The sequence below is a fragment of the Amborella trichopoda genome, chromosome 10, assembly GCF_054954075.1.
Source record: "Amborella trichopoda isolate Santa Cruz 75 chromosome 10, AtrichopodaSantaCruz75HAP2 v2.0, whole genome shotgun sequence".
Lineage (NCBI taxonomy): Eukaryota > Viridiplantae > Streptophyta > Magnoliopsida > Amborellales > Amborellaceae > Amborella > Amborella trichopoda.
The window spans coordinates 35,185,292-35,257,380 of record NC_142345.1 but is presented as its reverse complement, the minus strand read 5'-3'; the positions used below and the strand labels follow the sequence as shown (position 1 = coordinate 35,257,380).

General features: G+C 32.8%; 3 protein-coding genes across 9 annotated transcripts in view; 2 read left to right on the top strand and 1 right to left on the bottom strand.

Annotated features, from left to right (window-relative positions):
- LOC18446605 (WAT1-related protein At1g44800) overlaps nt 1-6,109 on the top strand; it is a 6,565-nt gene extending 456 nt beyond the window's left edge. The window contains exons 2-7 of one of the 3 annotated variants that reach the window (XM_020675083.2): nt 38-100; nt 235-351; nt 941-1,193; nt 1,346-1,501; nt 3,120-3,271; nt 5,859-6,109. In XM_020675083.2, the coding sequence (XP_020530742.1) occupies nt 38-100; nt 235-351; nt 941-1,193; nt 1,346-1,501; nt 3,120-3,271; nt 5,859-6,000 (883 nt within the window). In that variant the 3' untranslated portion in view covers nt 6,001-6,109. Of the gene's footprint in view, nt 1-37; nt 101-234; nt 352-940; nt 1,194-1,345; nt 1,502-3,119; nt 3,593-5,858 lie in introns of those variants that run through there. The other 2 variants (XM_020675084.2, XM_020675082.2) reach the window with 2 other exon arrangements.
- Nucleotides 6,110-20,890: 14,781 nt separating this feature from the next.
- Nucleotides 20,891-27,824, top strand: LOC18446606 (WAT1-related protein At1g21890). 4 transcript variants are annotated; one of them, XM_006856721.4, is made up of 7 exons: nt 20,891-21,123; nt 21,192-21,254; nt 21,401-21,517; nt 22,726-22,978; nt 23,140-23,295; nt 25,448-25,599; nt 27,396-27,824. In XM_006856721.4, the coding sequence occupies exons 1-7, from the start codon at nt 20,951-20,953 to the stop codon at nt 27,550-27,552; spliced, it is 1,071 nt and encodes a 356-aa protein (XP_006856783.1). In that variant the 5' UTR covers nt 20,891-20,950; the 3' UTR covers nt 27,553-27,824. The 4 variants fall into 4 exon arrangements, with proteins under 4 accessions (XP_006856783.1, XP_020530693.1, XP_088705796.1 ...); XM_020675034.2 differs by having other exon boundaries at nt 21,162-21,254; XM_088849670.1 differs by lacking the exon at nt 22,726-22,978.
- Nucleotides 27,825-38,560: 10,736 nt separating this feature from the next.
- Nucleotides 38,561-44,121, bottom strand: LOC18446607 (WAT1-related protein At4g08300). Of its 2 annotated transcripts, XM_020675055.2 has the most exons (7): nt 43,594-44,121; nt 43,429-43,491; nt 42,491-42,607; nt 42,011-42,266; nt 41,372-41,527; nt 40,297-40,448; nt 38,561-38,913 (listed from the first exon to the last, which is right to left on the bottom strand). In XM_020675055.2, the coding sequence occupies exons 1-7, from the start codon at nt 43,860-43,862 to the stop codon at nt 38,745-38,747; spliced, it is 1,182 nt and encodes a 393-aa protein (XP_020530714.2). In that variant the 5' UTR covers nt 43,863-44,121; the 3' UTR covers nt 38,561-38,744. The 2 variants fall into 2 exon arrangements, with proteins under 2 accessions (XP_020530714.2, XP_088705597.1); XM_088849471.1 differs by lacking the exon at nt 40,297-40,448 and having other exon boundaries at nt 38,653-38,913; nt 43,594-44,111.
- Between the last annotated feature and the right edge of the window lie 27,968 nt (nt 44,122-72,089).

Sequence of the window (72,089 nt, the reverse complement as noted above, 5' to 3'; positions counted from 1 at the left end):
TGATAATAATGATGAGATCTTGGTTTTATATTTGCAGGGAGACCCGGCCTCCACTAACTATTAAAATTGCATCTCAGATTTTTATACTTGGCTTCCTTGGGTAACCTGCAGTTTTATTTTTCCCATTTTCCTTCTTTCCTTTTGTGTGATTTAATGAAATTTAAACAAAACAGGGTCACTAAGTAAAAGAAGCGCGTTGAACTTGAGAAAGATTTTAACCCTATGAATTTGCAGGATCGGGATAACCCAGAATTGCTATTTCAGTTCACTTTATCTCACATCTTCCACTTTTGTTTCTACACTCTCGAATCTCATACCAGCCACTACTTTCCTCATGGCTCTCCTCCTAAGGTTAGTTTGCTGTTTGGTTAATTCAATTATTAATTTTCAAGTTACTTAATTTGCTTTTCTAGACCAGGGTGCTGAGGCCCGTCCTTTGGGCGTCGCCGAGTTTCCCTGAGTTTAGTGTAAAATTTGGGGACATATAAAAATTCAAAGAAATTCCAAAAAATTGTAAAACAATATGAGATGGCTTTATTATGTTTTGAATATAATATAAATGTTTTTTTTCTTTGATTAATGAGTTCTTTTTGCTGCAATATATAACTTTTTATTTTCTATTTTTGGAATTTTAAAAATATCCCAAATTATAAATCAAAATTTCTTTACTTTTTAAGATTATTTTACCTCTTTAAAGTTCATTTTGGTATTATTTTTCCTTTACAAGGATTTTTTATTTTCCAATTTTTCTGATTTTTCCCCTTTTTTTAAGGTTCTTTTTCTTTGCCTTGACTTCTGCTTGATAACTCGCTTTGGCCAAGGCCCAATGCCTTGGCTGAGGCTAGTCTCATAGCAGTGCTTTAGTTTCCTTTTGCTATTTCAAGTATCCTTAATTAGGATTACAAGAAGTATTTGCTAACAAATTCTTTTGTTACAATAGATTGGAGAAATTTGATATAATTAGTATGAGAGGAAAGGCAAAGTTTCTTGGAATAGTTATATGTGTTGGAGGTGCCATGATTATGACACTGGTGAGAGGTCCTACCATTAGATTGCTCAGAAACCTTGAATTGGATGAGTCTCCTGTCTATCTTTTGGGAGAAGTATCCTCAAATCCATCAACTAATTGGACTTTGGGATCAATTATTATTTTCTTGAGCATTTTGGCATGGTCGGCATGGCTAAATTACCAGGTTATTACCATTAAATCCTTTGTTATCCTAATCAAATAAAGTGACTTCCTCTTTCTTTTGTAATTTATTTTGGATTTCATATTAGAACTAATTCCTTAGCGACTTCTCCTAATTAAATTCATTGAAAAATTCGTATTTCCAATGATTTTCAGGCATGGGCATTCAAGAATTATCCGGCTCCTTTATCCTTGACTGCACTCATGTGCTTCATGGGAATATTTCCTTCAGCTTTGATTGCTGTTCTTGTTGAGGATTCCACAGCTTGGAGGCTGAAGTGGGATATACGTCTATTCATCTATATTTACAGTGTAATTAGTCAACCACTCCTTGTGCATTTCTTTATTGGAAAAGTATTTCATGCAGGCTGGACCGCATTTCTACAATAGGTTTAAAACATTCATCTTAGAGATGGATTCAAATAGGTAGTCAATCTGAAAACAAGTGTAACTAACGGTCCAAATGTTTTTTTAATATAATTATCATTTCTAGTTTTTTTTTAAAAAAACAAATTTCATATTCATGATCTCCATGTTAAAAATTATTATATGTTCCCCAAATATTGTGATCAAATAAAATATTTTTATCTTCAAGCCCGTATTTCTTCAATATGCGGGCTGGTTGCATAGAAACTGTGTCCTTTATTTGGAGTTTCTATTTCAATTCTAGTTTGGTGATATATAGTCACTATGGGATTTTATGGGGATATTAAAGTATTTTTCCTTTCAAAAGGGAATTTTTGGGATAATTACAAGGAATTTAATATATTAAAATAAGGATATTATTTATTGTGAAGTGATTTTATATCTAGATTAACATATGTAATTCTAATTATAAGATTTTAAAACATGACTATGTTAAAAAGTTTATCAATGACAAATTTGACAATAATTTTAATTTATATGAAAGTTAACATATCAAAACTCGTGATCAACATAATAGCTGTAAGCTACAAATCTTTGCAAATTGCTCGCCATATGCCTTATTGAAAAATCTAGTCCTACTTTGGTATTTTGGGATTAAGGAGCCTTTCATATTCAAATGGGTAATTTCAATTTATCTGAGATATTTTTCACTAAGTATCGAAGCAGAAGTATTGAAAGGTCTTGAGCCGTGGGCACGGCAAAAACCATTAGGAACAGCTTTTTTTATCCTTAATGCACCGAGTCAAAAGCCGAACTATTTTTTTTTCTATGATGAAAATATAAGTTCCAACTTGAAAGCCGAACTATTTTTTTTCTATGATGAAGATATAAGTTCCCACTTGGTTTGAGTCAACCATGCAATTGCACACACAACTCATGTTGCAATTAAAAAACTTTGAATTTGTAATCCTAAAATAAGGTTTCTCAATATGATTGCCATATACCAATCATCACACATCTAATATACAAATAAGGTTTCTTATTCGTGAGTCGGCCCGCTAATTCACCAACATCCGTCTTTAAAATGGATGTAAAAAACCCATCGGGCTAAAATGAATTTAGAATAGAATTTTTTTAAAAAAAATGATATTACAAATATTCAAAGTTCTATTTTTTTCATATTCATGATGATCTTAACCTAGATCATAAATCCCTATAACTTGGGATTAACTATCGACTTTTAAGATTCATTTAAGTGGGGGTGCATATGTATAGTATGAGTCAGGCTTAATTGCTTCATCATGATTCACATGTTTAGTATTGGTCGGGCTTAATTGATTAATGTTTGTTGATTTGTAACGTCATGTCCTAGGCTCAATTCCTATCAAAGGTATGGGCCATATCCCCTATGATTATCCCAAAAACAAAAAAAAAAAATATTCTCTTCTATTCACGTAAAGTTAAGGTGCTTGTGCAACAACATTATTGAGAAGGTGACCACATAAAAAGCGAATACAGATCCAACAACCCGTTTGATTGATTTCAACGATTTGGCACACTGCAGGGTGTGTTTTGTACAGCATTCCAATTCTACGTTCAAAGTTGGTGCATCAAAATCAAAGGCCCTCTTTTCCCTGCCGCTTTCTATCCTATTTGCACCCTTATAGTATCCATTATGGAGCCTGCTGTTTTCCATGTTTCTGTTCACGTCGGAAGGTGGGTTTCTTTTGTTTGCATGAGGAGAGAGAGAGAGGTGTGTGTAAATTCAAGAGAGAGAAAAAAGAGTAGATATGCATCTGAAAGAGAGAGTGTTGATTATTTCGGAGTCTCCCACCACAATGAGGTTTTTACCATGGTTGGTAAGATGTTACTTCAGTGATCAACGGTCCCACCACGGGTGAGATCTCATTTTGATGGGTAGAATCTCACCATGGTGAGATTTAACCTCTCATGGACAAGTAGTCAAGAGTCACGCGATTGTAGCTTTATTGTGGTGGACATAAACAAATATTTCACTGGGTCTTATTGCAGTCAAAATAATACTTTATCATTACAAAAAGTAGGTAATACAAAGAAAACTGATCTTAAGCCTATAAAAATTTACTGAGGTCAATAGATTCTGATGTGTAGCAAATAGTCACAGTGATAAAAAATAGGAGGTCTGGAGCCACAAGAAAACCGTTTTTTTCGAAGCGTTCGTAAACTTTCAAAATACAAGTGAGTCCTGTCGAGTACAACTCTAGGATACAATAAAATCGAAAATACAATTCTTGAGTTTATCAATTGCATACTCAACAGACCCACACAAAACTTCAACAACATATTGTTGTCTTTCCAATCGGGATAATACCATTAGACTTCAATTAGAAATAAAATTTGGATATCAATAGCTCTCCCTCTTTCTCTATCTCTCACTATTTGCAAATATCATCAAATTGGTAATTTTGCCTGAAAGACATCGATTGGGTATGGTTAGCAAGAATAAATTCACTTGTATCAGATCAATGGATGAAAACAAAAATGATTATGTTATACTAGTATTGAACAATAGATGATTTATTTGTCAAAAAAAAAAAAAAAAATGGATAATTTTAAAAACAAAAAAAAATTATATAAGGTTGCAACCTTAAAATGTAGAATTAGAGTGCATATAAAAAATCCATTGGAAAAGGTTGTTTTATTGTTTAAAAACCCTCTAAATTGATCATCTCGATATTAACATGTATGAATATGACAAAAAATATAATAAATATATATCTATATCTATATAAATATATATATATTATTTTGAGTCCCAAAAATAGTGCATCTTGCAATATATTATCTAGACCGTTCATTTTCAAAATTTTCATATATTTATGGATCTACTTGATTTTTACCAGCTTTGGAATTTTAAATTTTATAATTAGAAATGAAAATTGATTTTCAGGTAATCCTAAGAACTTTTGACACAAAAACTACATGTTATGATAAAATTTGGAGGGGTGCCCTAATTGGATTGTTTAAGGTTGCAACCTCATGGAAAGAGCACCTGAATAAAAATTCCCACTCAAAAAAAGTGGTCAATTAACCCAAATATGGGTGCTGTCAAATGATTTATTCATCTCACTTGAAACTCTACAGAGAATTTTCTTCAACTCCAACGCCTTATACACAAACTCACACTCCTTCTCATTCTTCTCTTCTCCTCGTGCTTCTGTAAATTTCTAGTAAGAGAGGCATAAAGAGCGCATACGACCAGAGAGGGAGTCAAACATCCTCAACACTAAAACAAAATGAGCCCACCCCTTTTTATATCTTTAAAAAATATATTTTATTATGGAAAATTGTTTCATACGGGCTGGATCGTATTTCTACAGTATGCGGTCCAGAGGTATAAAGCATCCATCTTAAAAATGGATGCAAATAGGTGGTTCATCTAAAAATAAGTGTAATTAACGATTTAAAGGTTTTTTTAATACAATTATTATTTCTAGTTTTCAAAAAAAAAAAAACAAATTCATACTCATGATCTCTATGTTAAAGATTATATATTTTTTAAAAATTAAGATCAAATTTATTTAAAAAATAAATTTATTCTTAAGCCTGCACTTCTACAATATGCGGGCTGGAGGCATAGAAACCATGTCTTTTATTATAACCCGTATGTCATATGCCATTCGCAAGAAAAGTGGTATTAAATGTTTATTAAAATGAGGCCACATAAAGCATGATGCGGCCAAACTATACGAAAGAAAAGGGACAGATGAAATAAGAGATTGTCTACAAAGAGACCATTTACTTTTAGTACAAGGAGGTTATAGCTTTTTTTACTCATTAGATACCAAATTGGATGGCTTGGGGTGCTTCATGAAGTTCGAAAACGTTTTTTTTAAAAAAATGTGTCTAATCAATGACACTCTTACAACTACTTATTTTAAAATCTATGAGATAAGAATAATTGTGACCTCCTTATACAAAAAGTAACTAGTCTCTCTAACTATAAAATTACCAATTTAGTCATGATGTGTACATATGCTATCAAACGAATGGGGAGCTTGGGGTCTACATTATATTAAACTCTTCTTTAGCAATATTATGAGAAGAATGGTAAAAAAAAGATGCATCCAAATTTTTGAACCCTCATAGTCTACTGCCAACAAAATTATGTATTAGTGTCATATTTTTAGTGTGCCAACAAAAATTATGAACACAAGTTTCCATATTGCATAAAATAAAAAATAGATGAGTGCAAGAAAGAGAGAGAGAGAGAGAGAGAGTTATTTGCTTCATGGTCCATTGACTCTTCTAAATTTAATTTCAGTGCGGTGGGGATGGTTACCGTAATTGCTGGACTTTACTGTGTTCTATGGGGCAAGGCCAAGCAAGAGAAGGTGAGAGGCCTCAGTCCAAAGGAAAACGAAGCGTCGCATGTCACAATGAACGAGCCTTTGTTGGCGTCATAGCAGAAAGAAAAACCTTATGTCCTAGAAAGAGAAGACAATTTATGTCCTAGAGAGAGGAGAGAATGGTACTTTTCGGTCTAAATAAAAAGGTAACAAATTCAGTCAAAAAGAGAGAAATAATAATACTTAAAACCCTAAAAAAAGAGATGGTACTTGATATCTTTTGTGAGTAATGATCCTATAAGATTTTTCCTCATTCATGTGTGGAAGATTTCAAAGGATCATCACTAAAGTTAGTACGGATCTCTAGAAAAGTTATCTATGGGTGTAGGACTTGACTTTTATATAAATCTATACCAAATTTAATGGTGATCCTTTAGGGTCCTACACACATGGGTGGGGGAGGTTCTTATAGGATAATTTCTCATCTTTTACATATGACATATCTATGATCCAGCTTATCGCTTCAATTACTCGAGGAAGACCTACAGAAAGTGGCATGCTATTGTATTGATCAGTGGTTAAAAAAACGGATCGGTGACACAAATCGGTTACACCCATACCCATGTATGATCGGAGAATCGGTGGATAGGATCGGAAAATCGGCGGAATCGATAATTTTTACTCAAAAGTTTTTCAAAAAATCACTCTAAATTTCCAAAAAGAGTGTTCTTTTAGTTTATAAAAGAAATTAGAAGTTGTGCATTATGTGCATTTGTTACTTTCTCAAAATAGGTGAATACTAAGAGTTTGAGATGTTGTTGTCCTGTCTAGATGTCTATTGTGCTAACTATGCAATCATATCACTAACATGACTTTTATTGTTATGACACTATAAAATTCTTCAAAAAATATTTATTCCATAAAAAAAGAAAATAATGATATTAAAAGATTATTACATTAAAATTTAGTTTTTTCTTTTTAGGTTTTAGAAAAATAATGTTATTGCATTATACTTTTTATTAGTTTTTAGAAAATACATAAGTACTAAGAACTTGTCTCATTTCGTAGTGTATGTTATCCATTATATTCATTTTATAGTCAAATAAAATATAAAGTGCAACTCATTGCAATAAAATGAATTTCTTTGACTCAAATTTACAATGCAAAAAAATAAAAACGGAAGTGTATAATAGCTTTGGATTTTTTGATTAATAGAGAGAAAACAAAGTTATGACCCTCAAAATAATTAAATCTAATAAGTAATAACTAGTATGGATAAAAATATAGAATTTAGAAACATAATTTGCAATCATAGTTTAATAAAATTAAAATAAATAAATAAATTCATATTTTTTTAAAAAAAATGTCTAACTCAAAAGGTGGAAAATGTGACGTTGGAATCGGTTCATGATGTCATGATAGATGACGTGTCCGATTGGTGACTATACCGATTCAGGTCATCATTAAACGATTTCTTGTAAAAAAACAGCCGGATCTTGTTTTATGGCTAAATCAAGAATAGTCCAACAGATACTTAATTTAGATCGCCCAATTCCATATTGGATCACCGATTTTTGAAACCTTTGGTATTGATTAACTAGATTCATGTTCCTGATTCGGTAGGGGTTTGTAATAATATAGGGTTCTACGTTATGCTTTCATTCAATGGGTATCTTTTTTACTTTGCTTGAAAAGGTGAAGTTTAATGCTTTCAAACTCTAGCCATTTATAATGCTTTCAATCTTAAATGGGCAACCTTTCTATATTTACCCGTCATATACATCTTATGCATGTCCCCCATCTCCCGGCGGTCCAACTTGAATGGACACTTGAGAAGTTACTTGTCTCAAAATGTCACAAGTGTGCAATTACCTTGTGATCTAGATCTAATGCTTCATTATTTTATTATTTTTCTACAAATCTTATGAATACGAAATTTGGTACATCTTATTATCTAAATGGGATGCATCGAAAGAAAGTATTATTTTTTTTTTTTTGAAAACCTTAAATGACAAAATACCCATAAAACTTTCAGGGTTATTTTGGTCATTTTATTTTATCAAGAATGTCTTCTTTTTTTTCAGTGTAAATTTAAGAGAGGAATGCATGCCTCAAATTTGGTGTCAAAATGTTTTGTAGAAAACAAAATAACCAAAGTTAAAACAATGTATAGGTGTGACATTGTGATTGGGGCCATTTTAACCATCCATCAAATTGGACGAGAGACAATGGAAGTATATAAAATAAGATATATATGATGAGAAAGTATAGAAAGTTTTCCTTACCTTAAATAATAAAATTGAAAGTAAGAATTAAAGAACAAAAATCCCCCGGTCTACTGCATGAAAATTTAGCACCCATCTAACAAGATAATGGATTCATGACCTCCTTGAAACACATAATTGCTGGTTCACAGTGCCCCAAGGCTCATCGACTCGCCGTTTCTTACCGTGTCTTTGCCACGTTGACCGGTTACCTATAGAATCAGTCTTGACTCTTGACAGACCACTCACTTGGCCGAATATGGGGCCAGTGAGTCCGAGCAGAGTCCTTGAATAGAGCCACTGCGAGATCTTTTAGATACTATCATATTAAATTTATTAAAAGTACGTTCCACAAGTCTCTTTGGGATCCTAATTTGTATGGGCTACAATTTGTTCGAAAATAGTTTTCTAGAGAGTCCTATTGTCATGAGGATAAGGGTGAGGGTGTACCGAAGAAGTGGGAAAAGTTAAAGAAATATTACTTATATATCGGTTTTAGTTTCCGTTATTACGAAAATACTTAAAATTGTATGTTATTATATATATGTCTATTTTTTCAACTTCATAATAATGTTTTTCAGAAAAGATTTTCGATTTTTGAAAATCCAAATATCTCTAATACAAGCAAACTTTTATATTGGTCAAGTTGTGAGTTGTCGTGGTGTTAGGGTTTCCTATAAGAATACAAGACGTTCTTGGCTTCCATTCTTAGGAGTGGTCTAACGTTTCTCAAAAAATTCCAAAAAGATGGTTATTTTAAAAAAATAGTGTAAAAAGCTATCCGTAAATTTGAACCTCGACAAGGCCAAATTTTGCTAACCAAATGGACACTTTAGTATATCTGATTTATATTTAAGGTATTAGAATAATTAAAGTAAACAACGTGATTCTTTTTGAAAAAGGGCTATAAATATTTGGAAACGTGATCATTTTTTAAAAAGGGCTATAAATATTTGGAAACGTGATCCTTTTTGAAAAAGGGCTATAAATATTTGGAAGCACTATAAATATTCGGATTTTTAAAAATCGAAAATTTTAAATTTTTTTGAAAGTGGATAGTTTGGTCTTTTTTTGTTCCAGAAAAAACGAGTTGAAAAAAAGGATATGTAATGATGGAAACTAAAAGGTATTTTTATAATAGTAATAAATATAGCAGATATTTGTATAATTTTCCCAAAAAATTAAACCTATATAAATAGGTGGTGGTAGGTGATGGCAGCATATGAGAAATAATTGATGTGAGGAGTAAGTGGGGCATGAGATATTTGGGTAGGTGGGAGACAAAGCAGTTAATTTTCAAGATTTTCATGAGTTTGTAGATCTATTTGATTTGAATTGGAATTTAAAAATTTACAATTAGAGATAAATTGGATTATACGGCGATCTTAAAAACTTTTGACACCAAAACTACATATTAAGATAAAATTTGGTGGCGCACCTTATTTGGATTGTTTAAGGTCGCAACCTTATACAAAGTGCACCCAACTTTTAATCCTAGAATTTAAGGTGTTACCAGGTAATTTGGCAACTGGAAGTTAGAATTACAATCATAAACTTTTAGTCCTAGAATTTGAAAGACAGACCTTTTAGTTCCTAATACTGGAAAAATGATGTATTTGATTAATTTCTTTAGAAATAAAGGGGTTTTGAAAAGTTATGTTTAATGTAATTGTAGCAAATCTATATTTGCAATTAGCTTCTACCAATGTTGTTTCTTCCTTCCATTTTAGCTACGAGGATTTCCTGTTTTCCACGTTGGCCGTGGCGTCACCGCCAACGTCGCCCAACGCCTTAATTTCTTTCTTGTCAGCATATTGTATGCTCCCTCGGGACTTTATTCCCGAGTAAATATGTTGGAAACTGGCGATGTAACGTGCGCCAACGTTGCCCAACGCCTTACTTTCTTTCTTGTCAGCATATTGTATGCTCCCTCGTGACTATATTCCCTGGTAATTATGTTCGAAACTAGGAATGATACGATTGGAAACTCTGGATGAAACGAGACAAATAAATCATGAGCCTTACTTTCTTTCTTGTCAGCATATTGTATGCTCCCTCGGGACTATATTCCCTCATAAATATGTTGAAAACCGTCATATTTTATGCTCCCTCGGGACTATATACCCTCGTAAATATTTTGGAAACTAGGATCAAACGATTGGAAACTCAGGTTTTAATATGCACAAGTACCGCGAGATCTAGAGCACTAGAGTTGGGGATTATAACGATTGGAAACTCAAGCTTTAATATGCACAAGTAAGTTTTTTTTTAGTTTTAATATGCATAAGTACTGCGAGATTTAGAGCACTAAAGTTGGGGATCATAACGATTGGAAACTCAAGTGCAATAGAGTTGGGGATCATAATGATTGGAAACTCAAGTTTTAATATGTACAAGTAAGTTTTTTCCAAGTTTTAATATGCACAAGTATTGTGAGATCTAAAACACTAGAGTTGGAGATCATAACGATTGGAAACTAGAGTTGGGGATCATAACGATTGGAAACTCAAGTCAAGTATTGCGAGATCTTGTGTTGCGAGATCTAGAGCACTAGAGTTGAGATCTCATACCAGAGTTGATTGGAAACTCAAGTTTTAATATGCACAATAGCAAGATCTTGTGCTGCGAGATCTAGAGCACCAAAGTATTGAGGTCTCGCACCAGAGTTAAGCCATGAACCCCACTGCGAGATCTAGAGCACTAGAGTTGGGGATCATAACGATTGGAGAGATCTAGGGCACTAGAGTTGGGGATCGTAACGATTGGACACTAGAGTTGGGGATCATAATGACTGGAGAGATCTAGAGCACTAGAGTTGGGGATCATAACGCTTGGAAACTCAGGTTTTAATATGCACAAGTAAGTTTTAATATGCACTAGTATTGCGAGATCATATGTATAAGTACTGCGAGATATTGTACTGTTGAGATCTCGTACCATAGTTGATTGGAAACTCGAGTTTTAATCTTGTACTGTTGAGATCTCGTACCATAGTTGATTGGAAACTCAAGTTTTAATATGCACAAGTAGTTTTAATATGAGATCTTGTACCATATTTGATTGGAAACTCAAGTTTTAATATGCACAAGTATTAGTTGATTGGAAACTCAAGTTTTAATATGCACAAGCAGTTTTAATATACATAAATAGCGAACTGAAGTATTAATATGCACAAGTAGTTTTAATATGCATAAGTAGCGAGATCTTTGTACTGCGAAATCTAGAGCACCAGAGTTGAGCCATGAACCCCTAGTTTTAATATGCATAAGTAGCGAGATCTTTGTACTGCGAGATCTAAAGCACTTGAGTTGAGCCATGAACCCCTAGTCTTAATATGCATAAGTAACGAAATCTTTGTGCTGCGAGATTATGGAGCACCAGAGTTGAGCCATGAACCCCTACCCGCATATGTGCAAAAGAAGTACGCCATCAAGCAATTATATATATATTCATTTGTTAGTATGTTAGGTGTGTTCCGCAAGGGCATTCTTTCCCATCGAATCTTATTTCCAATACACAAAGTGATGAGGATGAACTCATATTAATGAAATTTAAACTCATACTAATAATCTCTATACAAATAAGACAAAGACACACTTTAAACACACTATGTTACAAAGGAGATATTATTTGAAATAACGTTTAATATTTTCAAAAGAAAAATTGTTTGCTGCATCCAAGCCTGCACATTTTACTATGCGGGCTCGAAGATCAAGACTGCCTACCAAAACTGGATCCCATAAAAAATAGTCCTCCAAAAAATATATAAAATTAACGGTTTAAATATTTTTACCAAAAAATATCATTTCTGGTTTTTTAAATTTATTTATTTTTACAGATTAATAATCTCCATGTTAAAGATTATAGATTCCCTAAAAATTCAGATCAAATTCCATTTCAAAAATAAATTATTAAAGGGCCCGCATTTATACATGTGCGTCCGTGGACTCATCATAGAAACCTTGTTCTTTTCTAAATCAGAATACAAGAATAAATCTTTTAAATGAAACGCATCATATGTCCTTTTTAGAAATGGAGGGGATAAAATCTCGTTCCCAAAAAAACAAAAATAGACGATGATAAAGTATACCAAAAGTACTATGTTTTAAATTGTGGACATAGCACTTCTCAAAAAAAAAAAAAAATTCTAGAAAAAGTTTATAAAAAGGTGAGGCCCTAAACTAGCAAATTAAGTCATACCTCAAAAATCCATTAGAAAAGGTTGTTTCGATTCTGAAATTCCTCAACTTCATCATCTCCACCTCAAGCTGTATGGACATGAGAAAAAAATACTTCAAGTCTTGAAAATAGTGCACTTTATAATATATCATCTAAACCATTAATTTTCAAGTTTTTAAAGTATTCATAGAATTGCTTGATCTACGCTATTTTTTAATCTATAAATTCTGTAGTTAGAGATGAAAGTAAAATTTCAGACCATCATAAACTAATACTAAAACAACATATTTTGGCACTATTTGAAAGTGGACCCTACTCTGATTATTTAGAGCCTCGGCTATATACAAACCATTCCCCTTAATTTTTACTCTTTTTTTCATCTTAATGTTAACCATAGTTCAAATTTTCCACCCCAAAATTTTTGGATCCAAAACCCGAGGATGGATTATGAAGGGAGGAGTAAGTACGTGAATCAATGGACTCACCAATACCTCACCCCTGAAAAGTCATCATTAATGTTATAATGTAGCATCTAAAAAATCGGCCTATTAACTCAAGATCGGTCACTGATCCATTTCGATTTGGCCCGATTCCTACAGTCATGTATACATGAATGTTTTTTCAGTGCACTAATTGGCCGACTAATCGGATTAATCAGCACTAATTAGCCGATTAGTGCACTAATCAATGATTTGTTCTAAATATGGACCGTTAAGTGTACTGTCATAGTGCAAAATTTGCAAAGCTGTATCCGGACCACGGATTGTTTACACCTCTTGGCTTCAATTTTCTCTTTTGAATTTGGTTGAATTCCCCTTTAAGATTTACAAAAAATATTGGTTATAGATGGTTGAGAGAGATTAAAATTTAATCTAACTTAGATATAGAGTCATGGCTTCTAGGATTGAGGGTTTGAAGGTACGTACCAAAGATTATCTGATACCACAAAAAAAAGGAAAAAAGATTGTGGGAAGGAGGTTATCTGATACCACAAAAAAACTCACGCACAAAACAAAACCCCACCTCCTAAATTCAAGAGAAAATAGAAACCTTTGAAAAATAGAAAGAAAAATAATTTTGTAAATAACCCAATTTTTTTATCTGCATCAGCCCATGGGTGTGTGTGATGCTTGATGAAGCGCTTCCTTGCTATACCGAAGAAACCTTCTGAGCTAATTTGATAACGTTTGTTCTAATTGTTGTTGTTCCTCACCACTTTCAATATTATGGATCTTAACTTGATGATTGAGACCTTGTATAAGTATTTCCGTTTTAATAGTTTCATCTATTTGACTAAACTAAAATTTTGGGCATCTATATTTAACAGCCTCAAGCACCACTACAAAATTATATATGAACACTTAGAAAAATACTCGAATACCGTCAGAACACCGCATTATAGTTCACCTAAAAATGGTTCTACCATCTAATCTTGATCAGATACTTGAGATTATGTTTTAGCATTGCTATTTTATTTTTTATAATTGAGATTGTGCTAGAATTTTAGATATCTATAATTTTCATTTTCATGAATTTGTAAAAATCTAAAAATCATTTTCTTAAAACAAACACCAAAACACCACTTAAACTTTGATGTGTGTTTTGGACATTTTATGGTGATATAATTTTGAAACAAAAAGAAGAAAAACAATGAAAGAAGATATGTCTAACAGTTTCAACATGACCAAATAGAGCAAAAATTGAGAAGGCAGCCTTTCCCATTTTTTGAGAATTACTTTATGGAGGGGTGGAAGACTGTATTTTTCATATTTTAGAAAAGGATTATACATTATGAAATAATTTATATTTGGTACAAAGAAGTTATAATCATTTTTAATCTTTGCATGTGAAATCCAATCGCAACATTTGAGAAATTTTAGTTTTGACTTTGTGCCTAAATAATGACCCATTTCAAACCATTTGATTTCAAATCCAGTAGTCAATTATGATTGTGGAATCCTTGTAACAAAAATAAATGGTCTCATTCAATACAATGCCTTCCAAAATACGTGTGTGGAAAGCGATGGCTTCCTGGAGGCGCTAGTTCAAAGCTAGTGTGGGGCTCCATTAAATGATCTTTTTAAAAAGAAGTCCTTTTGGCAATTTTTATTCTTTTATTTTTATTTTTCATTTTTTTGGTAAAGGACTCTCTCTCATGTGTTATTCTTGATTACGTAAAATGTTAACTTTATACATATATATATATTTATTATTATTATTATTATTTTATCTGGATCTCTCTTGCTCTACCCGTGGTTCATCTCAATATCATTATTCGGAGGAAGAATGTACTAGACAGAGATCTCTATGCCACTAAAAAGAGGTTACCTTTTACGAATTTGAGATCTCAACATTATAGCTAAATATATACGAGGGACCGTTACTTTTTATGGAAGTCCTATTCTAAAGTTCTTGATTTTTTCTTTCTTGAGTACCGGATCAAATTTTATATAGACTATACCAAGTGTTAAAAATAAGCTTCATTATATTCAAGGGTATTTTGGATATTAGTTTTAAATGTAAGGAACATTTTGGAAAAGTTATTTTAAAGGTACTTTTAGAATTATGTAAAAGAATTGTGTAGAGTTTCAAAACCACAATTCCAAGATTGAGAGAGATGAATCCCAAGATTGAGAGAGAGGACTCCAAAGCATGCAAGGCCGGCAAATTTAAATTGGGAATGAGTGAAGATTAGAAATTTCTTGATTATTCATGTAATTTCGTCCAAGCATGTAGGTTGTAAGTTATGAGAGGGAAAACTTCCTTAGAATGGTGTAGAAAGAGTCTAGAAAGCTTTTAAGTAGTCTATATATACATATACTATGTTTTTGTTTAAGTAGAATGAAGAAATTGTGTTGAATTAAGCTCTTTTGTGTGTATAGTACAAATTCTAAAAGTAAGCCTTCTTACTCACTATATCATACTTATCAAGACCGAATCTAATCTCTCCATCTGTCTGGTCCAACCATCAATCAGAGCCTTAATAGGTCAACTCTATTTTGACCGGTTCAATTTATTAAACAAAGTTGAGAAACTTATTTCAAAATTATCGTACATTTTTAATTTATTATTCTCATTTTTCTTATTTTTTGGAATTTAGCCCAGTCGACGCAACCGGCATTTAAACTGGTTTTGATTAGATTAGACCACTCATCTATTTGTTGATAAGTTCAATCCTAATACTTATGGTTTATATAGTTTATCCATCTAAAAAGAAAGATAGTGGCTGATGGTGATTACCTCCTTTAATAATAGTACAATATCGCCCCGTTGTCATGGAGAACTTTAGTGAAAGTTTAAATTGGCTAATTTCCATATTAGTAGGTTTCCAAAAATTTGTTCTCAATTAAAAAAAAGTGCCCGAATTTCCTTGGAATTCCAGATAGTTTATGAACCACCATGTTTTATAACATCAAATATGATCCAACTTCAGAGAGGTACATCTTTTGCATTTTAAGGAGTGAGACTCTAATTATCGAAAAGGATCTAAAAGAAATGAAAAAGCATACAATGCCACCATTTATTTTTAGAGTAAGGAGATCACAATCATTCTTGTCCAACTGATAATTTAGAAAAATAAAGAGATGACAGGAGATGTCGCATATAGAATTAGAGCTAGGTAGGCAACGTGAAGATGTACAACCAGAGTTTTATGTGATCGTTGCATACCAATGAAGCTAAAGGGAAAGTTCTATAAGACAATTGTGAGACCAGCTTTGCTCTATGGGACAGAATGTTCGGCGGTCAAGAAATAACATACCAATATGATGAGTGAAGCTGAGATAATGATATTAAAATGGATGAGTGGCAAGATAAGAAGGGATAGAATTTAAAATAAATATATTCGGAAGAACTTAAGTGTAGCTCCTATAGGTGTTAAGATGAGAGAAAGTAGACTTAAACGGGCTGGATATGTGTAACACATATCTAATACAACATATGTTAGAAGGTATAAGATGGCTCAAGTGAAAGGCTAAAAAAAGGCAAGGGATAGGTCCAAAAGGACATGATTGGAAGCAATGAGAAAAGATATGACAATTTATGGTTTCAAAAAGGGTATGGCCTTTTATAGCGCAGAATGACGAACCAAGATTCGTGTTGTCAATCTCAAATAGTTGGAAAGAAACTCTGATGATGATAATACTCTAATTATCAAAAAATCTCTAAAAGAAAAGAAAAAATTATACAAAAAGCCATTCAGTTTTAGAAAAAGGAGATCAAAATCACTTTTGTTTATAAGATTTCAAATTGGGTGGTTGTGAGTGTGTCATTGACTAGATTCAAAGTTTCAAAAAAAATTTCAAATTTTGTAACACACTCCAAGCCATCCAATTTGATGTCTGATGGCCAAAAATAATTATGATCTCCTTGTGACAAAGATAAATATTTAAATAATATACAATACCAAAAGAAAATATGATATTAGGGGTGCACGTGATAAAGATAGGCTAATACAAGTGTCACCGTTTTATCACCCAAATCCTATTGTATCCACGTGACATGCATGCTTGGGCGTACACCAACCACTCGATTTAGGTGACCACAATGTGATTAAATTATTACGAAAATGTACATTACAAAAGCAAAATGTACATTACAAAAGCAACGACCAGGTTCCTCTAAACACTTGAATGAATGAAGGAAAACAAAGGTCTAGGTGGTCGAGGAGACACATACGAGCTGTAAACAATCCATTCTCTTTTTTATAAGTAAAGAACTATTCAATAGGGTATGTAAACAATGCATTCTCATCAACCAATTGTTTAGGTGGTGCGGGAGATTGTTGCTAATCTCAACGGTATATTTTAATCGGAAATGTTTCTATGTTACCCCAACAACATGTAAGTTATATGAGACCCTACTTCTTAACTGTTCGATTTGAATCGAACGGCTCTAATTTTTCATACTACAATATCAGTACAAACACTGTTTTATTTTTATTTATTTTTTACAAAATATTTTTGGATGAAATTGTGGGCATCCCATAATTAAATTAGGGCAAACATGGAAAAAAAAAAAAAACAAATATTTCTATAAAAAAATTGACAAAAATGCCGATGAAATTTTCAAGGGTATTCTGGAAATTTTTCATCTCGAAAATATTTTATTATGATTTTTATCATGTACATCCCTATCAGATTTATGCTTGCTCCAAATTTTTCTTCAAAATTATTTGTAAAAAAAAGTAAAAAATAAAAAACTATGAGTCATTTGATCAAGATTTGATGGTTAAGAGTTAACTTGTGACATTGTGACTCAATCTATCTCAGCCATCTACTCAATTCTGGAGGCTGAGACCAGGGGTTACATATACTATATATATGGGTAGAGTCACATAGATAGCGTCCCCTATATTAATAAGGTGGGGTTTGCACAAGGTTGCACCTTAAACAATCCAATTAAGACGCACCTCCAAATTTGATCATGACACGTAGTTTTGGAGTAAAAAATTCTTAGGGTTATCTGAAAATCTATTTTTATTTTTAATTATACAATTTTAAACTCCAATACCCGTTAAAATCAAGTAGATCTATAAATATATGAAAATCTTAAAAATAGATAGTCTAGGTATTATATTACAAAAAGCACTATTTTTGGGACTCAAAATATTTTATTTAATTTTCATCTTCATACATCTCACTATCGAGATGATCAATCAGAGGTTTTTTAATATTAAAATGTATATATTTTTATAACTTACTTTAGGTGACCCTTATTTTTACACTTACAAGTTGCAACTGTATAAATCGACTTAAAAGTCTTGGTGGTCAGGGAGGTGGGTCATCGCAACACAACATTATGAGTTCCATTATCACCATAGATAAGTGACCTCATTCCCAAAATAGGGTTGGATGGATGTACGCTTTGCCAAACAAGTTTACAGGAGCTCATAACGAAGTGGGGTCTTAAGTAGTTGACGCTTTTGTTTGGGTATTCATCACCTGTGTCGGTTGTAGACTTTTAGTGGAACGAATGCGACATAAGTTCTTTACAAATGGAGAAGCCGTGAATAAGAAAATGCAGACCTGTTTGCTTTTGGTACAAGAAAGATAAGAAAATGAGTGCCACTATCAATGCTTTAAAACTTCCAGTGTCGATCAGGAAAAGGGTACCAGAAAATGATTTTTTTTTTTTTTATAATGTACAAGGAATTTATTTTGTGGGATAGGGTTCTTTGTCAAAATTAGAAATCAATCTAGCTCTTACGGTCTTGCTAAGAAATAGACGGTTGACCCGGATTGGGCACGTCAAAAATTGCTATGGAACGGTGAATTGGCAGTCTAGATCGTCATTTTAGTGTGGAAAAAAAAAGCGAACCGACGAATACATACGTAAAAAAAAATGAATTGGCCAAAAACTGGTTCGGATCGGTGAATAAATGATCCGATTTGCCTTTTTACTATACAGAACCGCCAGTTCCCTTCTGGACTCGATTGTTTTTTTTTATATAAGCATAACCGAAACGGGATTACTTAAAGTTCGCGAATATATTCTCATTGACGTTTGGGGTACAGGGTGCAGTTGACTTGTTCCTCTTCTTTGTATATGCCTTATTTTCGAGTCAAAAAAAGTGCTATAAAGATTCTTTGCAGAAGGACCAAAAATGAGATTAGTATCATTCACAAGAGTCGACGAAAGAGGCTAATTGTGGTACCATAGACCTAGGAAGACAAGAGCTCGTTTAAAAATGTTCATCAATTGGTAGCAGCTCATTCAACCGAAAAAGCGAGTTCCCAAAGAGCAGAGCCAACCACGGCCGAAAGTCCACCTGCGTTTCCAAACACTAAAGGGCTTATCTGCTGTTTATATCTGCTGTTTACAGCTCAAAAGAAACATCGTACCTACTTATTAGCTTTTAGTAAAGTCGTGTATTTTTTTTTATTTTCGAGTGGGACTCGGCGATGACGTGTTAACGTGATTATTTTTTAAATCACTTTTCCCAATTTTCCCAATTAAATCATTTTTCTGACTTTTCCCAATTAAAGTGCATCAGTTGAATCATCTAGCTCCCACACATTATATTTTATTATTATTTTTTATTTTTTTATTTTTATTTTTATGGACCTTTATAACACCGAAAATAGATGTCAATCGCTTATATGCGTCAGCGAGTCATTGTTCTGAACAGGATTTGTGAAGGCGGCTCAACCTGGTGATCCCGATTTTCAAACACTACTTCACCATTTCCAAAGTTTGAAAGCGTTTCAGTGTACTTGACAATGAACATCCTTAACCATGCGATTTCACATTTAACAATTAGAGGATGATTCACGATCTTCTTGGACCACAGTAAACCATCTCACTTTCATGCAATCCCAAGCTATATCTTTCATATCGTCATGGTGACAACCATGTTATATCTTTATTCATATCGTCATGGGTGACAACCATATTTATTTTTGTCCCCAAAGTAAATGTCTCAATTAACTATGGGTGCGATTTGTATAGAGCTGAGGCTTTAAACAATCAAAGTAAAGCCCACCTTTCAAAGCATATGGTTTTTTGGCAAAAGAAAAAACTGGAAATCTTTGTGATAATCTTAAAATATATTTTCATCTTTAATCATAAAATTTAAAGTTTCAAAATAGTGTAGATCGAATAGATCTATGAAAACTTGAAAATCTTGAAAATTGATGGTCCAAAAAATACGTTACAAAATGTACTATTTTCAATATAAAGTAAATCCTTCTTTTTCTGGTGTGCCGCTTCGCAAGCAAAGAGTGCCACGTACGAGCGGAGCGAAAACAAAGCAAGGGGAATTCCTATTTTGTGGTAGTATCCCATGCGAAATCCTTGGATTTTATATTTCATATTTTTCCATGTCTTTCTTGTTCCACTAGCTTGGACAAAATTTTCACATAGTTATAAGAGATGTTGTATTACCAATCTTTTATTTTTGGCAATCTAATCACTCTTTCTTATTTTGGAATGAATCTTTTTTATCAATACTTGAAATCCATTTTTTTCATCTCCATGCATATTGATATCGAGATGATCAATTTGCATATATTTGGGCATCAAAACAACGTCTTCTAGTGAAATTTTGAGGTGGGCTCTAATTTGATTATTTAGAGCCTCGGCTCTATATAAACTTTGCCCATTAAGGAAAAAACTTATATAAAGGAGAAGCCCTAAAGAATCAAATTAATCGTACACCTCAAAAACTCGTTAAAAAAGGTTCTTTTAATGCTGGAAAAACCCTCAATTCAATCATTTTGACCTCAAGGTGTATAAAGATGAGAAATAATATATATTTTAAATATTGGAGATAATGCATCTTGTAATGTATTACCTAGGCTATCAATTTTTAAGATTTTCAAGTGTTCATAAAACCGCTTGAACTATGCTATTTTTTAATCTTTAAATTTTATAATTAGAGATAAAAATAATTTTTTAAGCTATCGCAATCATTTTTTATAGTTAAACAATATATTTGAGCGCTATTTGAAGGTGCATCCTACTTTGATTGGTTAGAGCACTTATACAACCTACACCCTTAGTTATTAACTTTGGTTCCTACAGTAAACGTGAATTGGCTATTTAGGGCGTGGCTTCAAATCGTATGGGCAGGGAGAAATAGAGAGAGGGGAGAGAGAGAGAGAGAGAGAGAGGGGGGGAGAGAAATGGAGGGCTACGTTCCCATTTTGGCTCAGGTCGTGGTTCAGTCACTGATAGCAGGCATGTACCTATTGACTACGGCTGCATTCGCGAATGGCATGAGCCCCTTTGTTTTTGTAACGTACAGGGGCATCGTAGCAACCCTATTCTTGGCTCCCTTTGCTCTATTACTAGAAAGGTACTCTCTCTCCCTCTGTGTCTGAGTGCATGCTACAGGTGTCATAAGTCTTGTTGTTGTAAATGCAGGGAGACGCGGCCTCCACTATCCATTAAAACTCTATGTCAGATTTTCTTACTCGCACTCTTAGGGTAACTGCCAATTTTTTTTTTTTTTTTTTTCGGACTTTCATTTTGTATGGATTGATGAAAACCGAAACCGGACAGTGGCTTAAAAGTAAATGGAAAACTAAGAAATGGGTTGTAGTTGAGAAGGATTTAACTGTTTGAATTGTCAGGATCGCAATAACCCAGAATGGATATCTCACTGCAATTGCTCTCACATCTTCCACTTTTGTTTCCACTTCCGCAAATCTCATACCAGCCGTAGCTTTTCTTATGGCTATCTTCCTGAGGTCAGTATTTAGTTTCTTAAATTAATTCTAAAAATAATACAGGGCCACTGATTTTGTTCGTTTTGTTGTTTAAGTATCCTTAATTACGATTAAGAGAAGGAAAAGAGTAGCGTGCGTCAGGGGACCCACTTCTACATGTGCGCCCCGTGAGGCGATTAGATGGATGTTAAAAAGGTCGCGGTTTCACTAAAGGAAAATGGTTTGATAGGGCTGCAGCCCTATCAAAATAAGTAAATCCTCACCTCATAACTCATTGAAAATTAAAAATCTTTACAGCCATCATCTCAACTTCGAACATTATGGTTATTAAAAAAAATTAGGATTCAAAGCACTAAAAATAGTGTATATTGTAACAAATTATCTAGACCGTCTATTTTTTTCCTTTAAGTGTTTACATCGCTATTTTCATCGCTATTTTCTAAATTACAAAATTTATTGTCAGTGTTGAAAATTGATTTTAGAGCATAGAGATTTCTATCTTTGAAAGTACTTTATAGATGAAGATTTGTGGTGAGACTTTATTTTATTTTCATAAAGCTTTGATCTTATAGAAACCTCATCCCCACTAAAATCATTAAGTTAACCGTCTTGAAAATATATTAATTTTTTTATGTTTATTTTTTGAACTATATATATTATCATGTTAACCATGATATGGATTATCAACACCTAAAATGTTTAATCCAGTATCCATCTCTAAAATGGATTTCAGAAGGAGGACTCATATGAATAGACGAGTCACAGATTACTAGAAACCTTATCCTTCAAAGAATGGAAAACGTTTATATAAGGATGCAACCTTATAATGTAGAACTACGGATGCACCTCAAAAATCCATCGGAAAGGTAGTTTTAATGTTGAAAATCCATTTGCTTGATCATCTCGACATCGAGATGTATGACCATGAAAAATAAAATGATTTTAATTCTAAAAAATAGTGCATTTTACAACATATTATCTACAGCGTCCACCTTTAAGATTTTCATATGTTTATAGATCTACTTGATTTTAATCATTTTTAAAATTTAAAATTTTATAATTAAATATAAAAATAGATTTTTAGATAATCCTAAAAACATTTTACATCGTAATTATATATCATGATAAATTTTAAAGGTACACCTTACATCTACAGTTACCTATGCATCCGTATGCCAATTGCACCCTAAAAGAATTATATGCTAATACACACTCTTTTGTTACACTAGATTGGAGAAATTTGATATAAAGCATATAAGAGGAAAGGCAAAAATTTTCGGCACAGTTACATGTGTTGCAGGTGCTACGATCATGACACTGGTGAAAGGTCCTGTCCTTACATCCGTTGGATACCTTAAAGCGAATGGGTCTCTTGCCTCACTCTTGGGAGTAGCATCATTTAACCCATCAAGTGATTGGACTTTGGGAATAATTCTTATTTTCTTGAGCATTTTAGGTTGGTCGGCATGGCTAAATTACCAGGTTATGACCATTAAATCTTTTAGTTATTCTCAAAAAAATGAAGTGAATTCTCCTCTCTTCTTTATTTTATTTTATTTTTATTTTTGTTTACTATTGATTGCCATCTATAAAGTTCTCCTAACTAAATTCACTGAAAATTTCACATTATCCTTGATTTTCAGGCATGGGCATTCAATGATTACCCAGCTCCAATATCCCTGACTGTACTCATGTGCTTCATGGGAATATTTCCTTCTGCTTTGATTGCCCTTCTAGTTGCAGATTCAACAGCTTGGAGGCTCAAGTGGGATATGCATCTCTTCACCTATATTTACAGTGTAATGCCTCATAACTTTTTTTTTGGATAGTTTCAGTAGAAAAATGTTCTTTTTATTGGTAAAACATAGAACCCAAGACACGGCATCTATCACTGGCCACTTTTGCCTTGAGCACCTCTTCGTATGTAGTTTTTTATTGGGAGCTTTTGATTCAATTTCATCAGCCCATATGGTACAAATTACTAGACCATTAGTGGGTTATAATTTCAATTTTTTATCCAATTCTATGAGCTTGGAGAAAAATAACATATTTATTAATACACATGATGACAGTAAATAAGCAAAGAGACAATATTGTGAACAGGTGTTGTTGGTCCCTAGTGCACGGACTCAAAAGCCAAACACATTAAAATTGCTATCCTTGAAGAAAGATCGTGGCACACGTGTCAATTGTGGTTAATAAATAAACAGGTCGAATTATTTAGAATAAATAAATAAATAATAAACTTATCTAAAGTCAAGGTCCTAAACACACCTTAAATATTTACTAAAAGATGTTTTTTTGAAGTTGAAAAACCTTTAAATTAATCATCTTGTCTAAAATAAATAAATTTTACATTTAAAAAACAGTGCATGCGGTAATGCATATCTTGGCTGTCAATTTTCACCATCAAAAAGATTTTGCGATCTTATACAAATCGTGCCCTTTTAATAAATTTCTCTAAATAAATATTTCTTATTTGTACGGTGTCCAAAAGACAATATTGCTACATAGTCTTCACGTGTTTAGCTGAAAGCATTTTTAATATTCTATTCCCCTAAAGTCGACAGCGAGGCGTCCTACAAAATTATTGAGACGATGTCCCCTTGAGAGCCAATACAGTACACTGACAAAATGAGGTGTAAAATTTTTATGCCTTCCCGACTCATACTATTTTCATGTGGGCTCCTTGGCACACCTATTATTTGTATCGATCTTGTACATGATCCACACTGTCATGATTATGAATATAAACAAAAGAGTGTGGTTTCCATAAGGTTGCAACCTTATACAATCCAATTAAGGTGCACTTTTAAATTTTAGCATAACATATAATTTGATGTAAAATGTTCTTAGGATTATCTCAAAATCTATTTTTATATCTAATTATAAAATTTAAAATTTCCAAAATGGTTAAAATCAAGTAGATCTAGAAATATATGAAAATCTTGAAAATGGATGGTGTAGATAATATGTTGTAAGATGCACTATTTATAAGACTCAAATTTTTTTTATTTTTCATAGTCATACATCTCGAAGTTGAGGTGATCAATCACAAGGTTTTTCAACATTAAAACAACCTTTTCCAATGGATTTTTGAGGTGCATTCGTGGTTCTACATTTTAAGGTTACGACTTTATATAAAGTTTTTCCAAAAAATATACATAATAAAAAGGTGTGGTTTTTATAAGGTTGCAACCTTAAACAATCCAATTAAGGCGCACCTTAAAATGTTATCATAACATGTAATTTTGTTGTAAAAAATTCTAAGTATTATCTGAAAATCTATTTTCATACCTAATTAGGAAATTTTAAATTTCAAAAATAGTTAAAATTAAGTAAATCTATAAATATATAAAAATCATGAAAATAGACGATCTAGATAATGTGTTGCAAGATGCACTATTTTCGAGACTTGAAAACTTTTTTTTTATATTCATACATGAGATGATAAATTAGAGTGTTTTTCAACATTAACACAACATTTCTGATAGATTTTTGAGGTGCATATGTGATTCTACATTTTAAAATTACAACTTTATATAAACTTTTCCTATAATAAAATAAAATTTTGAAACATTTTTATTATAATATTTTTTCAATCCATTGGATAGGAATCTTTAGTTGTGGATGGTCATTGACGTTTGTGATTGTATGGGCTAATGAGCCCGCTCATTCACAAAACACTTTTTTTTGAGGTCAATGTTTTGCTGAGTCCCCCACACCTATTTACATGAAACCTCTCTCCATAATGTAATTTAGAGATAAATTTTAGATTAAAAAATTTACAGCTTAAAAATATCAACCAACATGAATATGAATATGTATAAAGAAAATAATTTTTAAAAATAATAATTAACATTTTTTAAGAAATGTTTTTAGGACCATCTATATGAAATCTTGAGGGACCCACAACCTTTCTTATTAATTGATGTGAATCTTTTACTGCAGGGTGTTCTTTGTACAGCATTCCAATTCTTTGTTCAAAGTTGGTGCATCAAAATCAAAGGCCCTGTTTTCCCTGCTGCATTCTATCCAGTTTGCACCGTCATAGTATCCATCCTCGAGCCTATCGTCTTCCATGTTCATCTCCACGTCGGGAGGTAGGTTCCTGCATGTGGATGAGAGAGAGAGAGAGAGGTGTGTTGAGAGCTTTGCTCAAAAGCCTACCGGATACGTAAGTTGTTAAGTTTCTAAAGAGATAATTTTAAAATAGATGAGGTTTGTATAAGGTTGCCTCCTTATACTATATAGAAGTGTGGCCCACCTATCTAATTTACTTAGTCTTGGTGTCGAAAATTTTATGGTGGCTTTAAAGTCTCTTTTTATCATCACTTATAAAATTTAATATTTCGAAAATGGTATAGATCGAGCAAATCAATAAGTACTTGAAAATCTTGAAAATAAACGGTTAAGATAACTTGTTACGAGATGCATTATTTTTTAGATTTGGAATTTATTTTTCTTTTATGTCCCTTCATCTCAATTCTAGGATTTTTTAAGTGCACTTTACTTCAACAATATAAGGTTGCAACCTTATATAAACTTTTTCCTTTTTAAATTGGCCGGTAAACCACGGCAAGCAATATCTCGCCTTAGGAGAATTAAGTTTTACAACAATATCTTTTTAAAGGATGGGGTTTCTACCGGGCCTAAGTTTATGGAAATAAATAAAGCCTCACTTTGAATTTTCATCTCAAAAGAACATTGGCATCATAAATCTCCATGATGCCTCTAATATCAATTTCCCATACCAATCACGAAATTTGAAGTTTGAAGCCCCAAAAATGACACAAGTCTTGTGGATCAACGAAAACTTAATTTTAGGGCGAAATGGGAGGTCCAAAAAATATATACACTATTTTAAGGGTTTGAAAATGCTATTTTTTTTTTACAACCATAATGTTCAAGGCTGGGATGATCGATTTAAAGGTTTTTTGACAATAAAAATTGCAATTTTTGGTGTGTTTTGATGTAAGGCTTTACTTATTTTGATAGGGCTGCAATCCTATCAAAATATTTATTTGCTAAACAGAAAATTTATTCAATGAGGCTATTTACTTCAGGAAAGTTTATATAGAGCGGAGGCTCTAAACAATCAAATTAGAGCCCACCTCAAAAAGTTCACTAGAAGAGGATGTTTTGATACCCAAATATCTTGAAATTGATCATCTCGACATCAAGATGCATGGACATGAGAAAAAAATGGATTTCAAGTTTTGGAAATAGTGCATTTTGTAACACATTTTTTGACCGTCAATTTTCAAGTTCTCATACATTTGCTCAATTTACACTTTTTTTTAAATCGTAAATTTTATAACAAACGATGAAAATATATTTTAAGGTTGTCACAAAGATTTTTAATATTGAAACAACATTTCTCGACACAATTTGAAGGTTTGTGTTACTTTCATTGTTTAGTATCTCGGTCTTATACAAACTTCATTCATTTACTTTTAATATGAGGAGGTCATAATCATCATTGACCGCTCTATTTGAAATAGGGTAGTTGAGGATGTGTCATTGTTTGGGCCAAAATTTTTTGAATATTGGGACGCAGTTTTGTCTATTGGATTTCATATCCAATGGTCGAATTGAGTTTACCTTATAAAAAATTTCAATGGTCTCATAATATAGAATCCCTTTTTAAAAAAATAAAATAAAAAGTGTCAAGATTTCTATTTTCTAAATCTCATCAGACATGAGTATCATGGCCCACACAAAAAATATGGATAAAGTGTGTCTAAGTTACACAAGTTGGGGCAGGGTTATGTACACTATCCAAAGGAAGGAGAGAGATGTAATTGAGAGAGATAATTTGTCAACAAAAAAACTGTAACCGTGTGCGTGAGAAAGAGATTTTCTTCCTTGTTGATTGACTTGTCATATTTAATTTCAGTGTCGTTGGAATAGTTACTGTTATTGCTGGACTTTATTGTGTGCTATGGGGCAAAGCAAAGGACGAGAACGTTACAGAGATTAGGACACAAGAATCCCCGAATCTCAAGGAAAAGGCCGCGTTACACCTCACAATAAAGGAGCCTTTGTTGAAATAATGGTAGATAGAAGCACCTAATGTCCTACGGAAAGATAATGGTGTACTCAATCGAGTCGATGTCAAATGTCAATTATCCTACAAAGAGAAGAGAATGGTGTATTGCATTCCAAATTTGGGTAGGGGACTTAATAATAGTGAATTTTGTTGTATATTTTTACTCAACGATACAGGTTTCTATTAGTCTTAGGACTCAAGTAAAAGTTTATTTTTGATATGGATTTTGGACCTATGTTTTAAAGAATATATAATCACTAATATGGAAATCTTATATATCTGGTGTAAGCCCGCTAGCCTACAGTTATATATGAGTACAACGGTCCAAATTCTATCTGGACCGATCCAATGACTAGAAATGTATTTCATATTTGAATTTTAAATTCAAATCAGTTGAAATTTTGAACGTGTTATTTAAAAATAGTAGAATCTAATAAAAATATCAAAAAAAAAATTTGTAAAAAAATAAATTGATTAAAATACCCTTAAAACTTTTCAGGGGTATTTTGATCAATTTATATTTTTTGTTAGATGTTCCTCGATGAGAAGAATAAACATGTAAAATTTCATGTGATTTGGATTTGTAGAAAAAACATTAAAATTAAAATACGAAAAGAGGTTGTGGCCATTGGATAGATTCAATCTAGGCCGTTGGGATCATATATAGATGTAGTTTACTGGATCTATGCCTGATTTTTCATTAAATAAATAAATATTTTTCAAATATTTTAAAAAATATTTAAGCCATAATTTTTAACTATTTTTAGAGGGACCATCTATTTCCAAATGTAGAAATGTATCCGGAAATGCATACAATAAATTTTCTCCATTTAATGCCACGATGAGTTTCTCTTTTCCATGTGAGAGTTAAGTTTTAGATGCATTTCAAACCATGTAGTGAATCAATCATTAATACTATAGTTGTAAGAAAGATGTAGAGAAGCAATCAATTTATTTAAGGTTCGTTTGGTTCATCTGTAACAGTATGCTTATATAAATTAGTTTTCATATGTAAAACAATTTTCATCTGTAAACAGTTTCTTGTGCAGGAGTTTTTCAATCCTGCTATATCTCATATTTGGTTCACATATCTAAAATTCTTAGGTACCCAGTTTTTTATGTCCGGTAACCCATTGGTAAATTATCTCCCAATTTCTCTCTTTTTAAAAACCTATTTTTTCTCTCTAGAAACCTAATCTGTCTTCTTCTCTCTAAAAATCCATTTTCTCTATAAACTCAATCTCTCGTTCTCCATCTTGAAACTCAATCTCGCTATCTAAAAACTCATTCTCTCTAAAAATCTATTATCTTTCTCTCTAAAATCTCATTCTCTCTATAAATTGAAATTCTTTCTCTATTTAAAAGCCTATTCTCTCTTTAAAAACCCAATCTTTCTTTTTCTATCTAAAAATCTATTATCTCTCTTTAAAGATCGAATCGCTCTTTCTCTCTCCTAAAACTCACTCTTTCTAAAAAACCACCTCTAGAACAGAAACAAAGAGATAATGAATGCAAGAGAGAGGGGTGGCAGGTGGAAAAGAGAAATATTTTTATTTTTTGTGGTTTCAACCCCTTGCAGTAAACTTGAAAGAAAGATTTTTTGGATCCACATGAGTAGTGGATCCTCGGGAGCTTACTCTCCACTTGTGGGGTAAGGATTTCTTTACATTCGATTTGCTCTTTGGTGGTAAAACCTTTTTCTATGAGACAAGTTTTCATTGGCTTTAACGTTTATATGAAAACTATGTCGTGATCAGGGTTAAAAAAATTAGCGATTCGATCGAGAATTGGGCAATCTGGATCAAGAATCGGCTTGATCGTCTCGGATCCCGTTTTAAAATAGGATCTAGCGTGTCGCTACAGAAAATTGTGTGATCCCGTTTTAAAACGGAATCTAGCATGTTGTTACAGTAAATCATATATATGACATCATAGGTCGGCTATGAATCTATGACATCACTGATCGGCTATGAATCGCCAAGTCTATTTAACATGGGCATTTTTGAAATGTAACAAGGACATTGTTTTTAAGTCTTTTTAAAACCAAAAACGGACAATAAACTCCCAACGCATGACGCATGAATGGTAACTAGGGTATTCTTCAAAAGTCTTTTTAAAACGTAAATTCCCAATGCATGAATCGCCGTGCGCACGCATCACCGATTCTACTAAATAAGGGCATTTTTTAAAAGTCGAATCACCGATTCTATATAATAAAGACATTTTTTAAAAGTCTTTTTAAAACCAAAGAGAGACAGTTAACTCCCAATGCGGAGTATACAGCTTCTAAATCAAAAGGCTACGTGGCCCACCAACTAATGATCAGCCGCATCACATATATTAAACGTGCAATGCTTTATTGACTTAGTGTTGAGGCTCTATAGAGGAAAAAACCTGATTCTATTTTTGATTTGGGACTAATTTAACTTTCAGCTTTGCATCTCGATGACTCTCTCTCTCGCCTTCTCTCTTTCTCGAATTAACTCTAAACTTTGAGTCTCTCTCGCCTTGGCCTCTCCCTCTCACAAATTTCATGTAGTTATGAGTCTCTCTCGCCTTGGCCTCTCCCTCTCACAACTTTCATGTAGTTATGTAATGTATTATTTTCTTTGTATTATAGTTATGTAATATATTATTTTTTGTTATAGTTGTAAATAAAATTTTTTAACTTAAATGATATTATAAAACAAAATTTTAATTTATTGTAATTTATATAGTAAAATAATAGAAATTTTTTATACATACCTCTAATTCTCCATTTTATTTCAAGGTAGACCTTCATTCTATTTTTCTTTCAAGTGTCATAAAAAAACCTTCAAGTATTTCAACATACCCCCTCATCTCTTCTCTCTTACGTTTATGCACTTTTGGCAACAAAAACTAGCCTCAACAAATTGTTTTATTCCATCTCAATCCAAAAGCTTTTTTAACCCTATTTTGCACTTTTTGTAAACTCATTCTCACTCTCGTGCACACACATGCGCGCACACACAATTTAAACACAATTGAACTCTTCTTCTTCCTTTTTTTTGGCAAAATCAATACATAATTGAAAAAGTGTAAAATACGGTTAAAAAAGCTTCTAGATTGAGATGAAATAAAATAATTTGTTGGGGTTAGTTTTTGTGGCCAAAAGTGAATAAACTTAAGAGAGAAGAGATGAGGGGATACGGTGAAATGCTTGAGGGTTTTTTATTGCCACTTGAAAGAAAAATAGAATGAGGGTCTACCATGAAATAAGATGGACAACTAGGGGTATGTACAAAATTTTTCCTAAAATAATTATAAAATATAAATTAATAACTCTAATTTCAATGTATAATATTATAGCTAGTTAGCTGTTCTATAATTTTAGATGAGCAGAGATAAGTAATCAATATTTAATGTGATACTAATCAATAAGGGATATTATTTTTTAATCATATAAAATAGAATTTCTTTTTAAAAAAAGTTACTCATTTTGATGCGAAGTTAAATTATAGTATTAAATTTAATGGTTAACGGTAGTTCATACATAGAAGAAATATCTAAATATTCACATATTGATACAAAAAAATGGAAGTTATTAATGTAGTACTCTTATTTCTTATTGATTCTTAAAAACCAACATTTATAATGATTTATAATAATTTTTTCAAAGTATTTTTAAGGCCAAATCCCCCCATTCGGCTGATTCCCGATCCGTAACACTGATTCATCGATCCGAATGGATTTTTGGTGCCCCGATCTGAGGCACCGATCCATTTTTTAAACCACTGGTCGTGATGCAAGTTTCATACGAAACAAACGGGCCCTTTATTTAAGTCTCCCCTCCCAAGGTCTTCCGCATAAAGCTTTAGCACTATATAATAATGTATTATTGTTATTAAAAAAAAAAAAAAAAATCTGAATCGCCCTGTGCTTTGATGATCTATAGACTTAGCCAGCCATGGACTCGGCTAGGTGTATGGATGACTCGGGCTCAAGAGACCTGGCTTCTTAATAAAACAATTATTGTACGGAAAAATGACTCAGCGAAGATACACGACCCTTCGTCCCAGCAAGTTTCTCTAGCGCAGCGTTCAAAACCATGGCTCGGCCTGAGTAGGGCAAGTACTATAGCAAGTACTATAGCGGCAAAAAATTTATTATAAAATAAAAATATATAAAAAATCTAAAAAATAATAAGATATATTTAAAATTAAAATAAAAAACATATGTAAATGCTGTTAAAAAAGTAGCAAAAAATGGAGTTTGAATAAATTAATTTGTAACTAAGGTATTTTAAAAATAAAAATAAAAAGAAGGGGAAAATTAATTCATGGCCACAGAACTTCCAATCTTTATAGAAAATATATTAAAAAATGTCATAAATAAAATCCTCAGTTTTAGGGTTTTTATTATTTTTAATTTTTGTTAATATGCGTGATTGGGACACTCAACTCAGGGACGCTAGGGCTTCCCAAGGTTGTAAGCCGGAGTACTCGGCTTGAGAACTCGGAACTCAAACCGAGTTGTCGAACAAATTCTGGGTAACTTCTCCAGTCCCGCTATTTCAAAAGATAAAAATAACGAAAAAAAGAATAATGTATATTATTGGAAAAAATTTATATAAGGTTGCAACCTTAAATGTAGAATTACAGATGCACCTCAAAAATCTACGGAACAAGTTTGTTTTAATGTTGAAAAACCCTCTATTTGATCATCTCAACATGGAGATATATGAATATGAAAGAAAAAAGATTTTGAGTCTCAGAAATAGAGTATCTTGCAACACATTATCTAGACCGTCCATTTTCAAGACTTTCATAGTTTTATAGATCTACTTTATTTTAATTATTTTTGGAGTTTAAAACTTTATAATTAGATATGAAAATAGATTTTGAAATAATCCTAAGAATTTTTTTATACTAAAATTACATTTTATGATAAAATTTGAAGGTGCACCTTATTTGGATTGTTTAAGGTAGCAACCATACAGAAACCACACCCTGCATTACTTAACCTTCCCACATCTAAAATCAATTATAAAGTGACGTAATGGTTGTGTAGTTCTCGCTTGGTGTACCTCTTTACACAAGGTCCATATCCTGTTTTTTGAACTCCTGAAAAGAAGGGGCTAAGTTGTCCTACCATATTTTTTTTCAAACATTCCCCCCCATGGGAGCATATAGCAACGCAACCAAGGTGGGAGGACGCTGGTTTAGATCGAAATTGATGAATCTCTTATTTCGAGTACAATGTTATGAAGAACAATTATACCCGCGATGATTGCAGGCAAGTAACATCTCATGGTTAAGAAATATATAATTTCACAGTTAAACTATGAAGGAAGGCCTGTAGGGAAGGGCATAGATATGGGTTAAGTAACACTTCAATGAGTAGTTTCTCCTTTATATTCACCCAAGGGAAAGCGAAAAAATAAAACTCTGGGCAGCTGGAGCATCACCAGCAGTGGAGTTCATATTATTTCGGAGATCAGAACATTTCCAATTAGGAATGCATTTTATTTAAATTTTTGGGAACTGAAAAGTTTTTGTCCTTAACATGAACTTCCAAAAATGGTTGTTAGCGTCCACTCTTAGCAAGGCAGTTCTTGTAGAAAAATTATTGCAAAGTATGATTGGACAGAAAGCAACATGTATTCCCGACATAGAGCTGCAATTAAGCTTCTTATCGGTGCCTCAGATCGGGCATCCCAAAAACCCATCCCGATCGGTGAATCGACGATTCAGATCGAAAATCGGTCGAATCGATTGGATTAAGCTTTAAAAAATTATTAAAATTCATTATAAATGTTGTTTTTTAATAATCCAATAAGAAATCGAGGTACACATTATTAATTTTCATTTTTTTCATCAATATGTGAATATTGAGTTTTTTTCTTTGTATAAACTTATTTTAACAAAAATAAGAAATGAGTTTTTTTTAGTAAAATACTTGTATTTTTTTTTATGAGAAATTTTTTATTTTTTTTAAAATAAATTTTTATTTTTTATTTTTTTGACAAAATCCTTTTACCTTTTTGACAAGAAAAGGAATTGACAAGAACCTTTCATTTTTTTTATACGAAAATTTGTATTTTGTAGATAAGAAATTTTTTTTGACAAAAAGAAAAATTGATAAAAACCTTTTATTTTTATTTTTTAGGAAAAGCCTTTAATTTTTTTGATAAGAAACAAATTTGACAAAAAAATTTCATTTTTTTATACAAAACGTTTTATTTTATTGATAAGAAAAAAAAATAACAAAAAGCGAAATTGATAAAACCTTTTATTTTTAATTTTTACAAAAAATATTTAATTTTTTTTATAAGAAAATAATTTGACAAAAAAAAGAGGAAAAAAAAACAGTTCCTCAACGAGAGGAATCGAACCCCCGTCCCGTTCACACAATGAGCGAACACAATAATCAATATAACACTTGCAACTTTGTATTAATAAAACCGTTAACAAAATATATAATATATGAATGTTTTAAGGTGTTACTTTCTCACATAGTCCCACATCGAAGAGAGAAAAGCAAATTTATGTGAACAAATAGTTCTTTGTACTCAGCGTTCGCATCGTGTATGAAGTAACGAGATCATACGATCGTAAGCACACGCGCATGAAGGAACTTAGGGCCTCGCGAAGCGTACGGGGGGCCCACGGTCTCCCTTCGGTCTCCTGACAAATTTTGGGTCGAAATTAATTTACAAAAATGCCCTTGACTATAGAAGAATGGGCATTGAAGGTAGAAAAATGGGAAAATTCTCCAAAATTTATAAAAATTCCCTTGACTGTCAAAATTAATTTACAAAAATGCCCTTGACTATAGATGAATGGGCCTTGAAGGTAGAAAAATGGACAAATTCTCCAAAATATATAAAAATTCCCTTGACAGTAAAAGAATAGGACCCAAAATTAATTTACAAAAATGTCCTTGACTGTTAAAGAATGGGCCTTGAAGGTAGAAGAATGGGAAAATTCTCCAAAATTTATAAAAATTCCCTTGACTATAGAAGAATGGGCAGGTCCTGACGCGAAGAACCGAGACGAATTTTGCCTTGAAATTAATTTACAAAAATGCCCTTGGCTATAGACGAATGGGAGGGTAAAATATGCCCTTGACTGTAGAAGAATGGGCTGGTCCTGATGCGAAGAACCGAGGCGATTTAGAATCGCTCTTCTTTACAAAAGAATCGACACGAGATGATCAAATCCCTATCCTCTGTTCCCCAAAATTTACAAAAATGCCCTTGACTGTAGAAGAATGAGCCTTGACTGTAGAAGAATGAGCTTTGACTGTAGAAGAATGGGCGGGTCGAAGAACCGAGGTGATTTAGAATCGCTTGGCTTTATAGAAGAACTGACATGGGATGATCGAATCCCTATCTTTCGTTCCCCGAAATTTACAAAAATGCCCTTGATTGTAGAAGAATGAGATATGACTGTAGAAGAATGGGCGAGTCGAAGAACCAAGGCAATTTAGAATCGCTTGGCTTTACAGAAGAACCGACATGGGATGACCAAATCCCTATCTTCGGTTCCCCAAAATTTACAAAAATGCCCTTGATTGTAGAAGAACAGGATGACTGAATCCCTTTCGTTGCCCAAAATTTACAAAAATGCCCTTGACTATAGAAGAATGGGCGGGTCCTGACGCGAAGAACTGAGGCAATTTAGAATCTCTCTTCTTTACAAAAGAACTGACACGGAATGATCGAATCCCTATCTTCCGTTCCCCAAAATTTACAAAAATGCCCTTGACTATAGAAGAACACGATGACCGAATCCCTATCTTTTGTTCCCCAAAATTTACAAAAATACCCTTGACTGTAGAAGAATGGGCATTTACAGAAGAACCGACACGAGATGGCCGAATCCCTATCTTTCGTTCCCGAAAATTTACAAAAATGCCCTTTCCCCTAAATTTACAAAAATGCCCTTGACTGTATAAGAATGGGCAGGTCGTCATGACGTGAAGAATCGAGGTGATTTAGAATCGCTCAGCTTTACAGAAGAACTGACTCGGGATGACTGAATCCCTATCTCCCGTGCCGACTTGGTGATTTTTAAAACATTGTTGTTAACCATTAAATGTACATCACACAAAAGAAGAAACATTGAATTATCATGGATGAAGTATATAGTCATACATGACCTACAATAAATTAATAATACAAACAAATTAATTTACTAGTATAACAAATATCAATGTATAATTATTATTTATAATATTATAACAACTATAATTCAAAAATTATTAAAAAGCATTTCACATCACACAAAAGAAGAAACATTGAATTATCATGTATTACACAAAAGAAGAAACATTGAATTATCATGGATGAAGTATATAATCATATATGACCTACAATAAATTAATAAGAATGGGCGGGTCTTGAGGTCATAACGCGAAGAATAGGGCGATTTACTATGCAGAATCGCCGGTTCTCTTAGAACCGGGTGATTTACTATGCCAAATCGCTGGTTCTCTCTAAAACCGGGTCCTGAAGAATTTTGCCTCGAAATTCCTCGAAATTTACAAAAATTCGCTTGACTGTAGAAGAATGGGCCTTGACTATAGAAGAATGGGCGGGTGCTGATATCATGATGCGAAGAACCTTCTGTTCCTCAAAATTTACAAAAATGCCCTTGACTGTAGAAGAATGGGTGGGTCTTGATGTCATGATGCGAAGAACCGAAGCGATTTAGAATCGCTCGGCTTTATAGAAGAACTGACATGGGATGACCGAATCTCTATCTTTTGTTCCCCGAAATTTACAAAAATGCCTGGATTGTAGAAGAATGGGCGGGTCCTGATGTCATGACGCGAAGAACTGAGGCGATTTATAATCGCTTGGCTTTACAGAATAACCGACATGGGATGACCCAATCCCCATCTTCCGTGCCGACTCGACGATTTTTAAAACATTGTTGTTAACTATTAAATTTACATCACACACAAAAAAAGAAACATTAAACTATCATGGATGAAGTATATAATCATACATGACCCACAATAAAGTAATAATACAAACAAATTAATTTACTGTTATAACAAAAATCAATGTATAATTATTATTTATAATATTATAACAACTATAATTCAAAAATATTAAAAAAAAATTCACATCACACAAAAGAAGAAACATTGAATTATCATGGATCACACAAAAGAAGAAACATTGAATTATCATGGATGAAGTACACAATCATATATGAGCTACAATAAATTAATAAGAATGGGTGGGTCCTGACGTCATGATGTGAATAACTTGGCAATTTATTATGCAGAATCGCCGGTTCTCTCTAGAACCGAGCGATTCTCGGCTTTACAGAAGAACCGACACGGGATGACCAAATCCCGATTCGAATCGATCGATTCCGTGCTGACTCGACGATTTTTAAAGCACTACTGTTAACCATTAAATTTACATCACACAAAAGAAGAAACATTGAATTATCATGGATGAAGTATCGAATCATACATGGCCTACAATAAATTAATAATACAAACAAATCAATTTACTGTTATAACAAAAATCAATTTATAATTATTATTTATAATATTATAACAACTATAATTAAAAAAATATTAAAAAATACTTCACATCACACAAAAGAAGAAACATTGAATTGTCATGGATGAAGTATATAATCATACATGACCTACAATAAATTAATGATACAAACAAATTAATTTACTGTTATAACAAAAATCAATGTATAATTATTATTTATAATATTATAACAACTATAATTCAAAAAATATTAAAAAACACTTCTATATCATATGATAAAAATTAAAATGAATTCCCTTATGACATTACTAAATTATTCAAGAAAAGATTTTCACCTAAGAATACAAACTAACAATGTCAAAATTCAGAAAAAAGAATAAAAAGAGAAAAATAAATTATATATCATATATACTAGTATTTTGCAAAGTATAAGATATACGCTACAATTTTTATGTCAATAAACGTTCACAAGGGAAAACTGAAATTAGCCCCACATCGTTCCCATTGAGAAGTGAATCTACCTATAAAAGGTAGAGAATGCATGAAAAGCTAAGGAGGATTAAACAGTTGAGAAAGGCGTGACCAATGCTTTCATTGAGAAGTGACATACTGTAGCTCCACCATTCTACGTTTGTTGTGCAAACATTTTGGCAGTCAGATGCTTCACTATGTCTGCCACTATGTCTGCCATCATAACCAGTAAAATGCTTCATAGCCAATAAAATGCTTCATTATGTCTGCCATCATAGCCAAGTAACTAATTGTTACCTCATTTATAGTGGCCGCCATAGAAATTATGAATTGGCATATTAGTTATTCAATTTCTAGACAGTGGTCTATGTCCATATTAGTCATCCAATTCTTAGAGTGTGGTCTATTTATGAAATAGAGATGAGAGACCGATAGTGGTGCTGTTTGGGCAGGTTTAAAATGATTTTGCTCAATTGTGTTTTATCAAGGTTAGAGTGGTAATTCTATGATCCAAAATATCTAATGTAACTTTCATTCCATATATATAAGGTTAGGAACCCACATTAAATAGAAAACTTCCTAAAGATGTTATATATATCTCAAAACCAATTGATATATCCAAGAATCCTAATGTATTTTTATTTTTATTTCTTTTAAAAAACTTATCAATATCAATCTCAATCCCACATATGGGATTTCAATATGTAGATGATTTTGGATAGCACCAAATCCAACAAAGAGATCATTGTTGAAGTGGACATTCATTTGGATTATCTTCAGGGATCCTATTCAAACTTATTTTCTTCTTTTCATTATATTGTTCACCAAGATGAATAAAAGTCGGGCTCTCTCATTGAGTATTACCTTAACAAACTGAATATTTTTTAATACTTGACACCCCTAGTACCTACTATAATACCTCTTTTTTTTAGGGTTTTTAGGTAACTAATAAATAATAAAATAAACTTTTCTAATAAAAATAAAACCGTTTATTAACTATACTATGAAATGGCATCACATACATGAGATATAATATAACTCACAGTGATTATCATTTTCTAACAACTAATAATATATATATATAGGGATAAAATATCATTGTCCTCCTTTAAGAATTAATTCATACAATGGCACCAAAGAAAAATATAATCAATACAATACATTTATTTATAAGGGCCTTCCCAAGCTTCTTACAATCCTCTATTACCCCATGTCCTTGCCCTTTAAAATAAAGCTGCTTACCTCAACAAGGGCTCTTTTATACCCACATGGCATTCATGAGTAGCATTGCTTGAAATACTTGATTCAACTGCCTCTTGGGCCTTGTTTGGCCCTGCCACCACATCCTTGGCTTTGCCCCATAATACGCAATAAAGCCCACCAATTATCAAAACCATACCCACCAAACTACATGAAGAATAAAAATGAAAAACATTAGTGAGGAACCAGTCGAAACACGAGAGCGAGCGAGAGAGACTTTGGGAAATAGTCATTATGCTCTTCAAAGATTAACCTAAAGAATAGAAATCCTTCCAAGACTTAATCCGGACTGCTCATTTTAATGGTTGTAAAATCTAAAGAATTTCTGATGAGTATCTATTTAAGAAAGAAAAATTGATCACAAGTTGAACTAAATGTAATTTTGAAAATTTTCTGATCTAGGGCATGCTTGGTATATGTGAAAATACTACTGTGAAAATATTTTCATGCGAAAAAGCTCCATCATATGACTAAGCTTATGATTTTTTTTGTCCCACCAATTAGTCTCAATGCATTTTTTCACAGCAATTAGCAGCTATTTGATGTGCAAAAAACTCTCATATCAAATCACATGAGGGAGTTTTTCATATAAAAATACTTTCACCGAAGCAGTATCATGCGTACCAAACGTGCCCTAATAAATATTTGGTACCTAAGGTCCCACCTTATACGTGCTTTAACTGTGATTAGGGCTGCTAACCTGCCCCCAAGTTTAAGATCACTTGTTAATGCTTGCTGATTAGGTCCAGGCAAGAGCTCCTAAGATTTCAAATTATATATCCAATAAGAGTGTATAGATATTATATTACTTATTTATATATATTTCATAGGGCCATGGCTGCCCAGATACGAATTTTCCAGGCTGGGCCTGGCTGAATTTGTTGGCGCGTTTATTTTTATATTTTTCAAGCCCCGCGAAGCTTGAGCTACTGACGGCCCTAATTATGAGATTATGACTCATAGGGGTCCACCCGATAGGCATGCATTATAATAAAGGAAATATGTCCATATTTTCTATTTTTAGGATTCATTTTATGATAGATTTGAAGTTTCAAAAGATATCTTCTAATCCCCTCGTTATTTTAAATTTTTTTTTTAACCTAAACAAATATGAGAAAGACATGCTATTTTTAAACTCAATTCATTTTTTCTCTTCATTTATATACCCCAAACTTCTCTCTTTCTTTTTCTTCCTGCATCTCTCTCACTTTATCTCTCTTTCCGTGTTTTTTCAAACACCTTTTTCTCTCCTCCCGATAACCTCTCACCTCCATGAAACCCTTTTATCTCTTTAGAAGTTTGGGAAGATGACTTTTAGAAAAGGTATGCTTTATTAGATTTGTTTGACCTAAAAAACAAGTTTATATTAGTTCAGGGGTTAGAAAAAATAAAATCTACAATTTTTATGCCTCAATATATCTTTTAAAACCTGGAATCTATTGTGAAATAAAACCCAAAAAATAAAAGATATGGATATATTTTCCTTTGTAAAAATACTAATAAAAAAAATATGATAATATTAGAACCCACCTTCCCATATAAATGTCAATGTGAAAAAATATGGGCTCGAGCATGGCAACGATGAGGGTGCCCACAGGATAGAATGCAGCCGCAAAGAGTGGACCCTTCTTCTTGATGCACCAACTCTGAATAAAGAATTGGAAGGCCGTACAAAATGCTCCCTGCGTTCATCGCAGTTTTTAATTATAATAAAATGAATATACACTACAAGGGGACCAGTTTTCCCACCGATTCTTGAATTTGCATTTCCCATGCATGTCTATTTGATTGTGACAGATTACGTTGTTTTTAATTGGTCACATGAGCTATTTTTTAAAGGGACAAATAATTTGTAGCACCACAATGTGAAGTTGTCTCTCAAATCTCACTAGATCTAGTTACACGTGGGAAAACTGCAAATCTATTCTGACTTTCACACTTATAAAACTTGAAAACAAATGAGTTTCAAACCATTAAAATCATTTCCGTCCACATAAATTTTTTAGAATACAATCATATCATATCTGCACTATTGTTGGAGTTTCGAATTCCATCAACCTATACTACAATTAATATGCCAGTTATAACAAAAATTTGTGAGTGCTAGAATTACAATTTTTGGACAACAACCTTAAAAAAACTCGTCATTTTTATCAATGAATGTCAAATAAAATTGAAATATAGGCGTGGCGATTCCCTTGAGAAGGTGGAAGGTTACTAAAAACAAAGCCAACTTGCATAAAACATAAGCGAATAACAATATGTACAAGAAATAAATACTAGAAAGCCCATGATCATAGAGAAAAACAAGCAAAATGCATAAAACACAAATTGTGCAATGATCTTGCTGAAATTTTCGTCCGCTTCCCTCTAGCAATTAAATCTTAGGGTTCTATGGGAATTTAATTGTAATATGGGAATTATTTATGTCCAAAAAAATACTTGTGACACTTCGAACACAGTAAAATGAGAGCAATTGAAATTGCTCTAAAATTAAACAAAAACTGGACATTCTCCTGCCATGAAAGCACCTCAATTACAGAAAAGTAATATAGTACCCATAAATTATTTAGATTTAATTATGAAAGAATATGCATTTCCTTACACTGTAGGCATAGGCAAAGAGCTTAAAGTCCCATCCTAGTCTCCAATCATTGGGGTGTGCAAAAATGAGAGAGAGTATAACACATTGAATACAGCCAAAAAAGCATGTCATCGAAGTCAATGATATTGGTGCCGGATGGTCCTTGAACGCCCACGCCTGGAAGTGATAAAACATGATAAATAATGACCAACTAGGGAATTATAGAAAAGCCTTAATTTATTATTGGAATTAAGATATAGTCATATTTTACACTCAAGTCCATTTTTTTTTAGAGGGTATAGTATATTTGAATTTTATGTTTCTTTATATACCGGTTAAGCCCAAAATTGTAACTCACTATTTCACATTAAAAAATTTTAAAACCAAAAATAATATAAATTCCATAAATTACAAAAATACGACTTAATAATAATGTAAGGGTATTTTAGTTATTTTATTTTAAATAATATTTTTAATATTTTTGTTAGTGTACAATGATGAGAAGTGTGTGCATGTCACATTTGAGCTCTATTCGATGCAAGGAAAAAGAGATAAAATTAAAAGACACGTAAGATTAAATCAAAAAGTAAAATAAGTCTTTCCTGTAAATTTACCAATCAACTATTTAAAAAATAAAACATTACGTATTGAAAGCCCCACCTGGTAATTTATCCATCCCGCCCATGCGCTAACACTACACAAAATCAGTACAGAGCCCAACGCCCAATTACTTGTGTTTGTAAGGGCCTGAAGTGTAGACAAAAGTAATAGAAGAGATGTTGGTTTCTTAAGGCCCTTAAAGATTTTAAGGGCAGGACCCTTCAAGAGTGTCAAGATTAGGGTCCCCCCTACACATGTGCCCGTGCCTACAACTTTTGCTTGCCCTCTTGGGCTCCTCATGTCCACAACCTCCAACCTATATAATACAAACCAATCAACAAGTCTTTAGAGATAGAAAGTAATGCATAACAATCTTAAATCTAATATGAAGGAGCCCATGTAGACTTCACCAAATATGAACTACAATGGTATAAAATCTTTTGGGTAAGTTACTGTAAACAAGAGTTGCCAAATTGTTCACATAAAAATAAACAAATAACCTCATGTAACAAAATTTAGTAACAAAAAACATGGTGATACCTAAGGAGAAAGGCCAAGGCAAAGGTAATCACAGGAATGAGATTAGATAGAGAAGACACAAAGGTGGAGGAAGTGTAATAAAGGCCAGCGAAGTAACAATTTTGAGAGACCGCAATCCTGCAAAAGAGAAAAAGTTAATCACAGGAGGAATGTATAAAATTAGGTCCATCTTCTCATGATCTTTGAAGATTTTTTTGCATTGCATGGTCCAATGTCGGAAAGCCCTATTCTGCTTCAAAACTCCGTCTTGGGCGGAACCGAGTAACTTGGGCGGAGTTGAGCAGGTCTTGTTGGCCAAAAAAATGTTAAAAAAATATGAAAAAGATCACATAAAATATGAAAAATATGTTTAAATTAAAATTAACAATGTACATGTAAATAAGGCTAAAAAAGTAAGGAAAAAATGGATTTAAAAAAAATCGGTGGTATTTTAAAAAAAGCAATGATCCTATGAGACCCTCCCACACCCATGTGGGTAGGACTCCAAAAGATCACCATTAAATATGGCACACATATCTAGAAAAGTCAGGTCCCACACTCATGTGATAACTTTTTTAGAGATCTATGCTAAATTTAATGATGATCATTTGGGGTCCTACACGTATAGGTGTGGGCGGGTCTCATAGGATCATTACTCTTTTAAAAATAATCCAAAAAGAAGGAAAAAATGTTAAAAAACATATTCATGGCCAAAAACAAGTTTCAATCTTCCTAAAATGCTGGAAAACCTAAAAAACCATATTACAATTTTATTTATTTATTTAAGATCCTGAGTTCCTCTGCCAAACTTAGGACACTCAGGCTCACGAGAATGGCAAGCTCGAGGTACCCGAGCGAGTCCGGGTTGGCCCGCCCAAGTAGCGGGCATGGTCCTTGAACTTGGAAGCCAATTTGTTACAAGCGTGAAATATTGGAGTTGACGAAATTTCAATGCTTACCCGATAAAAGCAAGCAGCGAAACCTTGGAAACTTCTTTCAAGGAGAGAGGAGGCCATTTTTCCCTGTCAATTCGTTCACAAGCTGTGATAAGTGAAAATAACAGAGAGAGAGAGAGACGATAAAATCTCAGAAAAGGGAAGCAAGGAGAGAAAGAAAGAGAGTACCTTTCAAAGATGTAAGCACATGGAGCCAAGATAAGGGTGGCTATAATGGTTCGATAGGTTATGAAAAGTAGATGGTTCATGCCATGATCGAATGCCACCTTTGTAATGAGGTACATGCCTGATAGAGAAAGCTGGACCATGAACTGCGCTAAGATGACCATCAAGTTCTCCATCTCTCTCTCTCTCTCTCTCTCTCTCTCTCTCTCTCTCTCTCTCTCTCTCTCTCTCTCTCTCTCTCTATGTACTCTCAGTATAAATAGCAAGACCATGAAGCTTTAAGCCACAAGTACATTCCCGATAGAGAGAGATGCACCATCACCTGCCCTAAGATGGCCATCAAATTCTTCATCTCTCTTTCTCTCTCCCTCCCTCCCTCTCTCTCTTTCTGGATTCAAGCTCCCCAAAACAAAGCCTCTAACTCTAGAGAGAAGCTTGGATTTAGAGATGAGGGTGATCCTAGATAAAGCTTCACGAGTGGTTGGGGATGAGAGGAGAAGTTTGGGGAAAGAGAGAGAACAATTCAAAGACAAAATAATGGATGAGAAGAGCACAATGAAAAATATCTAACACAAAGTTACAGCAGGGCATATGAGTGGGAATGAGAGAAGATGAGAGACAGAGAGAGAGGTAGAAGGTGCAAACAGGGTTATTTATTTATTTTTTATAGATATGTCCAACAGTTATGGATTGGGGTCCTATAATGTGTGAGGGTCTTGTAGGACCATGACTCTTATCAAAATAATAAAAAATATATTATAAATAGATTTTTTATATATATATTTTTTAATTTTTCTGAGATCCAAATCTCCAGCACTCAGATTACTCAGACGAGTTTGGGCTGGCGCGCTCGATTTCCACCGTTTGTCATGACCATAGGAATCAATTCTCCGATCCAACGTTACTTGGTCGTGAACGTATGAACCAATTCTTCGATTGAGCAAAAAATAATGGAGGAACAGTTCACAATCACCGTCCATCAGCATCGGGACTCTAGATTGCGAACCTAGGCCAGAAATAGCTCTCCAAATGAGAAATAAGATAAAATTATTGCCCGAGATCAAATGGCATACAATAACTAGCATAGTGTTTGTATACTACTGTAGTTTTTTATATGCTACTTGTCGTCACCTATGGCAATTATGGAAGCTGGAGATGAATCCTTCCTCAAATTGACAAAAAAAGTGGTGTCGGAAGAATTTGTAACTGCCGATCATCATTGACGATGTAAGTGGAAACCAACATTTACTTGTGCTTCCCATTGTCTACCGTTGTAAAAGCACATTTCTTTTCTTTCTTTTCTTTAAATTTTTTATTTTTTGTATTTTTATTTTTTTTAATTTTTAATTTTTAATTTGTAATTTTTTTTTATTTTTTTTGGAGATGGATGGTGAGTGCAAGTGTGAATTTCAAATTGGATTAAAGAATATTTATTGTGTGGATCCAATGTCAGCAATCCGACCAGACTTTTTTAAAGGTATATATAAAATTATTTATTTTTTATACAAGAAAATCAAAATCGTTTTTAAAGTTACATACTGTCTTAATTTACTGAAGCTTTGGACTTGGACAAGTAATAATTATGGCTAGGGCCATTACAACCCGAAGTAGATCCTAGGCTACGGCCACGACCAACCAATCATGTTTGGATGGGCCCAGTACTTTTTTTTTATTTCTTTTGTAATGCACTTTTGGACTGTCAATTTTTAAGATTTTCAAGTTTTCATATACTCAATCTACGCTATTTTTGAAGCTTTAAATTTTATAATTAGAGATAAAAATATATATTAAAGCTATTACGAATATTTTCAATTTTGAAACCATATTTCTCGACTCTGTTTAAAGGAGAGCCCTACTTTCGTTTAAAACCTCGGCTCTATAAACCGCACCCTTTTTTTTACTTTATTTAGTTTGGCCTATTAGAGTTTGGTCCATCCCTGATGACGTCCAGACAAATAGAATGGTGTACTTATAAGAGTCCTGTAAAACACTTGTATATCGTTGTCAATCCAATTGCATGCATGTGGCCACTTGCGACATATGAATACTTCCATTAGAATATTGTAATGGATGCTGACTATCACTCTAAAAAGCCTGCCGACAAGCATTTGTAGGGTCATAAGTTTTGGGATGGTACCCTATTCGGTATTTGTAATTACTTTATAAAGTAAAACTGGGGATCTTTACGACCTACCAAGGGTACTATAGGGTCCTCCTTTCTGGGAGTGGGGACCTCTTCAATATATTATTGATTTAAAAAAACAAACTTACATGCACTATGTAGTTCCTCAATAAATAATGTCCTAACCTGGTATTGAAGAATTTAAAATTTAGTTTTTGCAAATGCTCACAAGTTCATTATAAGGTGGATCTCAAACTTTTAAATAAAAAAATTCTATTAAGTGAAGATTATATTTATCAATGTACTAATCTTTTATAGTAGTGCCAAATGGGATAAAAAAAACTCTGGAGAAAACTTATATTGAGGGATTTCTTTGATCCTAAATTCTGTAGATCATCGATGTTCATCTTAATAAATAAAAAGTCATTTGATTTTCAAAAAGTGAAAATACGGTAAATATTTAAAAAAATAAGGTGTTAGATTGAGGCGCTATGGAATCTTGTTTAGCCCCAAAATTTGTAGTTATTCTCATCATCAACGTGTGAACAATAATGAGATAAAATAATTTGGGTGGTTAAAGGCTTAAAATCTAAATTAAAAAATAAAGATTTTTTTTTTTTTAGTAAATAACTTAGGACCCAATAGGAGTGGAACCCAAAACGTCAAGTTGACAAGGTTAGAAGTTTATGCAACATTCTCACCCACACCTACAGAGAAATTGTATCTATTGGTATTCATATTTGAATCTCATCTGTGTGATACAGTTCTTTTCCTATTTATAATGGAATTGTATGCTCTAAGGCCATTTATCTTTGCAATAAGGAGTTTACGGCTAATCCCAGCCATCAAATGTCACGTCGTAAAGTTTAAAGTATGTCACAGAGTTCGAAAAAAAAATTTGAACTTCGCGTTTAACCTATCATACACTCTAGGCCTTTTAATTTCAAGTCTCGCAGTCAAAAGTGATTTTGACTTCCTCATACGAAAGATAAATAGTCTTTTTGTATATATTTCCTTTATAAGAAAGATTAATAGTCTTATTATATATATTTCTTTTTATAATGCGATTGTGTTGTATAATTTGAGATATGGAAGTTGAAAATGCAAAATTTTAATAATATTGAGCTAAGTAAGAGAAGAGAAGGAGAGAGAGAGGGAGAGAGAGGGAGAGGGAGAGGCATGGCTCATGATTTGGTTATTATGATAGATTTGTAATCGCTTTGGATTATTGAGCTTGTGTTGCCTTTCGGGATAAATTTTCTTAGTATTGTACGACTTCTCCGTCTTTAAAATTCCTTCTTTTTGTGAGTAGTTCAGTGAAGAATGAGTTTACTACCCATGGTAGGGTAGGAAACTCAAGTTGCCACGTTGTAGCACCGCGCCATTCAGACCTATGTAAAAAGTTTCCATTTTGTTCTTAAATCATATGAAAATTATTACTCTCATTTTTTATTTGCTAGGCAGTAATTTCATCACAACCATTCTCCTTCTCTCAATTTATAATGTGCACATATACAATGCTGCATCGAGAGCCTCAGTTAGAAGACTTGGGAGGTTTTTTTAATCTAAAATTTTGGGGATCACTTAATAGTTACTAGATGATTATTCTAAAAAGAAAATTGAAATTTGAGTTTTCTAAACCTTAAATCTCACTTTCTAAAAATTAGATGCCCTCTACTCAATCTCAAAACATTATTTTTTTTCAAGTGTGTAGAGGGTACAAATAGGAATTGTTTTGTATAGGGGTTAATTTATGGATTGAAGTGGTTAAATCCCCAAAATTTGTGATCCTAAAATTACTAAAATTAATTTTAGGTAGGATTTCACCTGAGGGAGTAAATGGATAGCATACTCCTACGGAAATAGAATATCTTTTGTCATTTCTCTGAGACTTCAGTAACTCCTACTAAACCAAAACCCACACCCAGTTACACTTGAGACTTCAGTAAGTCTTACTAAACCAAAACCAGCACTCTTTTGTCATTTCTAATATGTTACAAAGAGGTGGTGCAATTGTAATAGCTTACTCAACTAGACTCCAGGACTTTGATGATGATCTAATGTTTATTAAAATTTAATGGAATTTATTTTGATATTCATTATAGATATACTTACCCAATCTTCAAAACATGTCGTGAATTTGCCCAAAAAAATTTATGATAGCAAGTCCACGGTTTCCTTGTTAAAGCTAAAGTCTATATATTGTCAAGTTTTATTTATTTATTTATTTATTTATTATTTATTATTTATTTATTTTTTAATATACCTTTTGCTTTTTCTTTTCATTAGTTAAATAAGGTAAATAGTAAAAATACGTCACCAACATTAGAGATCATAAATAAAAAGTATATTAATAGAAATAAAGTATATTAATGCCCACAAGGGAGCATGTTGTAGATAATAGAATACTAACTTAGACAACTAGATTTTGGAAAAAGAAAGAATGGGTTGGTTACTCATCCTTGAAAAACTCAAGGAATGATACTAGGGAAAATTATATAAAATCCCAAAAAATAGACTTTTTAAGCAATTTACTTCCAACTTAATTTGTTCTAACAACTTTTTCCCCAAAACTATGTGTTCTATCAAATACCCCCAACTAAAAAAAAAAAAACAGAGACTAAAATACCCCTCCCTTACCTCACATATTGACCATGGCAGTCCGGCACTTCACCATGACGGTCCGGTGCTTAAGTCAGTGATTTGGAACGGTCCGGCACTTCACCAAAGCGGTCCGACACTTCATCATAGCGGTCTAGAGTTTGGAGGAGGCGGTCCGACATTTGTTTATGGATTCATGAGCGGTCCGGCATTTGTTAACTGCAGTCTGGCAACATTGAAAATTGTGTCTGGAATAGGTGGCCTGGTAGTGTACAGTTCGGGTCCGGCAGAATGGATGGGTTCGGTAATATACAACCGCGGTCCGGCTTTTCCTTTTATTGGGATCCGAAAATGATTTGTTATGTACGGGAAGGTATTTTCGTTAAAAAAAATAAACTTTTTGTATTAAGGATATTTGCTATAACTTGATTTTTGAGAAAAATATGTTAAAAAAAATTAAATTAAATACTTAGAAAGCCTATTTTTAGGGTTTTATGCAATTTTCCCGTGATATTACATTGTGGTAGAGTGCGAGAACACGCAGTCGTTATTAAAACTGCTCTTCTTTTTTTGCGTTTATTGATCTTATTAAGTGCACCTCGAGTTGCATGCAAATAATTCAAAAAAGGGTAATTTGTTAAAATATATTTAAAGTATTAACTATTTATCAAGTGGCCCATATGTTTTTAATCTAAGGAAAATTTGTTAAAATACCTATAATAGTTGAACTATTTGTCATTTTACATTTTTGTAACGATTCCGAGTTTTACATTTTTGTAACGATTCCGAGTTTTACATTTTTGTAACGATTCCGAGTATCGTCACGTGTCGTTTGATTATTACTTCTACTATTTGTCACTTTACACTTTTGCATCTACACCAAATCATCATCACGTGTCGTTTGATGATTACTTTTAAAATAAATTAAAATATATAGGTAGATTGTTATAGGCATTTGGATAAATTTCCTTTTATTTAATTTCAAATTGGTCGTCAAAATACACATGATTTTGAGTTGAAAAAAGTTTAGGTTGCAACTTCCAAATGTAGAATTACATATGTATCTCAAAAATCCATCACAAAAGATTATTTTAATATTAGAAAACCTTCTAATTGATTATCTCATATATAAATTTGAAAAAAAAAGATTTTGCGTCTCAAAAATATTGCATCTTACAACACATTATCTAGATTGTCCATTTTCAAGATTTTCATATCTTTATAGATCTACTTGATTTTAGCCATTTTTATATTTTAAAATTTTATAGTAAGATATGAAAATAGATTTTGAGATAATTCTGATCATTTTTTGTACCAAAATTACATGTTATGATAAAATTTCGAGGTGCGCCGTAATTGGATTGTTTAAGGTTGCAATCTTATAGAAACCACACCCTTTTGAGTTTGAAAAGTAGGAAATGGTTAAAATTTTGATTAATTCAAATTGAGATTTATTGTATTAAACTTTCCTTCATAAAATAATGTTTCATTAAGTTCCATAGCTCCCTAGGAATAGAAAAAATTAAATCGTGTTTGGTAAAACTCAATAATTGCTAAAGTGGGTTGGCGTTCGAGTTAAAAAAAAATAATGATAGAAACATCACGTGAGTTTAGCTATTGAACCTTGTTTTTGACCTGGAGCTAGAAAAAGAAAAATTTATCAAAATACACCTATAAGTTGAATTGTTTAACATTTTACCCCATGTGTAATAGAATAAGATTTAAATCCCATTCCGATATATCATTTGATTGGCTGTTTGTAATTTGATTAAAAAAGATAGCCGGTTCGAAATTAGATAAAGAATATAAGCAAGATGTTGCATAGTTCAAATATTAGTTATATTATGACAGGTTTGATATTAGACAAAATAAATGTGAATAAGATATTACATAGTTCAACATATTAAATGTATTGTGACAAAATTTAGTGATACTAAAATAGAGGCACATGCACAAAGGCAATGCCATTGGACAATACCAAGAACTTTTATTTTCACAAAATACTTGGTGCTCCATAGGGTAGTCCATTCGGTGATGGATGATTAAGATACATATCATAATGTCCAAAATGATAAAAATGTTAATTTCTATTAGTAGTGTAGTTTGGTCTCTTTCCAAAAGGACAAAAGGATGACATATTTATTGGTAATTGGTTTGTAAGTTGATGGGCTATGAAATAAATATATTTTTTGAAAGTTGTAATATCATGTGACAGTACATCGTGATGGGACAAGATTTTGTGGTTTACAACTCCTACAGTCAAAGTATATGGTGAGCGGGTGAAGAAAATCTGGCCATAGAAGAAACGAAAAGCCCAAAGCAAAAATTGTGCTTCTAACTCTTTCTTTTTCTTTTTTTTCTTTCTTGTTTTCTTTCTTTTTTTCTTTTAATTTTAGGAAAAATGCATACCGAGGCCATTTACTTTTATTACAAAGTGGTTATAAGTGATCTTAACTATTGGATGTGAAATGAAGTAGCTGCATTTATTTCATTAACCAAACTCAAAGTTTAAAATTTTTTTTTTCAAACTTTGTGATATACCCAAAATACTGATTGTAAGTAATTGTGATATCCATGTACTAAAAGTAAATGGTCTCATCGTTTACAATCTTTTAATTTTAAAGATTCGTCTACAAAGAGACTATTTACCTTTGGTATAAAGAAGTCACAATCATTTTTGTCCATTAAATTTCAAATGAGTTGTTGTAAGATTGTTATTGATTAGACACAAAGTCCCAAAAAATTTGTCAGATTTCATGCGCACCCCACGCCATCTAATTTGATATCTAATGAGTAGAAATAGTTGTAACCTCCTTGTACAAAACATCCAAAAAACAAAAAACCTCCTTTTACAAAAGCTAAATGGTCTCTTTGCAGACAGTCTCTTAATTTTATGAAAAATTGTTTCATGCGGGCTGAGCTGCATTTCTACAATATGTGACTCCAAGGTATAGAATATATATTTTAAAGATGGATGTAAATAGCATGTTCATCTAAGAACAATTGAAACTAACGGTTTAAATGTTTCTTTATAAAATTATTATTTTTATCTCTTAAATTTTTATTTTTTTTTATATTCATGGCCTCCATGTTAGGGATTACATGTCCGTAAAAATTGGGTCCGACAATCCATCTCAAAAATAGGATTTTAAGAGTCAACTCATTTCTATATGGACTCATAGAGACCTTGTCCTAATTTTATTATTATATTGTAATTTTTTTATAATTTAATAAAAATTAGTACTCTTGCCCCCCAAAAGAAAAAAAAAAAAAGTGCCCGAGTGGCCTAGGGCGAATAGTGCTCGCCACAGTAAGGGACTCTTGATCGCAGGAAGGGCCATGTTCAAGAGAATCACATGGTCATGTTCCAAAATTTAAAATGATACTTGAAGAGAACATTCACCCTTGCTCCTACTAAACATGTACGCTTACACATAACATCGACCCTTGGAACAATGCTTTTTGGGGTACTGTGCGACCAAAATGTACATATTGTCTCTCACACAAAACATCTTAAGGGAGCTTATCTCAAGACACTCAAATCATACTTACTTTGCTCAGCTAACATTTTTTTGTTGGAAAATATTTCCATATCCCATATTTTTAACATATATTTGATTATATGTATCTTAAGTTTTATATCTTCTAACCTCTTAAACTAACGTTTTTCACTTTGATCTTATTTTCTAACCTAAACAAATTATAAAATGACAAATATTTTTGAACCTATAGTTTCACTCTCATATCCGAACTTCTCCCTCTTTCACATTCCCCAAGCCCCTTCTCTATTTCTATTCTGTGTATTACCCCAACTTTCTTTCTCTCCCTTCGTATTACCTCTCTCCCCCGTCACTCAAGCCCTATCTCTCTCTTTCCTTCACTGTATGGCCCTCTCTCTCTCTATGTGTCTGTATGGCCCCCGCTCTCTCCCTATTACCCCCTTCTCTCTCTCTTTGACTCTCACTCTCTCTCCCTTGTGTTTCCCCAAACCCCTCGCTCTCTCCCCCAAATGTCGTAACTTATAACATCCTTATAATTAAAGCTTTTGAATTGAAGAATAAAATGGCCCAAAAATGATTGATTGCTGATGGGTTCACTTATAGTGCTCTTGTACATGGTCTTTGCAAAGAGAAAATGACTCAAGAGCCAAAACAAGTTATCACTGAAATGCTCAAGAATGGACTAAAACCTGACTATTATATTTACAGTAGTTTGATTGACCGTTTGGTGAAAGTAGAAGAAATTAAAGAGGCTTTCAGTGTAAATGATAAGATGGTGACCTCGGGTATTTAGCCCAGTGCTATAACATATAACATGCTTATTTGTGGGGTATGCAAAAAGGGTACGGTGAATGACGTTGAATGGATGAGACGGTGAGGATGGGTTATACCCCAGATTCCATGGTTTATACTTCGGTTATTGAAGGACATTGTAAGAATCAGAATTTGCCTGAAGCTTTCGATCTTCTTGCCAAGATGAAGCAAAAAAGAGGGAAACCATATGTCTGTGGTAACTTATAGCATTTTGATAAATGAGCTTCACAAAGCAAGAAATTTCCAAATGGCCTTGACTAGATTTACCAACCGGACCTCTAAGTCTCCACTGCTGAACTTTCAAACTTTAATCAATCCTCAATTCACCATTGAGCCTTTTAAGCCCTAGCCAACTTCCTATAAAACCTAAATAAGGGTTCACATAGCATCAAACAATGAGACAATTGATGAGTATTTTAGGCACTAGGCAGAGATGGAAGGCTTTTCCCTTAAACTGAGAAATTTTGGAGTCGTCTAAGACTCCATTGAAAATGGCGGTATCTCTACAAATGGGGTGAATATCCGCAAATGGAGATCTTTGTGGTTTGGAACCTCTGCAAATTGATTTCTCTCAAAGAGAAGAGGGGTTTGGGGATGGATTCGGGAAACATAGGGTAGAGAGAAAGTGGGGTAATGCGGAGGGAGAGAGAGAGAGAGTTGGGGTAATACACATAGGAGAGAGCTTGGGGAGAGAAATAGGGAGAAATTTGGGGATGAGAGAGAAAAAGATAAATTCATAAAGGTTTGTCATTTTATAATTTGTTTGGGATACAAAAATAGAATTAAACTGGAAAAAGATAGTCTAGAGGATTAGAAGATACAAAACATAGAATTCCGATGGCTCAAAATATGTTTTGAAATCTTGAGTCTATGGAGATATAAAACTTAAAAATAAAGGATATAGAGATATTTTCCCTTTCTTTTTTAATAAAAATTTTATTCGGACATTACAACTTGCTCCAAATCGATTCCCTCATCAAGATTGACTCTACGTTTTAAGGACATCAATTCCAAAACTTTAAAACTATGATCTATGAATCTCTCTTTGTTGAAATTGGAAACATACTTTTTTGTTTGGTTGTCATAAAAATAGGGAAAGCTTTCTATACTTTCCACGATGTATAGAACTTATATATTTTCCCCCCATCCAACTGTCCAATTTAGATCAAGTGAGTCATTGATCGTTTAATCTAGATCCGATGTATTTAAGTTTTTTATTTTTATTTTTTCATACAAATTATATCAATATAAAATTTGGTACATATCCTCCTCTCAATGGTTTGCACCTAAAAAATATTTAAAAATATTTCTAATAAAATAAAATGATTACTGCTAAAATTTTTAGGGATATTTTGTTGGATATATTTTTAAATTTTTTTTATAGGTACAAGTTTAAGAAAGGAGTACAAGCCCAAAATTTGATGTCGAAATATTTCATAGAAAAATAAAAAAATAAAAAAATAGTGTAATGATAGGACATTGTAATTGGGTATATCTCAATCGTCAATTTAGATCAGATGGTTGGATAGGGTAAATAATATAACTTCTGTACAATAGGAAAAACGTAAAAGCTTTGCCATAAAAATAGGATGTAGTTTCTTTCAGGCCTAAGTTTTCTAAAAACAAAATAAAGCCTTGTCTCGAATTCTCATATGGAAATCATTCTGGCCATTGGAAACATTCATGATCGCTCAAAAACCAATTTCTAATATTAACTAAGAAATTTGAAGCTCGAAAAATGCCACAGATATTGCGGATCCACGAAAAAATTTTAGGGTGGAAATAGAGGGTGGGAATAGACAGTCTAGACAATGTCTTACAATAGACACTATTTTTCTGGTTTGAAATTTTAAATTTTTTTCACAACCATAATGGTCAAGGCCGGAATAATCGATTTGAATGTTTTCCAATGCCAAACTGCAATTTTTGTGAGTTTTAAAGTGATGTTGTACTTATTTTGATTGCATTGCAACCCTATCAAAATATTTTCATAAATATATTGATCTTTTATGAAAAACTTCACTATTTATTTACTCCAAAACATAGAAGGCATCTAACCTCCAATTAATCACAACCATAATTTAGTATGGTGAGATGGTATCTCACTTGATATTGTCATTATCAATAAGAAACAAGTACTGAATCATCATTATCATATCATCATCATGATCATTATCATCATGAGAGCATTTTGCCAATATTTTAATATTGTCATCAACATATTTGGTGCCATACAGTTAAATAAATTCATATTGGGGCCTTTTAAAAGTACATACCAAAACATGCGTGGATGCTATGGTTCCCATTAAATTAAGACAAGGATCGGATCGCCACGTTCACATTCTCAATTCGATTGCGACCGATCCAAAGGAGATGCGTAAAATCCGGTACATTATATGAACCGTTGCATTCATTATTGGATTCATTAATTGAGTTCTGTCATTCTTTATTGCGCTCTCTACGGCTCTGAGATGCTCTCCACCACTTTGCCTCTCAAAGCCGGTAGAGATAATGAACCATGCATTCATTATTGGGTTCGGTTCAAATGAGAAATACAAGATGTGCTCTCTCCCACACTCTACAACAAGATTCGCATGTTGGATAAAGCTACTGAATGTTGCACTGTGAGCATACATGATTGGACATAGTTTAAGTGTAGCCAGAGATGCGCCATCTCTGGATTATCTATTTTTTAGATGGATTTTGAATTTAATTTTTAGAAATATTTAATGAAAAAAGTTTATATAAGGTTGCAACCTAAAAATGTAGAATTACAGATGCACCTAAAAAATCCATCGAAAAATATTGTTTTAATGTTAAAAAGCCCTCTAATTGATCATCTCGACATCGACATATATGAATATGAAAAAAAATAAGATTTTGAGTCCCATAAATAGTTCATCTTGCAACACTTTGTCTAGACTGTCCACTTTCAAGATTTTCATATGTTTATAGATCTACTTGATTTTAGCTATTTTTGGAGTTTGAAATTTTATACTTAGATATGAAAATAGCTTTTGAGATAATCTTAAGATTTTTTTACACCAAAGCTACATGATAAAATGTGGAGGTGCGTCCTAATTGGATTGTTTAAAGTTGCAACCTTATAGAAACCACACCCATATTTAATATCTAATATAGTCCCTAAATAGTTGGGATAAGATTATGATAATGTTGATTGTTAATATGGGAGTGTTATCATGTAAAAATAGATCAATTTTAGAAATGATATTTTTGAAGAAAAATTTTGACCATGGATTTTGTTTCAATGTAGAAGAACCACTATTTCACATTCATTGTTAGGATGGATGTGTGATGCGTCAAGGGACGTAAATGTAGAACTGCATTCGACGTATACAACCAGGGTTTGAAAACTCATCGAGTCGAGCTAGACTAGCCCGGTTCAACCCGAGAATCGTCTGCTATCGAGTCGGTTCCACAAAAAAACCGAGAATCGCCCGTGTCTAGAGAGAACAGGGCGATTCTCCATAGTGAATCGCGAGTCTCACCGAAAAAATCTGAGCATTCTAGTAAATTTTTGGGTCTACAAGTGGGCGCCTCACGTGGCACTTAAAAATCCTTCGACATATCTACACGTGGTAACTCACCTCACATGTCTACCCCCTCGCTTTTCTACACGCGTAATGTAATATGATATTGCATTGAATTTATAGAGAACAAAGCAACACTCATCCTTCGATGTGGGATAATTATCACAAAAAATCATTAAAGCAAGACAATTGAATATATATTATTATAGAAGCTAAAAAAATCACATTAGGCGACATGGTGTGTTGGTTGAGAACTTCGATTTTTCGGTGGACGTCTAGCGTTCGAACCTCAGAGCGCGTCCTTGTTTATTTTGTTGTCAAAAAAATTGTTTATTTTTGTTGTCAAAAAAATAAACATGGGCAAAAAAAACTGTTGTTAAAAAATAGAAAAAATAAAAAATAAAAAGCTTTTCAAGATAAACATAAAAAAGATAATACAACATTTTTTTATTTTTCTTGTAAAAAAAATACAAGGTAATATAACAACTATTTCTAGCAAAAAAATAAAACAAAAGGCATAAAAAAATAAAATGTACTTTAGCAGCATCATTTTTTTATTTTTCTTGTAAAAAAATAAAAAGTAATACAACAAGCCAAAAAAAATGTAGTATACATCTTCTTCTTTTATAAAAAAAAAGAAGATAATCAACAAGTATCATATTTTTCTTGTAAAAAAAAAAGAAAGATAACACAATAAGTATTTCTTGTCAAAAAAATAAAAGGTATTTCTTAATACAACTTAGGAATAAATGGTCTAATTATATTTTTTATTTTTATAACATGATGGACTTTAACATAAATTTAGTAATATTAATTTAAAGATAGGATTCATACAATGAGGCCATTTGAAGCCTCTCTCTTTCTAGTAACAATCTCTTCCACTAATTTATTCTAGAAACCTAAAAAATTAAAAAAAATTGATACGCATTCTTATAATTTCTACATTGATAACTAAATATTTTACTTTATTTATTAATTTTTGTATTATAAATTATGTAGTGTACTATTTTTACAGTTGTCAATAATACATTTTAAATTAGATGATATTACAAAATATTTTGGATTTGTTATTATTTATACAATAAAATAATTATAAAATATTGTTGGTTTATAATATTATAGTTAGTTAGGTTGTAAAAATTTGGGCTTTTTTAGTGGATTAAGGTCTTCCGCCAATTCGATATTTTAGTGGCCAATTTTTCAACGATTTAGTCAACTCTTTATTGTAGTCCATATATGATTATATACATAATCCATGATAATTCTATGATTTCTTTTGTGTGATGTAAATTTAATGGTCAACATAAGTTCATACAAGGAAAGAACATCCCAATATTCATAAATTGATGAAAATAATGAAAGTTAATTATGTAGTACCCCCATTTCTTATTGGATTATTAAAAAACAACATTTATAATGAATTTTAATAATTTTTTTGGATTTTTTTAAAGCTTAATCCGAGCGATTCGGCCCGATTCCCGATCCGAATCACCGATTCGTCGATCCAGATCGGTTTTTGGGATTCCCGATCAGGGTCATCGATCCGTTTTTTAAACCACTGTATACAACACTTTTCCTACTATATTAGCTCCAATGCTTGGAATTTTTTTGTTACCCCAAGTTTTGGGGATGTAATCTCTAGAATCTAACAATCAACCTCCAAAAAAAAAAAAAAAAAAAAACTAATTTATTTTGTGTTCCTTAAGATTCAAATTATTTTGGGAGCAAGATTGAGGTGTTTAATGATTCAAAAACCATTTTTTTATTTTTGGAAATACTCATTCAATGACACCTAGATGGAACACAAGATTTCCGATTAAAACGGTTCCCAAATAACTCTTTTTCCAAAGGAGGTGTTGTGCAGTATGCTACGTAGGAGCACACCATACATGCTTTATGTTGTATATATTGAAAGCATATACAGCTATCTTGCTAGCATAAAATTTTGTCAAATTTCATCATGAATCTTAAATTTAATAGTAGAATTATGGAAGATGATTCATGTAACTGTAACTGACCTCAAATAGTTGAGATAAGGCTTAAATAATGATGATAATGATAATAAAGAACAATACAAAAGTGATAGCAAGTATGAATGTCGACGTCTAATACATGTCCAAGTTGTTCAATTGTGTAAAATGGCAATACAACAATACATATTGTCACATGTTAATATGGACCCTGTTTTTTTGCGGCCAAGCCCACATATGTAGAAATGCATGCCTCTTAATAAATATATTTTTTAGATAGATTTTAGGACTTAATTTTTAAGGACATATAATCTCTAACATGGAGATCATGAATATGAAAAAATAAATAAATTTTAAAAAATAAAAATAATAATTATAGTAAGAAAACATTTGGACTGTTAATTTCCATTGTTTTTAGATAGAACACCTATTTGCATCCATCTTTAAGATGGATGTTTTATATTTTCTAAACCGCATATGTAGAAATGCGGTCTAACACGTATGAAACAGTTTTTCTTTTAACATTTGTATAGCCTATTAGGATATTTGAATTAAATATAATATAAATTCTCTCATTTGTTCGTGCATGTATACTACATGTAGTGGTAGAGTGGAGTGATTCTACCTTGATGATCCTTGAAGTTCGATTTGTAAGCCCGAGGGAAATAATGCGTGAGACGACAGCCTCGATGTCTAGTGGTAGCGTGATAGGGCTGGCAATTGGCTGGGTCGCCTGCTCAGCCCAGACGGCCGAATTTCAGAAAATAAATGGCTTGGGCCACAAACTATGGCCTGAGTGTGGGCCCGAGCCACAAACTATGGCCTGAGCATTGGGCCCGGTCCACAAATTCTCGCCTGAGGGTTAGTCTTTGGCTGAGCCACCACGACTTTGGGGTGGCTTAGGGCTCACACCGTTTGACCAGCATTTTTTTTTCACTATTAGGCCCTACCCAGCCCGGCCTAGACCATGCTGGTGCTAGGCTTGGGCTAAGCCTGACTAGGGTCCATGAACCAAGACCAAGCTAGGGCAAGACAGGCTCAATCCTTTGGGTGTCCTGTGAGTGAATTTTTAGCAGTGTCTAGACTAGTCCGTATATTCTGACAGCAATGTCTGACATATATGACAGCAGCCTGAATGCAGAGCTTAAGAGTGTGGTTCCCCGTTTGGTGTCAGAGATCTGGACTCATGCGCCACTCATTTACAGCAGTGCCTGGACTTGTGACGCGTACCATACCTACTGTAATCTGGAGGTTAGGGTTGTACATCGACGCTAATGATACCTACTCTAATGTGGAGTTCAGGGTTGTAGACGCCTCTGAGCATAAGACATGAGTCCCCACGAAGGATCTGAATACAGGACACTGACTATAGCTGTGGACACGCATGACACACTGGTCCCACTGGGGACTCTAATAGGGTGCGGTTTGTACAGAGCCGAGGTCCTAACGATCAAAGTAAAATACACCTTTAAACAGTGTTAGGAAATGTGATTTTAATACTAAAAATCTTTGTAATACTCTTAAAATATATTTTTATATTTAATTATAAAATTTAAAATTTCAAAAATAGTATCGATAGAGCAGATCTATGAAAATTTGAAAATCTTGAATATTGACAGTTCAAAAATAAGTTAAAAGATACACTATTTTTAAAACTTGAAATCTATTTTTTTCTCATGTCCATGCATCTTGATGTCGAGATGATCAATTTGAGGATATTTAGACCTCAAACAACCTCTTCTAGCGAAATTTTTGAAATGCACTCTAATTTATTTGTTTAGAGCTTCGGCTCTAATGGGTATGGATCAAACTTTGGACTTGACGTATAAAGTTCGGGTCCGGATCTAAAATCTAGACCCGAAAATTATTCTAGTTGGGGTTTGAGTCTAGCCGGACCATACCCATACCCGAGCTGTTGCTGCACCTACTTGTATAGCCCTAGAATTACTTGTATCATGTGAATTAATACCTCCGTAGTACTCTTCTTTGGAATGGTGTAAATAAACTTGGATCGGAGATCATTGTTCCACCGCACAATGTGACTACTTATCCATCTCCATCCAATCAAAGGTGTGACCCATCGCTTTCGTTTTGAATGTCTGGGACCCATCATCTAAATAGGTGGACGTATTGGTACACTCACTTTTAGCAATCTTATCGCTGTCGTCTGCCACACAAATGTGACTGTTCTAGCACTAATACTTGGAGGCTGTAAGGCTTCTCAAAGACATGGCTTTGTGTAGGTAGTGTTAGCAATGGAACCCGCCATGGGCTAGGTTTGGGTAACCACAAAAACCTGCCTGAGTAACCGGCCCTAATCGACAGGTACCTGTTGGGGTAAAAAAGGGATAAAATTCTTTTAAAAAAAGTCTCAAAGAATATGAAAGTATGTTAAAAGTATAATTGAACAAAATATATTGAAATGAGATTAAAAAAATGGTGTTGAAATATCAATTTCTATTTAAAGGTATTTTAAAAATAATCCGAAAAAAAAATGTAAAAATAAGTATTTATGACCAAATTCCCAATCTTTTTTCAAAACAATAGAAAATTACAAGTAAATTTCTTATTTTTGAAATATTTTATAATTTTTTAAAATTTTATTTTAAGTTCCTAGCTTGACCACCCTAATGGGAAAAACCGACCACATACAGGCGCCGGTTCCATATAACACGGTTGGGTTCAAGTCAACCCTGCCGGTTTTGTGAACAGTGGTGTACGTTTTTTCTCTTTGGCTACAACGAAGTTTGCAGGTGATTATTATTTTCTCTTGATCTTGGACATTTCAACAATCTCAAACGATAATGCTAACATGCATGTTCCATCCTCAAGCATCAATTATTGGGGAGAAGGGCTGACACTTGAAATTAAATTGTGGGGATCTGCCAATTGATAGTCAGTGGACACTCGCGGGATCACATTTCGCACTTCCTCTGTTGGCCAAATTTTGGAGTTCAAATTTTGGAGATACACTATAGAATCACATAGTATTTTCATAGAAAGCTTTTGAGTTTCTAAACACTCTGATCAAATTGTCCCAAAATTAAACAATGCTTTTAACGAGAGAGAAAATGGATTTGCACCTGCTGCAGCATAAGATGTTTTGTCAATCAACATCAGAAATAAAAATCTTTTCGTATGTAGATGAAAGTTCTTCTCCAGTTAGAAAATGTTAGGTTTCAAGAACCCTCTTAGATATTAAAACAATAACCTTTAAAGTTGGATCCTACTGTGTACATAGTTAGCTAGAAACAAACTAAACGACTATGAAACATAATAAAGGTACGAGAAATAAAATACGAACACACAGGTTCCACCAAAACATAAAGATTTATCTGCTTTACCTGAAAAGGCTATATCTATAGGCATGGAAAACTAAAATCTATTATACTTAAGAAAATTATATCACAGATTTTGAAACATAAAAAGTATTTTACTAACCCTCAGCTATACCCATTTAAACAACCAGTAAAACCAATCTTCGGATTGACATCACTTGTGGTTCTTCCTTCTCTTTGCTTGCTAGATAGAATGCAAGAATAATGAAATTGACTTTTTCCGAAGGTGACATCCCTCAAAATCTCTATGAAAATTGCTTCTCTACAATAAATATTCCTCTCTGTACATGAGACATGGTTAGCTAGAAACTTATCTCTAGAAGTTCCTCTTTTATGGTGCAAGGGGCCATTGGCTCTCATAGAGAGACGTCCACCTATCCCACAAGGTGACCCAAATTGAGCACACATAATTTTCCTCTCATTCATTATAGATGAAGATAATATTCCCATATCATATGGGAATCTCATAAATATTGCATATATCTCAAAACATAGATAAATCCAAGCGTCTTAATATAGTTGGACATCCATGTTCTTTAACTAATATTGACTTTAGCTACAGTAGAATTTCTATAAGACGATGATTCGCCTATCACCATCTTTAATAATTTCTACTTTGATAGCAAATCATGCTCTTGGGAAGACATCCATCACAATATTATATGGCTTTTTCCTTTTTTTTTCCAAAGAAATCTATTTGTCATTCTTGCTTCAAAAGGTTGTGCTCACTTTTATATTTCTCTAGTTCAAACAATACACTCGCATATCATGTGCTATATTTGACTGAATGCATACTCCTAGCTTTGTACAGAACTATATGCTCTAGTAGCACTTGTTAGGTCTCAAGAACCCTATTAGATGTGGAAATAGGAACTTTGGAAGTTGGATCCTGCCATGATCATGTAGTAACTGGCTAGAAACAAAATAGGTGACTATGAACCATAATACAGGCATGATAAAGATATCACAAAACATACATACGACGAGAACATAAAAATTTATGTAGTTCACCAGATAGGCTATGTCTACAGGTGTGGTCAAATTGAAACCCACTATATCGATGAGAGTTACCTAATAGATTTTGAGACAAAAAATGTATCTTACTGATTTTCGATAATATCAACTTGAGCAATGCTTGAAACTACACTCTCTTGGATTACATCACCCGTCGTTCTTCTTTCTCTTTATTTTTAGCAACTATTACTAAATATACCTAAGAGATATGCGCCGGGAATGAGATTGACCTTATCTTTCAAAAGGGGATACCAGCCTTAATCTCCATTGGAACTGTTGTTCTATAAGAAATAGGTTCTACTCTCCAATGAAGCATGTATGTACCATCTCTCTAATTAGAAGCTCACTTCCATATCTACGTGTCCCTTTAGAAGCACGTCCTACTGAATTTGGTGCTGTCCAAAATCACCAACACCAAGAAATCCCATATTATGACCCACATAAGAAAATCCCATATTATGTGTGATTGAGATATTTCTTTATTATGTGCGATTGCTATTAACCAATTAGATATTCTTTATGAGTTGGTTATTGGGATAATGTCGTATTAGATTAAGATGGTCCTGAGAGTCCATATTTAGTGGGATAAAGTTAGAAGTCCTAAAGTAGGAAAAAAAGAGTCTCATGTATCACTTTATGGGGAGTTGCATTTTCTATTTAAAGTAGCTCTTGTAGAGAGAGAAAGTGTGCCCTAGTTATGCCATCATATGGGAATGGTGGTTTCCTCTAGAGAAAGAGAGGGGAGTAGGGTCTCTTGTGCATAATAAGATGCAAGGTCTCTTCTTAGAGAGAAGATATCTTCCAATGTAGACAAACTTTGCGATGATGCCTTTTGTAGACTCCTCAAGATTGAAAGGCTTGTTGTTTGTAGAGAAGTGATTTCCAAAGAGATTTTGGATCGTTTATCCTTTTAGTTAGAGAGAAAGTCATGTTGCTCTTATGTCTCTATCTGGTGTTGTTAGTAATGGTTGCCAGAAGTAAAAAGAATGAAGGGAGAGTGGTTTAAAAGTGTTCGCCCAACTGTATTTTGTTGAGGTTTAGAGAGGTAACTCTATGTTCTAAAATTTTTGATGTAATTTTTGTATAATGTATTTCAGTTTACCATGCCGGTAGATGTAGCTCTTGTGGCGTGAACCATGTAAATCTTTATGTTCTTGTAGTATATGTTTCATACTTTATTTCTCGTACTACCAAAAATCAACCCATCGGATTTAGGGCTTCCACGCACAACACCTCCTTCTCTGTGTAAAAAGCAGTTGGATTTCTTTATAAAGAAGTAGCACATATTCTTTCTCCTTTCGTTTCTTATATTATATAGGATTCTTATAGGTGTCGCATATATCCTAAAACACAAGACACATAACCCAGAGTCCTAATTTAGTGTGATTTCAACCTTCTTTACTAAGCAGGAACCCTACTTATGGTAGGATTTCCATAGGGAAGTGATTTTGCAATCACTACCTCTAACAGTAAAATCGGAGCTGCCATGCAAGTAAGGGAACACATACACACACTTATGTCAACAAATAAGGGAAATTTTATTTCTACTAGTCTTATTCATGGACTTGAAAGGTTTCTATTTTTTCGGATTTAACGTGAAAAGTTTGGAGTGACAGATCTATTTGATGTTTGGTTTGTTGAAATGTAGGTGGGTATCTTGTAATTCAACCAAAAAAACGAAGGGATATCCAAACAATCTCTTACTTGTTTTTTACTAGTTGGATTGGATTACATGTGTTGCAAGTAAGAATGAGATATGAAAATAAATAAAAGAAATATTTGATAATTTAAAAGTCCTTAGTAAAATATAAAAATCAATCATGAATCTTGATAAATTTTAAACTTCACACTATAAAAATATAAATTTATTAAAAAATTCATAAAAGATATAAAGTTGAATTTTTACTTTGTGGTAAAAAACAAAAAATTATTGTTTTAACATTCTAAAGTTTACAATAATAGTAAAACTTGGTTACAATTAATTATGGATACATAATAATTCATAAAATTATATTTAAATTTTTGAAATGGTGACATGTAAATCTAAAAAAAAAAAAGGTCCAAAATATTTTTAAACTAAAGTTTATTAATTTAGAATATAAAATTTTTATAAGAATTTTAGGATGCATCAAAACTCCTAAATAAAATCGTGGTTTACGCATGTTGCACCTAAGAATGAAATATAAAAATACATAAAACAAATCTCTTCATACTATAGAAGATAATATTATTTTGTTGGAAAACATATGTAATGCACTAGTCTGATAATTGTGGTATATCAAGATGACTATACGCATTTAAAAATGTCACGATATATATAATTCATGCGATAAGAGTGCTCAAATCATATGTGCCATAAATACATAAAATCATAATTTTTTCACTCAAAAAAGCTTATTTAATATCTAATACGGATTTCTAATGAATGATATTTTTTAAAAAAACTTGCATGCAAATTTTATAAGATTTTAATTGTGGAGAGAGAGATCAAGTTGAGAGAGAAACCCATTGAAGGACAAAGGGAGAGAGATCGCGAGAGAGAGAGAGGCTAGGGTAATTAGAAAAGAGAGACAGGGGACTACATTTTAAATATGTAGAGAGAGAGAGAGAGGACATAAAAAGAGCTAATGAGGGATCATCCCCAAAACATTTGCAAGGATATCTAATCGATTTTAAATAATGAAAGAGAGAGTTAGCCATAGAATTTTTGCATGTATATCAAATATAGGTTTAAATATGGAGAGAGTGAGAGGACATAAAAAGAGATGTTTACATGCATATATCATAAAAAATAATAAAATTGATAATAAAATTGAAAAACAATGACACTTAACAACAAAATTCAAGGTTGGGTGTTGGGAGATGCTTTCTCTCTAATGTTTTCATCTCTATTGATAATTTCATATCATATATTTATTAAAATAAAAAATACTTATTAATTTCACTTGTTTTTGCGGTTCATAAAAAGACTGATGTATATCACATATGATTTTAAATATGGAGAGAGTGAGAGGACATAAAAAGAGGTGTTTATATACATATCTCATAAATAATAAAAAATTAGATAATAATTTTTTTTAAAAAAAACATGTATCAACCAAATAAGCCAGGTTGGGTGATGGGAGATGCTTCCTCTCTAATGTTTTCATCTCTATTGATAATTTCATATCATATATTTATTAAAAAAAGGGAAAATACATTAATTTCATCAGTTTTTACGGTTCGTATATTAGGGATATCAAATATCTTGTGAACTTTTTACTTGGAGAAAAAGTTTGGAAGCCATGACGAGATAAATATTAGGCAATATGGAGTTGGTGGATTTATTTCCTCAGAACGATATAGGGAAATTATCAGAAATATACTTTAATTTTTGCTTAATTGAAAAAAAACCCTTAACTTTTGTAAACCTTGCCCACACTATTTTTCTTCAATTTTTGTATATCTTGACCAAAATAGTCTTCACGGTAGTCGTATTACCGTGAAGATCGCATTACAGTGCTTTAAGTACCGTAATGAATACCACATTTTATACGTCATTTATAAAGTAATGATAACTCAAAGGGTTATTATGGCACTCGAATTACTGTAATACTGCCTAACTTGAAGCCTTTCTCTCTCCTCTTCTCTATTTTCTCCCTCATCTTGTGGGGGGACTAGCTTGCCCTACTCTCCTGATATTAAAATGAAGGTTTGTTTTCTCTCTATATACCGATATACTCATATCTCCTAAATCCTATCTTGGGCATTGTGTAGTGATCTCAAGAACCCCTTAGCTTGCGGAACCGAGAATCCCAAATATCGAGATTCCACCCAAGATCGTGTACTCAATTAGCCAAATGCGACGTAGATGAATGCAACTATAAATTGAGTGCGAAAAATACAGAAAACATAAAAAACACACCACAATAACATATGATTTACGTGGTTCACCCCGTAAGGCTATATCCACGGCCTCGACAACTAGAAATCCACTATCACAGTGAAGATTACAGTTTTGAGTTACAAGAGATAATACCTATCTCTAAATATTGATAAAAAACCATCATCGATCTTCCCTTCTAAACCCGATATCCCGACCGAGCAACACCGTCAATTAACCTATTTCCCACAGCAATGCCGCTACCAAAAAGATAATTTCGAGAGCAATATAGATATTTTCTCTCGCTAGAGGTGGAAGTTAACTAACCTAAAACTCATGAGAATACCGCCCCTCTCTCAGAGGCCATATCTCTCTCTCTCGGAGACTCATCTCCATATTGGAGATCCATTCCCATAACCCTCAAAGGGGTGAACCCTCAAAGGATAGGTATTACGTCATCCTTCACTCTATTATAACGATATCCCTTTTTTGCTTCCCAAGAAAGTCAAATTTCTATTTTCCATAATACCCTAATCTTTAGAAGAAGACATGGGTATAGTGATTTAGCTAACACCAAACCCAACAATCTCCACGTTGATAGCGAAATCACCATAATTGCCTTGACAACTTTCATTTAATAGATTTATTGTCTTCATACTTACCTTTATTGTGGAATTTTCACAAACACTTTGCCTTTACATTTCTTTCCACCTCAAACTATGGATATTTCTTGGTTTCTTCTTCCTTGCTTCTATTGTGAATTTTTTACAAACAATTTTCCTTCATATTTCTCTACCTTGAGCCATGTATCTATCAAAGTCCACCATTCATCATTTTCTTAATGCAAGTCTTAGCCCTGTATACACCTCATACTCTGATACCAATTGTAGTGATATCGAGAACTCCTTAGCTTGCGGAACCAAGAATCCCAAATACCGGGATCGCATACAAGATCGTATACTCAATTGGCCAAATGCGAAGTAGAAGAATACAACTATAAATCGAGTGCAAAAAATAAAACAAATATAAAAAACACATCACAATAACACATAATTTACGTGGTTCACCCCGTAGGGCTACATCGACGGCCTCGGCAACTAGAAATCCACTATCACAATGAAAAGTTACTAGAGATAATACATATCTCTAAACATCAGTAAAAAATCGGCACCGATCTTTCCTTCTAAGCTCGGTCTCCCGATCGAGTAACACTGTCAATCAACTTCTTTCCTACCACAATGCGCTATTAGAAAGATAACCTCGAGAATAATATAGAGATTATCTCTATCTAGAAGTAGAAGTTAACCAACCTAAAACTCATAAGAATACTGTCCTTCTCTCAGAGGTTATGTCTCTGTCTCTTGGAGACCCATCTTCATATTGGCGATTCATTCCCATAACCCCCAAAGGGGTGATCCTCAAAAGATAGATATTATGTCATTCTTCAATTTATAATAAAGATATCACTTTCTTGCTTCCCAAGACAGTCAATTTTCTATTTCCCATAATACCCTAATATTTAGAAGAAAATATGGGTATGATGATTTAGCTATCACCAAACTCAACACATTGATGTAACGTAGCATTTTTCTCTCTCTTGGATTCCTTGTGGTTTTGCTTTGTTTCTCTCTCATGGATTTGATGTTTTTGTCCCCTAGTATTTCTCTTACTTTTTCCTCTTGTTGTTTGGGTGTTTTTCTCTCTTTAATTCTTAGGTGTTTACCCCTTCTCTCAAATGGATGTTTTTATACCTTTTTTCGAGTGTTTAGGTGTTTTTCTCTTTCTCTCTCTTGACTATTTTCTTCTCCTTCTCTCCCCCAAGTGTTAAGGCGTTTTCTTGGTTTCGCTCTCTTTCTCACGAGTCATTTTGGGCTTTTCCCTCCTCTTTCATGGCGCTTTCTTCTCTTCCAAGGCCATTTGTATTCACATTCACTTTATCTCTCATGGGGCATTCATCCTATAGTTTTTATTCCATCTCAACTCTATTATTCTTCCTTTTTTTATGTTTCTTTCTCTTGTATTTTTTTTTTTATTGTAGAGCATGAGGTTCAAGAGCTTCAATGTGTATGCTGGTTGAGACCCTTCCAGGGTGTGTTGTGGTCTTGAAAGTACCATAATGCTTAGCTTAGTCATTACGATACTTAAAGTACCGTAATGTTTAGTCTGATCATTACGGTATTTAAAGTACCGTAATGCAATCTTCAGGATAATACAACTACTGTGAATACTATTTGGTAAAAAAAAAACTATCAAAATTGAAGAAAAAGAGTGTGGACGAGATTTATGAAAGTTGAAGGTTTTTTTTCAATTAGGCAAAAATTAAGGTACATTTCTTATAATTTCCCAAAAATATTCTTTAAAAAGGGATGTACAATATCACCCATTTAGGTCCTCTCCTTAAATTTCCCTCCATCTATCCCATCTCATTAGCTATTTTCTAACCCTATTTTCATCATTTAAATTTTAGAAAGAAATTAGTCTATTTTAAATTGTGTGATTGGGTATAGAAGTTCTCTCTCTCTCTCTCTCAAATTTGGTTTTTTTAAAAAAAAATATGGCGCTCCTCAAAAATTGAGAAAGGAAATGTAAGAGACAAAAACATTATTTACGTCACACATAATTTCAAAAAAAAGGAGGACATCTAAAGCTCCTAAAAATCTTATCAAAAGCTCTTAGAATTTGGGATTTCTCTTGCCTTTTTATTAAATTAGATAATAATCAATTTTATATATCGCTACCAAATATGATACCATCTCTCTATTTCTATAGTGTCTATATAGACAAATATGATATTTTTGGGTAATTCAATGGGGATGATGAGCCCCTACCCATTTTTGAAATGGATAGTGGTTTTTTAATGCGTTAGGTGAGAACGGAATCCTAAACTTTAGGTCAGGCACAAGTGGTGCTACCACCACAACCCCAACCCATTCTTGATACAAAATATAGTTTATACTACCTTAATTGTACACACACACTCTCTTCCCTTAAATATGGAAATGTATCATGCAATCTCCATAGAATTAAGGTGCTTTCTTATTTTCATGACGTGTGTCCACCCCTCAACTCCACTTAACTTTAATAGTAAAATTTGCCATGTGAAGTAGTGATACTATTTACCCATTCACAAAGTTAAAATAAATTTTAGGAGTATGAAAGTATGTCATTAAAAACATAAAATTTCTTAAGCACTTTTAATAATATCAGGGATTTATGATTAGAAATAAAACATATAAAATAATTTAAATGATCATAAAAAGTAATAAGAAAGGGTTTGTCACAAAAAATATTCAATGTATTTAAGAAAAAATAAATGATAAAAGATAGATACCTTTTTCATCTCATCGTATCAATAGAATATTTTTTATATATCTACGACTTCATAATAATAAATGTGAAAATTGGTCATAATCTATTTTTTAGGCATATAACTTTCTAAAACTTGGTCATAATCTATTTTTCGGGCATAGAACTTTCACCAAAATTTCAATGTCACATTCAATTTGCTAACAAAGCAAGCTGATGAGTTATGGGAAAAAAAAATTAAAAGTGTGAGAAGTTAATGTAAAAAATAAGAACTTCTTTGCGATTTATTCTCAGCCAATTACATAATAATATGCATGATGTTAAAGTTATCAAAAAATAAATATTAAATAAATAAACAAAATTTTTGACATACCTTTGAAGCTTTTTAGAGATGTATATAGCATCATTAAGCATAACGAATACAATAACAATACCTGCACAATAACAAACAAATAAAAATATTTTGAAGCTTTTTAGAGATGTATATAGCATCATTAAGCATAATGAATAAAATAACAATACCTGCACAATAATAAACAAATAAAAATATTTATAAGAATGGACAATTCAATAAAAAAAAACTCTAAAAGATATCAAATACTAATAAACATAAATAATATAATAATAATGCATACTCTCCCTCTCCGTCTTTCTCTCTCTATATATGATGGGAGCACGCCTCTTTAAACCACTTTCTCTCACGCCTCAATTAAAATCTTAATCTTATTAAATATCATGTAATTTCCTCTCTACCTATCATTGTCCTCTCCTAGTCTACCTCTTCCTAAAAATACGTCTCTCTCCCTCATTTTCAAAGATGGACCAAATAATAAGTCAACAATCTTATAACCTCTATAGTATTAGGGTCATTTTTTATTCTTGTGATATGTGTCCACTCTTTAACTCTCGCTTAATAATGTAGTATAGATAGTATAGATAAATGAAAAGTAAAAAGCTATGAAACACATAGAATTGTCTAATCCTGTGAGAAAATGAGAATTCGAGGCTATGAAACACTAAAGAATTGCCTAATCCAAGAGGAGAGAGAAAGATTATCATCTTGTTATATGGATCAGAGAATTATTGCCTTTATAGATTATATTTGTGCCTGTTCGCTAGAAATTGTAGAATAGATGGGACTTCTCACTGTTAAAGATCAGATTTCTATTAGCAACATCCGTTCATGAAAGTTACTTACCATACTGTTACTAACTCTTTCAGCAATCAAACTCCATGTAGCGTGACATGACACCTATTTTGCCAGTGGATGATTGCTGTACAGCAGATAGGAAAACTGGTGATAACTATCGTATTTAAATATGGTAATTACGGGCTGGACCAAATTTATGGAAAATTTATTCGGATATCTAGTTGTTTTGGGTGACGTTTTTATAAGCTTGCAACCTTACAAAATCCAATTAAAGTACACCCTCCAATTTTATTATATCAAGTAATTTTGGTGTAAAAAATTATTACGATTGTTTAAAAATCTATTTTTATATCTAATTATAAAATTTCAAATTAAAAAAAAGGTTAAAATCAAGTAGATTTATAAACATACGAAAATCTAAAAAATGGAAGGTCTAGATAATGTGTTGCAAGATGCATTGTTTCTAAGATTCAAAATAATTTAATTTTTTCATATTCATACATCTCGATGTCGAGATGATCAGTTAGAGGGTTTTTCAATATTAAAACAATATTTTCCAATAGATTTTTGAGGTGCATCTTTAGTTTTACATTTTAAGGTTGCAACTTTATATAAACATTTTTCATTTGGTTTTGTACAATTTTGCCTCTATGCTTGACGTTGAAAATATCAGACCTCTTTGTATTTTTCTCTTTGTATTTTTCTTTTTAAATTTTTTGAAGTGTACAGACCGGTTTCGTACTAAAAACATTAGACCGGTTATGACACTAGAAGTTATTTATAAGGGAATGGTTTGTATAAGGCTGAGGCCCTAACCGATGGCAGGTGCAATAACGACGAAAGATGTTTTACTATCATTAATCATCTTTGTGATGGTACGTTCTGACTTTCAATAGAATGGATAAGACTTCTCCCTTTTAAGGATCAGATTTCTCTTAGGAATCACATCCGTCAATGTAAGTGACTGATCTTACAGTCACTAACTCTTTTAGCAAACTCAATCCATCTACGTGACACGACACCTAGTTTGAGAGTGCATGATTGAAGCGCAGCAAACAAGAAAAATTGCGATCAGCATCGCATTCATATATGGTATTTACGGGCTGGACCAAATTTATGGAAAATTTACTCGGAGGTCAATTTCTTTTTGTCCAATTTTGTTATTCGAGTCGATAATGGAAACATCTAACTGTTTTTTTAATTTTATTTCTTAATTTTTTTTGTAAGTGTCGGACCGATCTACTTCTAGGAGCATTGGACCGGCAAAGACAT

Excerpts from the sequence above, each read along its gene's own strand:
- LOC18446606 (XM_020675034.2), top strand. The coding sequence starts at position 20,951 with ATGGAGGGCTACGTTCCCATTTTGGCTCAGGTCGTGGTTCAGTCACTG. Across the intron at positions 21,255-21,400 it reads TTCTTACTCGCACTCTTAGG|GATCGCAATAACCCAGAATG; the intron begins GTAACTGCCAAT and ends TTGAATTGTCAG. Across the intron at positions 25,600-27,395 it reads GTTCATCTCCACGTCGGGAG|TGTCGTTGGAATAGTTACTG; the intron begins GTAGGTTCCTGC and ends ATTTAATTTCAG.
- LOC18446607 (XM_020675055.2), bottom strand. The coding sequence starts at position 43,862 with ATGGTCTTGCTATTTATACTGAGAGTACATAGAGAGAGAGAGAGAGAG. Across the intron at positions 42,267-42,490 it reads GCCTTGGCCTTTCTCCTTAG|GTTGGAGGTTGTGGACATGA; the intron begins GTATCACCATGT and ends TGTATTATATAG. Across the intron at positions 40,449-41,371 it reads TCTTTGCCTATGCCTACAGT|GGAGCATTTTGTACGGCCTT; the intron begins GTAAGGAAATGC and ends CGATGAACGCAG.